Genomic DNA, 72,089 nt, shown 5'->3' on the forward strand with positions numbered 1-72,089 from the left:
TCTCCAGAATTGACGTAAGGTATAAATGATACAAAGTAAGGCATTTACTCTGTTAATCTGGCCCCTAGAAGATACTTGGCAATGTTAGTCCTGTATCCAGCTCTCCTGGTTTTTTTTTTTTTTTTTTTTTTTTTTTTGTACTTGGTGAATTAGAGGGTGGTGTGAAATGCTTTGAAAAGAACAACAAACATCAACAAGACACAAATAAAAATTGTATTCTGAAATCTATATGTTAAACTATGCTGTCTACACCTGTGCTAAGAGTTACATTGAAATCATTGTCATTTATTACTTGAGAGAAGCTGCCCAGGAATAAAGCAGCAGGGGGATTTTTCTGAGGGAAACAGCATGTGTGAGGGAACTGGCATTTGGGACTCAGCAGCAGTGGCTGTCAGTTCTTAAGATTTTGTTCAAGAAAGGAAGAACAGCACCTGACCCTTGAGATTTGGGGTGGGAAGGAAGGGAAGGAGGGATGTAAACAAAAGCAAACGCCCTCTGGTTCCCAGCCTGTCTCCACCCACCCCACACTGAAGCCCTAGGAGAGGGCCAGTAAGTCTATCTAGGAATGCCCTGGCCTGGACTCCATTTCCCAGAGTCACCCGGTGCTCTAACGTTTTCCTCTCTGAATGCCTGTGCGTGTGAATGTGGGAGAACGTGCGCATGCGCGTGCCTTTCCCTGTGGCTCAGGGTTGGGAACAGATGAAGTTCATTTACTGGTCAGAGTGTTCCCTGAGAGGCTGCTTTGCTCTTTCTCCCACATTCACTGGGGCGTCTTGCTCTGCAAGTGCAATTGCAGGCATTTGGGGAGCACACACCCCAGACCTACCACCCACTGCTTCTGTGCTTCTGCATCTGCCACCCGTGGGTCCCAAATTCAAGTGACTTCTCCTGTCCCACACTCTCCACTTTGCCCTCCAGGTGTCCTGAAGAAAGGGGACGTGCTCCTAAGATTTTCCACGGCAAGTATGGAGAATAGGAAGGGGCATCTATGCATGTGTGGGAGAGGGGTGGGTGTGATGGTGGATGTCGGCTCCCAGGCATTGATCACTAGCTTCTCAGTGATTCTGGGAGCTTCTCCAGCAGAGTCAAGGCTGGGGCCCAGGTGTTGTGTCTCCCACCGCCGCTTCCCAGTCTCCCAATGCTCGGCCAGTCCCATGGGCTGCCTCACTCAAATTCTTAAAGTACACAGGACGAGTAACAGCACAAGCAGGGCAGTTGAGAGCAAGGCGAAGGACGGAGTCCCATTCCCTATATTTAAATAAGCCCAGTTCTCACTTTGGGTGGGTCAAAGAATGTTTTCTGGCTGGGCCTCCTGTTATATCCCATGGTAGTTCCAGCTGGGCAGGCTTGGTGGCCTTCAGCTGGGAGCCTGAGGCAGCAGAGAGGTGGAGAGAGAAGATCAGAGTAGGATCTGGCTCATGGCCCCCATGCTGGACCCCGTGGACACATCTGACAGCTGGGGCACCTTGTGTTTGGATGTATTTCCCAGCGGCAATGTGAAGCTTGTGCAGTAGCTATGTGCATTGATCTCTCCTCTGTGTTTAATTAACAGACCCTTTTTCAATCTGGAGCTTGAGGCCATGGAAACATAGCTGATTTATTTTCCTGCTATTCAATTTCTGTCTTCACCCCTTCTTTCTTATGTTATTAGGGATGTCAACTATTATTACCTGCTGCTAATCTCTTTGCAAAGTGAGAAGTGAACTGATTTTTTTTTTCAGGCAGAATGGACAGTGAGAGAGAGAGAGAGAGAGAGAGAGAGAAAGTTCTTCCTTTGCCATTGGTTCACCCTCCAATGGCTGCCGCAGTGGGCATGCTGAGGCCAGTGCACCCCGACCAGGACTAGAACCCGGTGTGCTGGTGCCGCTAGGTGGAGGATTAGCCTATTGAGCCGCGGCACTGGCGTGAACTGAAATTAATGCAAGTCTACTGTGTGTGTTAATAATGAGCTACTTTAATATGGATATTCATAAAGTGGAGAGCTATGAAAACATAAATACAGAAAAGTGCAATTTTTCTCTTCTGGTTCTTTACAGTCACTCAATGCTCCACCAAGCTGGTTATCTTACAGTCCATACAGTTTTAATTAAGAGGGCCAATTACTTTTTAAAAAGAAAACATTTATTTATTTGAAAGGCAGAGTTACAGAGAGGCAAAGGCACAGAGAGAGAGAGAGAGAGGTCTCCCATCTGCTGGTTCACTCCCCAGATGTTCACAATGGCCAGACCTGCATGGATCTGAAGTCAGGAGCCAGGAACTTCTTCCAGGTCTCCTACACAGATGCAGGGGACCAAGCACTTGGGCTATCTTCCACTGTTTTCCCAGGCCATAGCAGAGAGCTGGATCAGAAGTGGAGCAGCCAGGTCTCGAACCAGCACCCTTATGGTTTTACCCGCTCAGCCAGAACACCAGCTTCCAATTACTTTTCTTATTCTGGGTTCTGTGTTTAACCCCATGACATTTTCAACATGGGAGGATATTAGTGATAGATTTTCATAATGACTGTGTTCTGTGTAAGCCTTTGTACAAGGTGTTAACATGAGGAGGAGTAAGGAAAAAAAGAGAAAATATGCCCCTTCCTTCCAAGAGATGCACAAACAGTACAGTAAAAGATGTGGCTTTGGGCTGGCACTGTGATTCAGCAGGTTAATCCTCTGCCTGTGGTACCAGCATCCTATATGGGTAGGCACTGGTCAAGTACCAGCTGCTCCTCCTCTGATCCAGCTCTCTTCTGTGGCCTGGGAAGGCAGTATAAGATGGCCCAAGGGTTTTGGCCTCTGCACCCATGTGGGAGACCCAGAAGAAGCTCCTGGCTCCTGGCTTTAGATCAGTGCATTTCTTCTGGCCATTTTAGCCAACTGGGGAGTGAACTAGCAGAAGGAAGACCTTTCTCTCTGTCTATCTGTCTCAGTATCTGTAATTCTACCTCTCAAATAAATAAATAAATCATTTTTACAAAAAGAGAGATGTGGCCCTAAAAACTATTGCTATAGACTTTCAGTATAATGAAGTTTTCACTTGATTAACTGAGTGTTTCATAGATTCTGTTAGAGTCCTGTTGTCACAAGATTAATAACCTGTAAAACTCATTTACCATAGTAAAAACAGGAAGTAAAAATAGAAAGGGAATCCTGGATAGAGGTTGTTAGAGTAACAGCATTCTTCCTGTCAAACCCAGTGTGTTTTGACCTTTTCCCCCATGTACTCCCTATCACAGTGCTTGTGAGTGGACAAGCAGTTATGTGTTTCTGCTGAAAAGAGTTTCTTCACACCCAGGAAACAGCTGTAAGACACTTTCTCAGCAACTATGTTGTGTGTACATTAATACAAACTTGAAAACAGCCAAGAACAGGATTCCTAGACTACTCAGGCTAACTGACTGTTCTTAGCACATCATTCCCTGCTCTGCTCTAGGTTTCTGGCAAGTTCTTTCAAATTTTTAGGAGAGATATGTTTCACATGAGAGACATAATCTGTTAATGTAGCAGTGATGTCTTTAAGAAAATGTGCCATGTGAGGAAGCAGTCTGATGGTATCCATTCATCTTCCCATTTTTTTTCTGACAGGCAGAGCTAGACAGAGAGAGAGACAGAAAGGTCTTCCTTCCATTGGTTCACCCCTCAAATGGTCACCACATCCGGAGTGCTGCACTGATCTGAAGCCAGGAGCCAGGTGCTTCCTCCTGGTCTCACATGTGGGGGCAGGTCCCAAGCACTTGCGCCATCCTCCATTGCCTTCCTGGGCCACAGCAGAGAGCTGGACTGGAAGAGGAGCAACTAGGACAGGACTGGTGCCCCAATTGGGATTAGAACCCAGAGTACCAGTGCTGCAGGTGGAGGATTAGCCTAGGGAGCTTTGGCACTGGCCCATTCATCTTCCCACTAATAACTTTCATTGATGTCTACCACAGGGTGGCAGAAGGCAATCATCCTCTGAATTGCATCAAGCCAGGAGAATTCATCTACAGTTTATCTGAGCTTTCTTTGTATGAGAGAATAACCAAAATATACATTGTATACAGTGTATTTTTTAGATTCATTTTATTTACTTGAAAGGCAGATTTACAGAGAGATTGAAAGAGAGGTCTTCCATCTGTTGGTTCACTCCTCAGATGGCCACAATGACTTGGGCTGGGCCAGGTGAACCCAGGAGCTAGGAGCTTCTTCTGGTTCTCACACTTGATTTCAGGGGCCCAAACACTTGGGCCACCACCCTCTGCTTTCCTAGGTGAATTAGTAGGGAGCTATATTGGAAAAGGAGCAGCCAGGTCTTGAACCAGTGCTCATGTGAGTGCTGGCACTGCCAGGGTCTGCTTAACCTACAACACCAGCCCCATGTGCATTTTTTCAAAGTGTGGGAGGGGTTAATTTTTTTCTAACATGACTCAAAGATTATAATTTGTAGTAGATTATTTTGGTTATATTTTGAGTTTCATTAAATTTCTATATTTTTGAAGTTAATGAGTACTAGTAGTTATTTTTTTAAAGATTTATTTATTTTACTTGAAAGTCAGAGTTACACACAGAGAGAAGGAGAGGTAGAGAGAGAGAAGTCTTCCATCTGCTGGTTCACTCCCCAATTGGCTACAGTGGTCGGAGCTGTGCCGATCCAAAGCCAGGAGCCAGGAGCTTCTTCTGTGTGGTATTATCTTGTTATCCTTGCTTTGGATAAACAAACTCTCTCCCATCCCTCATTTAAAATGCTTTTTAAAATAGGTTTATTTTGAGGACTGGCACAGTGGCATGGCAGGTGAGGCTGCCACCTATAGTGCTGGCATCCCATATGGGTGCTTTTTTGAGATCCAGCTTTCTGCTGTGGCCTGGGAAAGCGGTGGAAGATGGCTCAAGTTCTTGGGTTCTGCACCTGCATGGGATATCTGACAGAAGATTCTGGCTCCTGGCTTCAGATAGATCCAGCTCTGGCTATTGCAGCCATTTTCAGAATGAATCAGTGCATGGAAGACCACTCTCTGTGCCTCTGCCTCTCTGTATTTCTGCCTTTTAAATAAACAAATAAAATTTTACATGCTACACCACTGCACTGGACCCAAGACCTAACAGGTTTTCTGGGTGCTTATTCTGGGGTTCACTTTGAGCACTAAGCACAGTTATTCTGTGTGCCTGAATATTTCATGTTCCTTCATATGGTAAAGTTTTTCTCATGTTCTGAGTGATTGGGCTACATGTGCCCATAGTGGAAACTAAAACTTAATTTGGCATTTGAACACCCAGAGTGCTGATTCCTGTAATCTTCTGAATTTAATCAGAAAATGGGTTTTGAAACATTTGGTCTATGGATAGGCAGGGCAGTTTTCCTGGATCCCTGTGAGAATTGATGAACTGATGGTGTTTTTCTACTCCACATTATATTCTGAAATTGACTTCATTTCATTTTCTTAAAATAACTATATTTGAAATTTGCTCCCCCCTTCTGAAATGTTTGTGCTTCTGTCCTCCTTATAACCATGCACATGAGTAGCTCTTTTCATTCTCTTTATGATGCTACAAGAGCAATGAGACAATGCAGCTCTCTCCCCTGGCAGCACATCTTCCTCAGTATGTCTCTTTGATTTAGACCCTGGGTTAACTTGGCTGCACAAAAGGCTTATATCTAAACCCAGTGTACCTATTGAATGAAAGTTATCATAAAACAAATATGCTTTGTAAACCTCTCATCTGTTGTTTTGAAGTATCTTGTGAATGTGTCTTTTATGTCAGTGTCTGTAAGCTGGAGACTTCCCACTTAAGGCAGAAGGCTGCTGAGGGACAGCACAACTGTAGCTTTGCTCTATTACTTTACTATGGCTACTCTTTCACCCTTTCCCTTTATTTTATTAAGATTTAAAAATTTTAGTTTAAAGGCAGAGTTAAAGAGAAAGAGGCAGAGACAGAAGGATGGGGATCTTGCATCTGCTGGTTCATTCAAGAGACTGAAATGAATAATGCTGACCCAGCCTGGAAGTCCAACCAAGTGTTGCATGTTGGTGCAAGGACCCAAGTACTTGTGCCATCTGTTTCTGCTTCCCCAGTTGCATTAGCAGGGAGCTGGACCAGAAGTGGAACAGCTGTGACTCAAACTGACACTTGTGAGGCTGACATTGTGGCACAATGGGGGAAGCCACCATCTGCATTGCCAGCTTCCCAGATGAGCAGCAGTTCATGTCCCAGTTGCTCCACTTCTAACCTAGCTCCCTTCTGATGGCCTGAGAAAAGCAGCAAAGGATGACTTAAGTGTTTGGGCCATTGTAAGCCATGTGAGAGACCCAGATGAAGTGCCTGGCTCCTGGTTTCTGTGTGGTTCAGCTCTGGCCATGGCAGCCATCTAAGATGGAAGATCTCTCTCTCTTTTAGCATTTATTTGCAAGGCAAAGATAGAGAAAGGGAGAGAATGAGAAAGAGATTTTCCATCTGCTGGTCTACTTCCTAGATGGCTGCAATGGCCAGAACTGGGCCAGGCCCAAGCCAGGTGCCAAGAGCTTCATTCAGGTCTCCCACTTGGGTGTCAAGAACCCAGGTATTGGACCATCTTCTACTTTTCCAGGGCCACTAGCAGAGAAGTAGATCAGAAGTGGAGCAGCCAGGACATGAACTGGTGCCTATATGGGATGCCAGCATTGCAGGGAACAGCTGTACCTGCTAATCCACAATGCCATCCCATCTGACTCTCCCTCCTCTCCATAACTGATTTTTTTAAGAATGATTTTATTTATTTGACAGTTACCGATAGAGATAGAGACAGATAGAGAGGTCTTCAGTCTGCTGGTTCACTCCCCAAATGACCGCAGTGGCCAGATCTGAGCTAATCTGAAGCCAGGAGCCAGTAGCTTCTTCTGGATCTCCCATGTGGATATAGGGGGCCAAGGACTTGGGCCATGCTGTGCCACTTTCCCAAGCACATTAGCAGGCAGCTGGATTGGAAGTGGAGCAGCCAAGACCCAAACCGGTGACCATATGGGATGCCGGCCAGGGCCTCAACCAGCTGTGCCACAGCACCAGCCCCCAAAACTCTGACTTTCAAATAAATCAATCTTTTTTAAAGGGTGGACACACATATTGGATCCCAGCATTTTATTTGGTGGTGGCTTAACCCACTGTGCCACAAAGCCAGCCCCACCCTTTATCTTTCTGATGACTTGTGTGTCAAGATCTTGGTAATATCTGCTGAACAAATGTTGGTATTATGTTAGACTGTTCTGTTTTATTTTGGTTCTCATTTGTTGAGTTTATTTTGGCTGTCCCTTTTGGGTAGCAAGCTGTGATGTCATCAGTGGCTAAAGCTGCCATGTGTTAGGCTGGCACTGATTCTACCTTTCTATCTCTTCAAATAGAAGTGGAATATGAAATCGTCTCAAAACTAACATGCTACAAAGTAACAACTGGAAATCAAGCTTCCTTCCTTCTCACCTAACAGACTCAACTGGTCTCTGTGGTCCTCATTTTAGCCCAAATCTATATCCGATTTCTAGAGCAGAAGGAAGCTTATTTTTTAAGGCAGAATTCATAGATGTGGTTGTCCATTCACCTCTGAGAATTAAAGCCATCACTCTGCTTTTTGACTGGTTTTCAGTTTGTGGTGGTGCCATCTCTCACAGGAAGACAGATTCCTCACAGAAGAATACACCTAGGTGGAGAAAAGTTTATGGAGTGGGTTTTCCAAAGTGAAATGGAATTCTGGCCTGGACATCTTTGAGATCGTGATTAGCAGAGTGGGGAAATTCTTAGCTATCTCCATTCACACCTTTTCCTTTTGTGTTCAATGTATTCCTCCCTTACATAGTGCTCTGTGCTCTCCTTCTGTTGCACACACACAAGGCGTGTCTGTGATTGAGGCTGTTTGTGTACCACTGCAGTATCTGGAGTTGCCTTTGTCTCCCTCTCTAATCAGAAACTCAGATGCAAAGTGGGGAGGGGACTGTCACCCTGCCACACAGGGTTTGGGCCCCTTGCTCCTTTACTTTTCCTCAGTGCAGGAGCAGCCTTAAACAGAGCTGTACTGGGTAGTATTATTTCTTTTGGATTTGAATGTTTGGATAGCAAAAGAAATAAATATTTTTTTCTTATAGAATGGATTGAGGAGACACTACATAAAGTCAGCAGCAACTTTCTTGGCTCCTGTTACATGTCAAGATGAGTCAGAATATTTAGGGCCATTTGTTAATTTTTTAAAAAAAATTAAAAATATTATTTATTTCAAAGGCAGAGTTAGAGAGAGAGAGAGAGAGAGAGAGAGAGAGAGAGAGAGAGATGTAAATCATTTATCCACTATTTCACACCCCTAATGGCCACAACAGCTGGGGTTGGAGCTGGATTAAAGTCAGGAGCCAGTATCTTCTTCCACATTTCCCATGTGGGAGTAGGAGCACAAGCACCATTCTTTGTGGTTTTCCTAGGCACATGGAGGAGCTGGATCAGAAATAGAGCAACTGGGACATGAACTCATGCACAGTATGGAATACCAGCATCACAGGCAATGGCTTTCCCACTATGCTCTACTGTCTGTTTTTAAAATTATTTTTATTATTATTATTATTATTTATTTTGTTTTGTTTTCTTTGAGTTAGAGAGATGCAGAGGCAGAGAGAGAGGGAGAAAGATGGAAGCATCTTCTGGTTTACTCCCCAGATGGCTGCAATGGCTGGAGCTACCCCAAACTGAAGCCAAGAGCTGGGAGACTCTTCCAGTTTTCCCACATGGGTTCAGGGGCCCACGGACTTGGGTCATCTTCTACTGCTTCCCAAGACCTTAGAAGAGAGCTGGATCAGAAATGGAGCAGCCGAGACTCAAAGCAGCACCCATAAGGGATGCCAGCAATGCAGGCAGCAGCTTTTCCTGCTAGGACACAGTACCAGCCCCTCTATTGCCTGTTTTATGGAAATATATATTTAAGGGATATTAGAAGGCCATTCAGGCCCTTCCTACAAAACATTTTGAAATAATGATTGACAGTCTACAAGACTGGTTTGAAAGGGAGAGAACTGCAGGGACAGAGAGGCAGTGATATTGAAAGGGTATGAGGAACAAGGGAAGGCAGGAAGGCCAGAAGAAATCTGGAAAAGTACTCCAAAGAATAAAGTAATAGGACACAGGTTATTTGTGCAGATTGCCAAAATGAACCATTTCTATTTTAGGGTTTTCCTTTTTTCAAATTAGAGATAATTTCTAACATAATTTGTGATATACTTGACTCACTTTTCAGTTTTCTTCTTACAGATAAGATGTGTTTATAAGATGTAGAGGGGATGGTACTGTGGCACTGGCACCCCATATGGGCATCAGTTCTAGCCCCAGCTGCTAATCTTCTGATCAAGCTCTCAGCTATGGACTGGGAAAATAGTAGAAGATGGCTCAAGTACTTAGGCCCCTTTACCCAAGGGGGGACAGAGAAGAAGCTCCTGGCTCCTGGTTTCAGACCAGTGCAGCTCCATCTGTGAGAGCCATTTGGGGAGTGAACCAGCAGATGGAAGACTTTTATCTCTGTCTCTTCCTCTCACTGTCTATAATTTGACCTCTCAAATAAATAAAATGTGAAAAAATAAGATATAGAAAAGTACTGTAATTCAATGCAATAGAACACTCCTAAATATGCAGTTAGCATTAAATTTTTGTTGAGAAAGGGATGAGATTGGCTTTATGTGTGTCTTGCTTAGAGCAGAATTTTTATGACTAATGATAGGATTAAGAGTCAAAGGTCTGTACTAGTTGATAGAATTAAAAAGGCGAGAATATTCCAACATGGGAAGTGGGATACACAGCAGACTCATAGAATGGCGGATGTCCTAAACAGCACTCTGGCCTCAGAATCAGCCCTTAAGGCATTCAGATATGGCTGAAAAGCCTGTGAGAGTATTTCAGGCATGGAAAGCCAAGACACTCTGTCAAAAAAAAAAAAAATGAAAGATCTCCACGAGTGAGATCCCATTTGAAAGAACAGGTCATCAAAGAAGGAGGTACTTTTCTCTGAAGGGAGGAGAGAACTTCCACTTTGACTATGATCTTGTCTAAATATGATCAGAGTCAGTGAACTCAAAAGGCTTCCATAGCCTTGGCAACTCATGACTAGAGCCTAGGGTGATTACTGATGCCATAAACAAGAGTGTCAAATTGTTAAGTCAACAACAGGAGTCACTGTGCACTTACTCCTCATGTAGGATCTCTGTCCTTAGTGTGCTGTACATTGAGATTTAATGCTATAACTAGTACTCAAACAGTATTTTTCACTTTGTGTTTCTATGTGGGTGCAAACGGTTGCAATATTTACTTAATATATGCTAAACTGATCTACTGTATATAAAGAGAATCAAAAATGAATCTTGATGTGAATGGAAGGGGAGAGGGAGCGGGGGATGGGAGGGTTGTGGGTGGGAGGGAAGATATGGGGGGAAGCCATTGTAATCCTTTGGAAATTTATATTCATTATATAAAAGTTAAAAAAATAAATAAAAAAAGAAATGAAAATGTCCTTAAGACAGTAAAAGTCATCATGACTGAGCACTGAGGAATCTATTGAAATGATTACATTTTAAAAGATTTATTTATATATTTGAAAAGTAGTGTTAGAGTGAGAAAGGGAGAGACTAATCTCTCTGCTTTGTTCTCCTCCAGAATGGCTACAATGACTGGGGCTAGACCAGGCTGATCTCATAAGATAGGAGCTTCTTCCAGATATCACATGGGTTCAGGGGCCCAAGCATTTGGGCAAGCCTTTGCTGCTTTCCCAGACACATTAGCAGGGAGCTGGATAAGTTTGGATCATCAATATCTATGACATCTTCCTTGCAGTACAAGGATATAGAACCCATCTGGCACAATTAGCATCCTATTTATGTATGGGCCAACTATAACAGCTTCCAACTCTCAACACATGGACTAGATGGGTTCTGAGATATTGTGTTATAATAGATATTAATCCATAACTCTTGGTTTAAGCTTTTGTTAGCAGATAATGGCTGTGACTACTTTGGGTCTCTGCTTTGTCACCAGTGAAGGCATTCCGATTAACAGTAATGAGATCAACAGTCAGCAGAATGGTGTCCAGCTGAACTTAAATGGTTTTTCTATTTTATTGTTAGAATAGTGACCTCCTGCAGTACCCTGGCATCTGGATGTAGACAGTAGACATTGGAAGCCATCCCCTTTGCCAAATGGAGTATGTCAAGTTTGGGTCCATCATATATTAAGGAGGCCATAGTAGCCATTCTCTTGTTTTACTGTTCTATATCCATGGCCAAAGTCCTACTAGACAACAAGGTTTGGAGAATCACAGGCTCAAGGTGTGTAGGTGACTGTTTTTCCAGTAGAGCACAGTTAATAGCCATCTAATTTAATTTTACTGGCACATAGCAAGGTTCCAAGAGAGGCTATTCCTTGCATCACAGCCCTTGAGAAGTAATGGATATCATAACTGATCCAAAGAATTTAGAAGGCATATGAGCTCCACAAGTGAAGAAGTCACTGAGAGCACTAATGAGAGTGCCTACAGAATTCAATTTGACTGATTTTAGTACTTTTCATTGGAAGGGGGGCCATATAAGCTGGGCTGATTTGTAGCATCCATGACAAATAATTTTTTAAAGGAGGCATGCATTGCACCAAAACCCAGGAAGGACTAAAAGGCATTAGCATTGTATGTTCTTCAAAGGCATGTCAAATAGTCTCATTCAGGGAGGAAGTCATCAATGTGATGACTTCTTGCTCTCCTGATAAAAGCTGGGTACAGTTAAATTCTTTGCAAAGATTATGTTTGATGGAAAAGTCAATGAAATGCTCATGTATACCCTAGAAAAAGTATCTTTTCAAAGTGAAGGCAAACTAGACTGAGGAGCTGTTGGAAAAGCTTTGAGCAAAACACATTTTCCACTTTTGTAATAATTAAGACAGGTCCTGAAATCTGGTATTGTGATGTCTCCAGCTTTGTTTTTGTTGTACAAGATTGCTTTAGGTATTCAAGGTCTCCTGTGTCTCCATTTGAATTTCAGCATAATTTTTTCCAAATCTGAGAAGAATGTCTTCAGTATTTTGATTGGTATTGCATTGAATCTATAAATTGCTTTCAGAAGTATGGACATTTTGATGATATTAATTCTTCCAATCCATGAGCATGGAAGATTTTTCCATTTTTTGGTATCCTCTTCTATTTGTTCCTGTAAGGTTTTGTAATTCTCATCGTAGAGATCTTTAATGTCCTTGGTTAAGTTTATTCCAAGGTATTTGATTGTTTTTGTGGCTATTTTGAATGGGATTGATCTTACCAGTTCATTCTCAGCTGTGGCATTGCCTGTGTATACAAAGGCTGTTGATTTCTGTGCATTGATTTTATATCATGCTACTTTGCCAAACTTTTCTATGAGTTCCAATAGTCTCTCAGTAGAGTTCTTTGGATCCCCTTAATAAAGAACCATATCATCTGCAAAGAGGGATAGTTTGACTTCTTCCTTCCCAATTTGTATCCATTTAATTACTTTTTCTTGCCTAATGGCTCTGGCTAAAACTTTCAAACTATATTGACTAGCAGTGGTGAGAGTGGGCATCACTGTCTGGTGCCAGATCTCAGTGGAAATGCTTTCAACTTTTCCCCATTCAATAGGATGCTGGCCATGGGTTTTTCATAAAATGCTTTGATTGTATTGAGGAATGTTCCTCATATAACCAGTTTGTTTGGAGTTTTCATCATGAAAAGGTATTGTATTTATCGAATGCTTACTCTGCATCTTTTGAGATAATCGTATGGTTTTTCTTCTGCAATCTGTTAATGTGGTGTATCACACTTATTGATTTGCAAACACTGAATCATCCCTGCATACCAGGGATGAATCCCACCTGGTGTGGGTGGATGATCTTTCTGATGTGTTGTTGCATTCTATTGGCCAGAATTTTATTGAGGATTTTTGTGTCTATGTTGATCAGGGGTATTGGTCTGTAATTGTCTTTCAGTGCTGCATCTTTTTCCGGCTTAGGAATTAAGGTGATGCTGGCTTCATAGAAAGAATTTGGGAGGATTCCCACTTTTTCTATTGTTCTAACTAGTTTGAGAAGAATTGCAGTCAGTTCTTCTTTAAATGTCTGGTAGAATTCAGCAGTGAATTCATCTGGTCCTGGGTTTTTCTTTGTTGGGAGGGCCTTTATTTCAATTTCTGTCTCAGTTATGGGTCTGTTTAGGTTTTTGATGTCTTCCTGGTTCAATTTAGGTAGGTTGCATGTGTCCAGGAATCTATCCATTTCTGATAGGTTTCCCTGTTTGCTGGCATACCAGGTCTTGTAGTAATTTCTGATGATTCTTTTTATTTCTGTGGTATCTGTTGTTACATTTCCCTTTTCATTTCTGATTTTATTGATTTGGGTCTTTTCCCTTCATTTTTAGTTAGTTGGGCCAACGAGGTGTCAATTTTGTTTATTTTTTAAAAAAACGAGCTCCTCATCGTTTGGCTGATTTTTTGTAATTTTTTTTTTTTTTAGATTCAATGCTATTCATTTCCTCTCTGATTTTAATAATTTCTCTTCTCCTACTAGTTTTGGGTCTGGTTTGCTTCAGTTTTTCTAGATCCTGGAGATGCATTGAAAGCTCATTTATTTGGTTCCTTTCCAATTTCTTGATGTAGGCACCCGTTGATATAAACTTTCCTCTTAACACTGCTTTTGCTGTATCCCATAAGTTTTGGTGTGTTGTGTTATCCTCATTTACTTCCAGAAAGTTTTTGATTTCTCTTTTGATTTCTTCTATGACCCATTGTTCATTCAGGAGCATGTTGTTCAATCTCCATGTGTTTGCATATGCTCTAGGGATTCCTGAGTTGCTAATTTCCAACTTCATACCTCTATGGTCTGAGAAGCTGCATGGTATGATTCTACTTCTTTTGAATTTGCTGAGACTTGCTTTATGGCCTAGTATGTGGTCAGTCCTAGAGTAGGTTCCATGCACTGCTGAGAAAAATGTATATTCTGGAACTGTAAGATGAAAAGTTCTGTAGATATCTGTTAGATCCACTTGGGCTATAGTGCCAATTAAATATGCTGTTTCCTTTTTGATCTTCTGTACAGTTTATCTGTCTATTTCTGAGAGTGGAGTATTTTTTTATCTTTTATTTAATGAATATAAATTTCCAAAGTACGACTTATGGATTACAATGGCTTCCCCCCCATACCGTCCCTCCCACCCACAAACCTCCCCTTTCCCACTCCCTCTCCCCTTCCATTCACATCAAAATTCATTTTTGATTATCTTAATAGACAGAAGATCAGCTTAGTATACATTAAGTAAGGATTTCAACAGTTTGCTCCCACACAGAAACATAAATTGAAAAATCATAGATGAGTTTTTTTTTTAAATGATGATGAAATCAGATCAGACCTATTGTCATGTTTAATCCCAGTGAGAGTCAAGTTGGGAATTGATAATTTCTTTTTTTATATAGAAGATCAGTTTAGTATACATTAAGTAAAGATTTCAACCATTTGCACGCCCATAGAAACACAAAGTGAAATATATTGTTTGAGTACTCGTTATAGCATTAAATCTCAATGCACAGCACATTAAGGACAGAGATCGTACATGAGGAGTAAGTGCACAGTGACTCCTGTTGTTGACTTTACCAATTGACACTCCTGTCTATGGCATCAGTAATCTCCCTATGCACCAGTCATGAGTTTCCAAGGATATGGAAGCCCCTTGAGTTCTCCGACTCTTATCTTGTTTAGACAAGGTCATAGTCAAAGTGGAGGTTCTCTCCTCCCTTCAGAGAAAGGCACCTCCCTCTTTGAAGACCTGTTCTTTCCACTGGGATCTCACTCGCAGAGATCTTTTTGCCAGAGTGTCTTGGCTTTCCATGCCTGAAGTACTCTCATGGGCTTTTCAGCCAGATCCGAATGGCTTTAGGGCTGATTCTGAGGCCAGAGTGCTATTTAGGACATCTGCCATTCTATGAGTCTGCTGAGTATCTCACTTCCCATGTTGGATCACTCTCCCCTTTATTTATTCCATCAGTTAGTGTTAGCAGGTACTAGACTTGTTTATGTGGTCCCTTTGACTCTTAGTCCTTTCATTATGATCAATTGTGAACTAAAATTGATCACTTGGAATAGTGAGATGGCATTGGTACATGCCACCTTGATGGGATTGAATTGGAATCCCCTGGTATATTTCTAACTCTACCAATTGGGGCAAGTCAGCTTGAGCATGTCCCAAATTATGCATCTCTTCCCTCTCTTATTCCCACTCTTATGTTTAACAGGGATCACATTTCAGTTAATTTTCAACACTTAAGAATAACTGTGTGATAATTACAGAATTAAACCAGTCATATTAAGTAGAACAGACAAAAAAAATACTAAGAGGGATAATGTATTAAGTTGTTCATTAACAGTCAGGGCTATGCTGAACAATTAAGTCTGCGTTTCCTTTTTGATCTTCTGTACAGTTTATCTGTCTATTTCTGAGAGTGGAGTATTGAAGTCCCCCATACTATTGTATTGGGGTCTAAGTCTCCCTTTAAGTCCCATAACAAATTTTTAAATAAACCAGTACCCTGTAATAAGGTGCATACACATTTATAATAGTTACATCTTCCTGTTGAATTGATCTGTTATCATTTTATAAAGCCCCTCTTTGTCTCTCTTAACAGTTTTTTGTTAAAGTTTATTTTATCTGATATTACAATGGCTACACCAGCTCTTTTTTCATTTCTGTTAGCATGGAATATCTTTTTCAAACCTTCCACTTTCAATCTGCATGCATCTTTGTTGGAAAGATGTGTTTCTTTTAAGCAGTAAATAGATGGGTTTTATTCCTTAATCCACTCAGCCAGTCTGTCTTTTATCTGGACAGTTGAGGCCATTAACATTCAATGTGACTACTGATAAGTAGTAACTTTGCCCTGCCATTTGCCAAAGATATTTTCTAATATGTGCTTTGAACTTCCTATGATCTTTTACTGTGAGGTTTTGTTCCTTTACCTTCTTTCATATTGATGACTGTGTTTCTGTGTTTCTGTGTGTAACACAGCTTAAACATCTTTTGCAGGGCTGGATGAGTGATGACAATTTCTTTCAATTTCTGTTTGCTATGAAAGGTCTTTATTTCACCTTCATTCACAAATGAGAGCTTTGCAGGATGTAATATTCTGGGGTGGCAGTTTTTCTCTCTTAGTACTTGGGCTATATCTTGTCATTCCCTGCTATGCTGTAGGGTTTCTGATGAGAAGTCTGCTGTGAGTCTAATTGGAGATCCTCTGAGAGTAATCTGACGTTTCTCTCTTGCCCATTTTAGGATCTTTTCTTTGTATTTCACTGTGGTGAGTTTGATTACAACGTGTTGTGATGAGATCTCTTCTTGTCATATTTACTAGGAATTCTATGAGCTTCCTGTGCTAGGATGTCTCTGTTCTCCAAACCCTGGAAGTTTTCTGCTAGTATCTCACTGAAAAGGCCTTCTAATCCTTTCTCTCTCTCCATGCCTTCAGGAACTCCTAGAACGCGAATTTTTTTTTTTAATAGTATTCTGTAGATTCCCAACAATATTTGTTAGATTTCTAATTTCCTCTTCTTTTCTTTGGTTTGACTGTATACTTTCTTGTGCTCTGTCTTTGAAGTCCGAAATTTTCTCTTCTGCTTCACTCATTCTGCTTTTAAGGCTCTCTAATATGTTTGTCATTTGATGTATTGAATTGTTCATTTCATTATGATTTCTCATCACTATCACAGTTTCATGTTCTACTAGTTTTTCATTTCATTTTGATTCCTCCTTAAGATTTCATTTTCATGAGAGAGAAAATGTCCATTAAGGATTTCTGAAGTTCAAGAATTTGTTTTTGAGAACTTCTAAATGTTGTTTTCATAAATTTTTTGAATCCGTATCTTGCGTTTCTTCTATCTCATCATCTTCACAATCTTGAATTGGGGTGTCTTGTTCATTTGGGGGTGTTATGATGTCTTCTTTTTTCTTCTTTCCTCAGTTTCTTCATTCATTGCTTGGCATTGTGAAGATATTCTTTGGTTTCTCTCTCTATTTTTTTTTTTTTGCTTTGGTGGTTTTTCTCTTATACATTGACTCTAGATTAAGTGGACTGTCTGCTTTTGATGGATCCTTAGAGGCTTGTGATGGGTGTGGCCACAGAGCTCTGTTTGGTTCTTCAGGGTTAATGGTGACACACCCAGGTTAGGCATGCTAGATATTCTCTTTCTCTCTCTTTTTTTTTTAATTCAGAAGGGAATTAATTCCACACAGCTGAGCGGAATTGAAGGCAGTCATTGTCTGAGCTCTGGCCCCTGTGGGTATAATATTTGTCTGCTCTGTCACAAGGACCACCCAAAGGATCTGTGCAGTCCTCAGTGTAAGCTCACATTTCCCTGCAATCTCTCATAAGGTTGCCAAGTTTACCAAGTTTGTGGCATCTCCCGAGAGTACTCACGTCTCAGGCACTCCATGAGTTCTCTCACACACCCTCATCTTTGTTATTATTTTTCACAGTCTCAGTTCATAAGCTCCACACATTCACTAGGTCCTAACCTCCTGTTATTTCTCCCCACCAGAGTCAGGTTTTTCTGTTTGGCTTAGGGCAGGCACAGCCCTGAGGTGGCATAGCTTTTATGTATATCCAGAATGGTGCCTGCTCTTTGTCTTGCTCACCTTTGTAAGGTGAGTGAGAAAAAGAATTGTGTCCATACTGGTCCATTTTATTTTATTTTACTTTATTTTATTTATTTTTCTCTCTCCTCTAGTTAGACTGGTGGACTTTCCCCCATGGGGCTTCAAACCTCATTCCCTCTAGGCTCTTCCTGCTGCTTCCCCACCAGTGTCTCAGGCTACTGAGGTTTCACCTCACCTCCCTTTCCAGAGCTGGTGCATAGACTTGGCAGCTGGGGTCCTGAGCCATGGGCACCTGTGTCCTCCACATAGGTTCACCATGTCCTACTACTTCTGGAAGAGTTTCCTCTGAGTTTTTCCTGTAACTCTTCCCTGAAACTACAGTATCTCCACTTTTATTAAACTATCTTTTCCTGGATTATCAGTGTGCTCCCTCCCTATTCCACCATCTTGGAGGACTCCTTCCCCCTGTATTCTAATATTCCTCCCTGGTAGCTCAAGGAAGTTTTGCCAGGATCTTTGTAAAAAAGATGAAACATATTGTATTTCAGGAGAAAAGTGCTTTGTGTAGTGTCACATGATTTGTAAATACCTGGCACCCTAACTTCTGTCTAATGTTCTCCACTTTGCCACACTTAATTAAAAAACATTTATTTTTCAGATCCATTTCAGAAATTGTCACCAGTTCACATAGTATTGCTTTAGAAAATTTTCCTGAGCATGTCTTCCCTTTTGCTACTAATGCTATGTTTGGAGTGTGTGACTTCAAAAAGCATATCATGAGGCCGGTGCTGTGGCACAGTGGGATAATGCCCTGTCCTGAAGCACCGACATCCCATATGGGTATGGGCTCAAGGCTTGGATGTTCCACTTCTGCTATGGCCTGGGAAAGCAGTAGAATATGGCTGAAGTACTTGGGTCCTTGCACTCATGTGGGAGACCTGGAAGAAGCTCCTGGCTTTGGATTGGTTCAGCTCCAGCCACTGCAGCCATTTGCAGAGTGAGTCATTGGATGGGAGACCTCTCTCTCTCTCTCTCTCTCTGTGCCTCTCCTCTCTCTGTGTAACTTTGACTTTCAAATAAATAAATAAATCTTTAAAAAAACCAAAAAGCATATCATAAAAATTTTCCCCCTTTCAGTTATTTCTTCTTGAACAATATGCAGTATACATGCAGCTACAGAAAACTACTCTGAACCTTTATCCTGCTTTCTGAAATAGTAAAATTATATTAACTAAATTTCATGCAATAATAAGCTTATTAAAATATAAACCAAAAGAACACAATGACCATATATAAGCCGAAATGTGAAGCACAACCATATGATCTCCAGATAATTTATTTGTATGAATCCCAGGAATTTTTTTTTTTAGTGTCAGCAGCTTTCCTAAGTTCTAACTGATAGACAAAGATCGTGTTTATAGGAGCTTTTTTCTAAGCTTTTAAAAAATTTATTTGAAAATATTGTGTATAGAGGAGAGACCCAGAGAGATCTTCCTTCTGCTTTTTCACGTCAGAGATGGCCTCATTGAGCAGGGCTGGGACAGAATGAGGCCAGGAACCAAGATCTTCATCTGGATTTCCCACATTGGTAGCATTTGCCCAAGTATTTGGATCATCTTTCATTGCTTTGCTCAGGCCATCAGCAGGAAGCTAGATCAAAAGCAGAACAGCCAGAACATGAACCAGTGCTCATATGAGGGGCTTGCATTGCAGACAGCAGGTTTACTTGCTATGTGACAATGCTGGCCTTGTTTTAATGCAACTTCTAAATGAAATTTTGAAGTTGTATGCATTGTAGTTTGCATGTAATTCAACTTTCTGCCATACTTACTGATATGTATCAGCATTTGAAGTAAGACAAATCAGAAAACACAATGGCTTAACAAATAGCCATTTGATTTGCAGTTCTTTTATTTATTTATTTTTTGACAGGCAGAGTGGACAGTGAGAGAGAGAGAGAGAGAAATTCTGTTGGTTCACTCCCCAGTGGCTGCTGCGGCAGGTGTGCTGTGGCCCTCTTAGTATTTTTTTTGTTTGTTCTACTTAATACTTTTGGTTGAATACTGTAATCAATACACAATTCTTCTTAAGTGCTGAAACTTAACTGAAAAGTGATCGCTGTTAAATATAAGAGTGGGAATAAGAGAGGGAAGAGATGTGCAATTCGGGACATGCTCAAGCTGACTTACCTCAAACAGTAGAGTTAGAAACAAACCAGGGGATTCGAATTCAATCCCATCGAAGTGGCATGTACCAATGCCATTTCACTAGTCCCAGTGATCAATTTCTGTTCACAATTGATCGTAATGATAGGACTAAGAACCAAAGGGATCACATAAACAAGAATAGTGTCTGCAAATACTAGCTGACACTGCAAATACTAGCTGATAGAATCAAAAAGGGAGAGAATGATCCAACATGGGAAGTGAGATACACAGCAGACCCATAGAATGGCAAATGTCCTAACAGCACTCTGGCTTCATAATCAGCCCTTAAGGCATGCGGATCTGGCTGAAATGCCCATGAGAGTATTTCAGGCATGGAAAGTCAAGACACTCTGGAGGGGAAAAAAAAACCTAAATGAAAGATCTCCACGAGTGAGATCCCAGTGGAAAGAATGGGTCACCATCTTCTACTGTTTTCCCAGGCCATAGCAAAGAGCTGGATCGGAAGTGGAGCAGCCGAATCTTGAACTGACACCCATATGGGATGCTGGCACTGCAGGTGGTGGCCTTACCTGGTATGCCACAGAACCAGCACCAGAAATAGACAATTTCTAAAGTATTGGCCTTTTCAGATTTTCTTTTTCTGACTGTTGTTATCTTCTGAAAAACCCTGGGGCCTGCCTGTTGAAGAGATAGTATGTAGGCTGGCGTTGCAGCTCACTAGGCTAATCCTCCACTTGTGGCACCAGTACTCCAGGTTCTAGTCCCAGTTGGGGTGCTGGTTCTGTTCTGGTTGCTCCTCTTCCAGTCCAGCTCTCTGCTGTGGCCTGGGAAGGCAGTGGAGGATGACCCAAGTGCTTGGGCCCCTGCACACACATGGGAGATCAGGAGGAAGCATGTGGCCCTGGCTTTGGATTGGCACAGCATGCTAGCCATAGTGGCCATTTAGGGATGAACCAACAGAAGGAAGACCTTTCTCTCTCACTAACTCTGCCTGTCAAAAAAAATGATAATATGTAGCCAAGATTCACCACAAACCCAAGACACTTAAGTGAAGCCTCAATAAGTTCTCCAAGTGACTAAACTCTCATTTCTGCTCCTGGAGTGATCACAGGAACTGCCCAGCTGAGTGCAGCCCATAACATGGGGTCAGAACTGCAAATCAGGGCCGGCACCATGGCTCAATAGGCTAATCCTCTGCCTGAGGTGCTGGCACCCCTGGTTCTAGTCCAGGTTGGGGTGCCAGATTCTGTCCCAGTTGCTCCTCTTCCAGTCCAGCTCTCTGCTGTGGCCCAGGAGTGCAGTGGAGAATGGCCCAAGACCTTGAGCCCTGCACCCGCATGGGAGGCCAGGAGAAGCACTTGGTTCCTGGCTTCAGATCAGCACAGTGCGCCAGCCCAGCCCTCATCCTGACTGTTGATAAGCAGCTTAATATGTTATCCCTCTTATTCTTTATTCATTCTATCATATTCTTTTTTCCCACTGTTCAGTGCAGAAGGAAACCAGAGGGTTTTTTTAAAGTTTCATTTATTTATTGAAAGAGTTGCAGTGAGAGAGAGAGAAAGAAAGCCTTCTATCTGCTGTCTCACCCTCCAAATTACTGCAAAGGCCAAAAGCTGAGCTGATCCAAAGCCAAGACCCAAGAGCTTCTGGGTCTCCCATGCAGGTGTAGTGGCCCAAGGACTTGGACCATGTTCCACTGCTTTGTCAGGACATAGCCGGGAGCTAGATTGTACATTCAGCAGGAAGGATTTGAACCAGCCCCCATATGGAATGCTGGCACTGCAGGCAGCAACTTTACCCGTTATGCCACAGCGTTGGCCTCCCGAGTTTTCTTTGAACTCCTGCCATTCACCTTCTCTCCCAGGTATGATTCTAGGCCCTCCACATGATTCTAGGAGGAAGGAAAATTAATATATCACTTGTAAGTGTTTTTTCTTCTCAAATTATTCCCCAGCTTGGCAGTACTCATTTTAGGTGTTTAATGCTAGTTTTTTTTTTTTAGATTTTTTTTATTTGTTTGAAAGTCAGAGTTACAGAGAAGCAGAGGGAGAGAGAGAGTCTTCCATCCACTGGTTCACCCCCCAGTTTGCCACAATGGCCGAAGTTGCACTGATCCAAAGCTAGAAGTGAAGAGCTTCTTCTGGGTGTCCCACATGGGTACAGGGTCCCAAGGATTTAGGTCATCTTCTACTGCTTTTCCAGGCCGTTGCAGAGAGCTGGATTGGAAGCAAAGCCACTGGGACTTGAACTGGCACCAATATGGGATGCCAGCATTGCAGATAGTGGCTTTACCTGCTATGCCACAGTGCTGGTCCCAGTATACTAGTTAATTAAAATGGAAAAATACAGGGCTGGCTCTGTGGCTCAGTGGATTAACACCCTGGTCTGAAGTATCGGCATCCCATATGGGCAACAGTTTGCAATCGGCTGCCCCACTTCTGCTCCAGCTCTCTACTATGGCCTGGGAAAGCAGTGGAAGATGGCCCAGGTCCTTGTGCCCCTTCACCCATGTGGGAGACCCAGAGGAAGCTCCTGGTTCCTGGCTTCAGATTGGTGCAGCTCCAGCCACTGCAGCCAATTGGGGACTGAACCAGCAGATGGAAGACCCACCCCTCTCTCTGTAACTCTTCCTTTCAAATAAATAAATAAATCTTTAAAAATTTTTAAAATAGAAAAATAGAAAAATAGACATAAAATTTGTTCTCATGAAATATGCAGAAATGAATGATGAATTTGGCATGACTGTGAAACATTACCATCATCTTTAATAATGCAGTTTGGTCTCTTGTTTTTCTGTTGCTATAGCAAAATATATATTTGTTACACGAATTGAGTTGAAACTAAGCACAATATGCTACATTTTGGGGGTCATGTGGTCTGAATCAGTCTTTATTGTCACATAGATGATGTACTGAGGAGTGTTTTAGTGCTATCTATGAAGTTAACACTTAGCATTCTGCAAGAGGAAGAGTTACCGAGTGCTAAAGCACAAATCAGTTAAGTTTGTTTTTGAATTTTTAGAGTAATGGAGTCCTTAATATCTTTGAGAAGCTTAATTGGATTTGGGAATAGGATAAGGAATGTGTGGAGAAGAGAATCTACTAGAGGCTCATTTATTTTTTAAGATTATTTAGTTGAAAGGCAGACTTACAGAGATTGGGAGAGACAGGGAGACAAAAGGAGATATCTTCTATCTACTGTTTCCTTCCCCTAATGCCTGCAATGGCTGGGACTGGACCAGGCCAAAGCCAGCAGCCTGGAACTCCATCTAGGTCTCCCATATTGGTGGAAGGGTCCAAATACTCAGGCCATTTTCACTTCTCTTTCAGTCAGATTAGCAGGGAACTGGATTGGAAGTGGAGCAGCCAGGACTCAAATCCTCTGTTTACATGGGATGCCAGCAGTGATGGTGGAGGCTTAGGCTGCTGCATCACAATTCTGGTGACTATTGCAGGTTCTTAAACAAATCTCTAAGCATTTTTCTCAGTGAGTCACAAGTGCAGATTGTACTGCAGACATTCCCAGGTTCTCTTTTGGGGCAAATAATTCCATTGCTTTCACCTTAATTATGTATAATGTTATTTCAAATGTTTATCATTTGAATGTTTTGGGCAAGTAATTCCATTGCTTTCTTTCTTTTTTTTTTTTGACAGGCAGAGTGGACAGTGAGAGAGAGAGACAGAAAGGTCTTCCTTTTTTCCATTGGTTCACCCTCCAATGGCCGCCATGGCTGGCACGCTGTGGCAGGCTCACCACACTGATCTGAAGGCAGGAGCCAAGTGCTTCTCCTGGTCTCCCATGGGGTGCAGGGCCCAAGTACTTGGGCCATCCTCCACTGCACTCCCGGGCCACAGCAGAGAGCTGGCCTGGAAGAGGGGTAACCAGGAAAGAATCCGGCACCTCGACCGGGATTAGAACCCGGTGTGCCAGCGCCGCAAGGCAGAGTATTAAGCTAGTGAGCCATGGAGCTGGCCACCATTGCTTTCACTTTAATTAGGTATAATGTTATTTCAATTGTTTATCAGTAGAATAATCATAGACTAGGGCAAAAGCTAATTTTTATTCTTTGTCTTACCTGTATTTTCTCTCTTACTTAAAAATATTTATTAGCTTGATAGAGAAAGAAGTTGATGGACTGAGAGATAGAGAGCTTTGACACGTTAATTCACTCCCTAGATAACCATACCAAACATAGTTGGGGCAGGACTGAAGCCAGAATTAAGAAATGGAATCTAGGCCTCCTTCATTGGTGACATCACAACTGCTTCCCCAGGTCTGCATTATCTGTGAGCTAAAAACTGCAGCTGGCATTGGAAATCAAACATAGACACTCTGAGGTGGCACCAGAAACACTAAGCTAAATGTCTGCCCTGTCTTTTAATGTATTTTTTCTCTGACATATTGGAAATGATAGGCATGGTGTTTTCCTGGAAATTATCTTCTGTTCATTCCTATCATAGTTTCATGGATGTTTTCTTGCCTTTTTTCCTCAATGCTTCTACATACTTCTCCTTAACCCTGCCCATTCAAGAGTCAATATTGCCCCTCTGTTAGCCTGCTGTGCAATTCCCCTTGACAGATGTGGCCTTTGTGATTTGAACCTCTTGTTTCCCTCCAGCTTAGGCATTTCTCACAGCCTGTAGATCATGGGTTTGACTCTGTTGAATGCTTCTGTGTGGATTTCTTAACACTCAACAAGTTTAATGAGAAACCACATCCTTTCTTTTTTCCTTTGTATCCACACAAAACTGTCGGTGTTTATTTTGTGACAGAATTAATATGTTGACTGGAAATGTAATATTACAGGTGATGATAGCATTTGAAGACCTGGCTGTGTACTTTACTTGGGAGGAATGGCAGAAAATGAACAATGCTCAGAAAATCCTGTACAGAGATGTGATGCTGGAGACCTACAGCAGCCTGTTCTCCTTGGGTGAGTAACACCCATCACATACCCAGTGATAATATTTTCTTGCTATTTGACAAATAAGGGAACACTTTATAATGTTTAATATTGGGCTGGTGTAGAATTTGAGTCCAGGAATGATCTGAATATCTACCCTCTAATAAAAGATTCAAATTGGAACATTTGTTGCATAGCTCCTGGACCAAGCTATAGTCCTTTAAATAACCCAAGATAGTGATTTCACAAAGTCTTACATGTTTCCATTAATAGGGCACTGCATTACCAAACCTGACTTGATCTTCAAGTTGGAGCAAGGAGCAGAGCCATGGATAGTGGAAGAATGCCTGAATCAGAGCCTTCCAGGTCAGTCTGCACATAAGAGAGAGGGAGACCAAGGCAGAAATTGTGCAGATGGTGACTGGTGCTCTTTCCATGAATTTTTCTCAAGCCTTACTCCTGATGACAGCTGGTTTTGTGCATCAGACACAGGCATTCTAGAGTATTTAGTGATACCAGTGTCTTTCTAACTTTTGTTCTTAGTGAAGATGTTCTTTGAATAAAAAAAATCCAATCATTTTCTGATGTTACTAAGGCTTTTATCTAGGTGTGATAATTCCCCAAATTCTAACTTGTCCTTCTCTAAACTTTCATACCTTTTCCTTCATGCACTTATTAGTTCCTTCAGTGCTTGTTAATTAGGTAATGTTCAGAAACTTTTTTTTAAAGATTAATGTTTCTGTTTTTTTTAAAGATTTATTTATTTATTTGAAAGTCAGAGAGAGAAGAAGGCGAGGGAGAGAGAGAGGTTTTCCATCCACTGGTTCACTTCCCAATTGGCTGTCATGGCTGGAGCTGCACTGATCCAAAGCCAGGAGCCAGGAGCTTCTTCCAGGTCTCCCACATGGGTACAGGGGTCCAAGGATGTGGGCCATTTTCTACTGCTTTCCCAGGCCATAGCAGAGTGCTGGATCAGAAGTGGATCAGCTAGGACTTGAACTGGTGCCCATGGTGGCTTTACCTGCTATGCTACAACGCTGGCCCCCAGAAACTTATTTCTAACTCATCGCTCAAATTGAGTACCCACTCATGATTTTCCCCAGGAATAGAACTTTCTCAGGATGGAATCAATAAATGTGAACTCTCTCTATCTCTTAGTCTCTTTCCTTTTTTTTCCTCTTTGCCTCTCAAATAAATAAGAAAATTATAGTTTGTTGGAAACATTTGAGGAGTGAGCCTATAGCTGGCAAACCTCTGTTCAGTCTTTATCTCTCATTCTGTGTCTCTGACTCTCAAGTAAGTAAATGAGTAAATGCTAAAATATGGTCACGGGGCCGGTGCTGTGGTGCAACGAGTTAACACCCTGGCCTGAAGTGCCGGCATCCCATATGGGCACCAGTTCAAGACCCAGTTGCTCCACTTCCAATCCAGCTCTCTGCTATAACCTGGGAAAGCAGTAGAAGATGGTCCAAGTCCTTGGACCCCTGCACCCAAGGGAGACCCAGAAGAAGCTACTGGCTCCTGGCTTCAGATCAGCACAATTCTGGCCATTGAGGCCAATTGGGGAGTGAACCATTGGATGGAAGACCATACTCTCTCTTTGCCTCTCCTCTCTCTGTAACTCTGACTTTCAAATAAATAAATAAATCTTTCAAAAAAGATGGTCATGAATAAGCCTCTGTGCTGTGACATCAGAAATTAGGAAGCTAGGAATGACACTGTGGCGCAGTGTGTTAAAGCTCCAGCCTGCAGCACTAGCATTGCATATGGGTGCCAGTTCAAGTCCCAGCTGGTCCTCTTCTAATCCAGCTCTCTGCTAATGCACCTGAGAAAGGAGCAGAGGTTGGCCCAAGTCCTTGGCTCCCTGTACCCATGTGGGAGACAAGAAAGACACTCCTGGCTCCTAACTTCATCTTGGCCCAGTATTGGTTGTTGTGTCCATATAGGGAGTGAACCACTTCTCTCTGTCTCTACCTCTCTCTATAATTCTAGCTTTCAAATAAATAAAGTAAATCTTTGAAAAAAGAAATCATAAACTAAGCATGAATTTATATAAAACATGAAAATAAGTGATCCTAGACTAACCAAAAAAGTAATGAGATGTTGAGACCAAGGTCAAGTAGCCTCGTGGGTTTATGTTGAGTGGTTCAGATTTCTTTAAGGTTGGAGTTTGAAGTATGATTTCTCTCCTATTTTTCAGTATCATTGAAAAATATGCAAACAAAAAGATGAGAAATGCATAGGAAATGAATCTTTCTGTGCAAATAGGAGGCAATTGATCAAAAGCCTCCAGAAATTCAAATTATCACACGGGAATGTTTATAGAAAGAATTTAGAGGAGGTAACCAGCACTGATGATTTCAGAATGAGCTAAAAAACGCTTTTAAAGAAGATGAGCACATCCCAGTTTGCAGAAACACATTCTTCAAACTGATTGGAAGTGCTTAACCACAGTGGTATATTGTGACTTTTCTCTACCTGTTGTACTTCTGAGAAGCTAAAGGTGTTGGGTGTCCTTAGGAATTTGGGGAAGCTGTCCTAGAGTAGAGACAAAGTATTTTTTTCATTTGAAAAATCCCACAAATGATGTTTACCTAGGAAGACTGAATGTAAGACAATCATAGATTCCAATCATACTCCTTAAATGTTGTCTTGCTTAAAGTACAGGAACATTTCACTCTTCTCCACCTAAAAGTAAGTGATCAGTAAAACTTTTTCATGTTTATATTTGAAATATCAGAGAAGCACAAAACACACAGTTTTTATAAAAATAAACTGGAGAAAAAGGACAGGGAAAAATGGTTGCTAGGTAGTGGGTGAATATTTTTATTAAACATTTGTCCATTCTTTAGAATACTTTATAGTTATTTCATCTTTGTGAAAGGCAGTGTGATAGTGAGAGGAGAAAGAGAGAGAAAGAGGTCCTCTCTTAGCTCACTTCCCAGATGCCTGCAACACTTAGGTCTAATTAGTCTGAAGCCAAAACTCTAGAATTCATCTAGTCTTCCCTGGTGTCTCACAGGTTCCCAGGCACATGAACCATTTTCTACTTCCTCCCTGTTTACATGGGTAGAGAGCTGTACTGAAAGCAGAGTAGCCAGGGCTGAAACTGACACTGTTTTGAGATGCAGGGATCACACACATCATAGCACAAATGAAATTCTACCATCCTTGAAAAATTCTCATAGTAAAAAGAATCATATTTCAACATTGGGAAACCTCACGGTACAATTTAATATATGAATGTATTAAGGAGAAAAGCCATATAATGGTCATAAATAAGTACCTCATATTGATTTTGTGAAAATATTATGCCACTTGCATAACAAGTGACTTCATTCCCTTTACATGAGTATGCCAGGAGAAATAGTTACATGCGATTCAGTAACATGATTGCTTTTTTCTCATTTCAGTGGTCATGAAAAGGGATGACCTGATTAGGATCAACCAGGAAAGTCATGACAAAAATCTGAATCAGGATTTTATGAAAAATAATAAGACATCAGCTCTCAAGAGAGTTGAATTAAGAAAAACACTTAGTTTAAATTCAAGCCATATTCCAACACTGATTATTAAAAAGGGAAGCTATACAGGATTGAAGCCTGAGGAATGCAGTAAATGTCACACTGTGTATCCCCCCAGTGGGCCTGATCAACTACAGGCTGGAGAGAAATTTGATAACACTAAGATACCTGGAAATTCTCTCCAGTTCTGTGAGCCTCTTGGTCAGCATGACAATATTCACATCATGAAGCAGCCATTTGGACCTACTGGACAAGCTAATGTCTCCACAAGAACGATGTTTTATAAATCTGAGAGGATTCATATGGCAGAAAACTATAATAAATCAACTGTCACTTTTGGAAAAGCAACTCAAATAGAAAAAGCTAAACATGAAAATTTTAGCCTCAATATGTACCAACAAACCTACACAAGAGAGAAACTTTATAAGTACCTTAGGTATGTTGAACCTGTCATTCACCAGTCACATCCTGCAATAAATCAGAGATTAAATACAAGGGAAAAACTCTACACATGTAAACCTTGTGGAAAATCAATCAGTTTTAATTCACCTTATGAATGTAATGACTGCAGAAAAGCTTTTGGACAAAAGTCAGTCCTCAGGAAACATCAGCAGATTCACACAGGCGAGAAACCTCATAAATGTAATGACTGTGGGAAAGCCTTTGGACGAAAGTCAGCCCTCATCATACACCAGCGAATTCACACAGGGGAGAAACCTCATAAATGTAATGACTGTGGAAAAGCCTTTGGACGAAAGTCAAACCTCATAATGCACCAGAGAATTCACACAGGGGAGAAACCTCATAAATGTAATGACTGTGGAAAAGCCTTTATACAAAAGTCACACCTCATAATGCACCAGCGAATTCACACAGGGGAGAAACCTCATAAATGTAATGACTGTGGAAAAGTCTTTGGACGAAAGTCAGCCCTCATCATACACCAGCGAATTCACACAGGGGAGAAACCTCATAAATGTAATGACTGTGGAAAAGCCTTTGGACGAAAGTCAGCCCTCATCATACACCAGCGAATTCACACAGGGGAGAAACCTCATAAATGTAATGACTGTGGAAAAGCCTTTGGACGAAAGTCAGCCCTCCTCGTACACCAGCAAATTCACACAGGGGAGAAACCTCATAAATGTAATTATTGTGGAAAAGCCTTTGGGCAAAAGTCAGCCCTCATCATACACCAGCGAATTCACACAGGGGAGAAACCTCATAAATGTAATGACTGTGGAAAAGCCTTTGGGCAAAAGTCAGCCCTCATCATACACCAGCGAATTCACACAGGGGAGAAACCTCATAAATGTAATGACTGTGGAAAAGCCTTTGGGCAAAAGTCAGCCCTCATCATACACTAGCGAATTCACACAGGGGAGAAACCTCATAAATGTAATGACTGTGGAAAAGCCTTTGGGCAAAAGTCAGCCCTCATCATACACTAGCGAATTCACACAGGGGAGAAACCTCATAAATGTAATGACTGTGGAAAAGCCTTTGGACGAAAATCAGCCCTCATCAAACACCAGCAAATTCACATGGGACAAAAACCTCATGAATGTAATGACTGTGGAAAAGCCTTTGGAAGAACTTCAGACCTCATCATACACCAGACAATTCACACAGGGGAGAAACCTCATGAATGTAATGACTGTGGAAAAGCCTTTATACAAAAGTCACACCTCATAAAGCACCAGAAAATTCACACAGATGAGAAGTCCTATCAATATAATGACTATGGGAAAGCCATTGGATGAAAGTCAGACCTCCTCATACATCAGTGAATTCACACAGGGCAGAAACCTCATAAGTGTAATGACTGTGGCAAAACCTTTTTATGAAAGTCACACCTCATATCACACTAAAGAATTCACACAGGGGAGACCCATGAATGTAATGACCAGGGGAAAGCCTCTTGATAAAAGTCAGTCCTTTGGAAACATCAGAGAATTCACACAGGTGAGAAACCTCATGAGTGTAATTACTGTGGAAAAGCCTTTGGACAAAAGACAAACCTCATATCATAGAAGAGAATTAACACAGGGTAGAAAACTCATGAATGGAATAACTGTGGAAAAGCATTTAGCCATAAGTCAACCCTCATCGTGCATCAGAGAATTCACACAGGGCAGAAACCTTATGAATTTAATGACTGGAAAACCCTTTGGACAAAAGTCAACCCTCATAATGCACCAGAGAATGCACACAGTGTTGAAACTTCATGAGTATAATGACTGTGGAAAAACTTTTGGTTCCAACTCCAAATGCATCAGAGGATTCACCCAGGGAAATAATCTTATAAATGTAATGACTGCAGAAAAGCATTTTTCTATAAATTATACCTCATATCAAACAGAATTCACACAGGGCATAAACCTTATGAATCTAATGAGTGTGGAAAAGCCTTTATAAATCATATGTTATAAATCATAGCTCATATCACACCAGAGACTTCACACCAGGGAGAAACTTCATGAATGCAATGACTGTAGAAAATTCCTTGGGAATAAGTCACATCTCAGAATGCATCAGAAAATTCACATGAAGAGAAACCTTTTGAACATAATGACTTGGAAAGCTTTTTCCCATAATTCAGCCCTCATTGCACATCATCTAATTCATATGGGGGAAAACACTTTGGATATAATGCATATGGAAAAGCTTTTATCCTCAAGTAACACCTCATGAAACATCAGAATTCACATCGGGGAGAAACCTTATGAATAGAATGAGTGTTGGAAACTGCCAAAATCACACAATATAACAGCAGAGAATTTAGTACATGGTGGAAATCTTGTAATAAATGTGAGAAAGACTTTTTTCAGAAGGAATACCTCATAACACATGCAGTTCAAATGAGGGAGTGAACTTGAATATAATGAATGTGAAGGACTTTTTCCAAAATCAACATAACCATGTGACAGAGCCTTTTGCTGGAAATCCCATAAGGAAGAAAGTTGGGGACCAGCGCTGTGGCACAGTAGGTTAAAGCCCTGGCCTGAAGTGCCAGCATGCCATGTGGGCACTGGTTCTAGTCCCAACTGCACCTCTTCTGATGCCACTCTCTGCTATGGCCTGGGAAAGTGGTAGAAGATGGCCCTGCACCCAGGTGGGAAACCCAGAAGAAGCTCCTGACTCCTGGATTTGGATCTCTGTAGCTCCAGCCATTGCATCCATCTGGGGAGTGAACCAGTGGATGGAAGACCTCTTTATGCTTCCCTGTCTCTCTGTAACTATCTTTCAAATAAATAAAGTAAATCATTAAAAAATGAAGAAGTTCAGAAATATTATTAGTGTGACAAAAAGCCATTTGTCAGAAATCGATCATTATACATCAGAGAATTCACATAAGGGATTTCTTAGGAGTGTAATGAATGTGGAAGTATATTTTCATGGAATTCAGGCTTGAATAAATATGCAACTCAAAAAAGGTGATATCCTTCCAGTGCAGTAGATTTGAACAAACCATAGCCAGAAATTAGACATCAGGCTGGTACCGTAGAGCAGTAGGTTAATCCTCCCCCCACAATGCTGACATCCCATATGGGTGCCAGTTCTTATCCCAGCTGCCCCTCTTCCAGTACAGCTGTATGCTGTGGCCTGAGAAAGCAGTAGAAGATGGCCTAAGTGCTTGGGCCTCTGCACCCACATGGGAGACCAGGAAGAAGCCCCTGGCTCCTGGCTTTGGTTTAGTGCAGCTCTGGCCATTGCAGCCATTTGAGGAGTGAACCAACAGAAGGAAGACCTTTCTCTCTGTCTCTCTCACTGTCTGTAACTCTACCTGTCAAATAAATAAATAAAAATCTTAAAAAACAAGAAATTAAACATCAACAAACAAGAGAATTCAAATAGTAAAATGTCAATGAATGTGAAAAATTCTTCTGCCATTAATCAATTCACATGAAGAGACTCAGAAATGAGAAAACATACATGCATAGGAAAGTCATGTACCATACGTCATCTCTCAATGGTTACCTGACAACTCACAGAAAGAAAAAAGCCTATGACTGTATTGTGATGGGAAATACCTTTATTATTAGGTGAACTTCCACAAAACATAGCAAGATTACAGAGAGAAGTCCCTGAAATATAATTTGTCTGGAAGAATTCTTTGGTGGAATCACACCTTAGTAGGTATTGGGCAGTTTTCATGATGAATTGTGACAGAGAGTGGTTAACCGTTCTTCAGACATTTTTCTCTTATACAACCTGCAGTTTTGGTTTCTCATTGAGAGTGGGATCAAGTATATGAATTGAACTGTGCTCTCTTGTGTAAATTTTGTTAATAAATATTTCAAAGTTGAGTAACAGTTATTGCAACAGTTATTTGGAATACCATCTTCACCAATTACAAAGTTATTTGTTTATAGCTGCTTTGTTGGCCACCCAGGATTCTTTCCCCACATTATTGTAGTGCAAATCATAGGCATATGAAGTGACACATGTTCCAGCCATAATAGTGTACCCTGACCCTGGATAATAAGTGTTGTGTGCAGCACAAGGGAATGTGTTTGTGGTGACCTATATACCCATGAGAAATTTCAACTTATCTGTGTGCACATCTGGATTAGACTCCACTATCCAAGGTCTATTTGAATATGCAAGTAGATGTTGTCCCATACATCACCCTCATTCTTTAAAGGGACAACCTCAAACACTATAAGTTGCAACACTCATCTGAATTTTCCTGTATTACTGAGTGCATAATACCTTTTTCATTCATGATCCCCCTATTCTACATGTCTTCATTCTATTCCTAATTGCCTTGAGACAAGAATATGGAATGAAGTCTGTCCAGGTGGTACCCATTGCAACAGAAAAGCAGGAGCATAAATGTAGTACACTTTAAAAAAAAAAGATTTATTTATTTATTTGAAAGAGTTACACAGAAAGAGCAGAGGAAGTGAGAGAGGGAGAACTTCCATCCAATGGTTCACTCTCCAATTGGCCACAATGGGCAGAACTGTGCTGATACAAAGCCAGGAGATTCCTCCAGATCTCCCATGTAGGTGCAGGGGCCCAAGGACTTGGGCCTTCTACTATTTCCCAGGCCATAGCAGAGAGCTTGATTGGAAGTGGAGCAGCCGGGTCTCGAGCCAGCACCCATATGGGATGGCGGTACTTCAGATCAGGGCGATAACCTGCTGTGACACAGCACTGGCCCCTGTAGTGCACTTTTGTATTAATTTAACTTTACTATAATTTTTATAAACTTTTATTGTTGTATTATTCCCTGCTCCTACAGGTGGCTCTCATTTTTACTGAAAATGTGTGTTTTATCCCTTCCAATTGACAATGTCATTTCTTGATTTATATAAACCTGATGTACATTCAGTTAATTCCTCAGGATACCCTCAGGAGGAACACTTTTCCTAGGTTGCATGGCTATCCCATGATAACAGGGCTACAAATGCTATGATGCATCTAGTTGCAGTAGCTCTTTTATTTCCTATCTAGAGAATAGCTGTGCAAGTAATCCATTCCACCTCCATTACTACCCATTAGAAATAGCTCTTCATCCCTGTCTAAGTCCCCATGGCTTCTTACAAGTGTTCATCAAATTAAGTCTTATATAAACAGATTTAATAGAAAATGAATGGTGTGTCTGATGGTAGTTTCAGTGAGGTTGAATGATTTGCTGGACTGCTGTTTTGTCTGGGTTATCTTTCATATTACTTAGAACTAATTTTTCACAATATTGCTTGCCTGAGCACTTTTTCTAGGCTCCCAGCTAAACAGGTGTTTGAGGACTAGATTTACTATTAATTCTCATAGTACAACTCATTAAGGACAGAGGTCCCAATTGGGAGCACAGATCCTTATGTGGTCCATGGCACAGAGTAAATATTATACACACTTGATTTAGTACTCAGGCACTGGGCTCCATCAAGGAGAAGAGCTCAGCTGAACAGAATATAACTCCCTTCTGATTAAAAAAAGAGAGATTTACCATGCCAAACCTGGATGTGTCACCTTAGGCATACCCTTTACCCTTGAGAACTGAACAGAGCTCTCTGGCCATACCCACTATAAGCCTCTGGAGATTCACTGAAAGCAGAAAGTCCATTTATCTACAGTGATAATACAATGATAAAAACCGTCACAGCAGAAAAAAAGATGAGTATCTCAAAAATGCTAATCAATAAATGCAACAATATGAGAAACAAAAATAAGGAAGACATCATGACACTCCCAAAAGAACATGACACTTCCATACTGGATCATGAAGGTGATGAGATAGAAGAAATGCAAGAAATAGAACTCAAAAATTTGATCATATGATTACATAGAAGTAATCAAAAGCAAATGCACAAACTACTGAAATCCATGAAGGACATGAAAGAAAATCTCTCCCATGAAATTGAAATTATAAGGAGGAATCAAGAAACTGAGATATTCAGGAGAAATCAAATTGAAATGAAGAATTCAATAGAACAAATAAAAAATGCAGTGGAGAGCCTTAAAAATAGAATCAGTGAGGCAGAAGAGAGAATATCAGACTTAGTAGACAGAGCACAGGAAAGTATACAGTCAAACCAAACACAATTAGAGGAGATTAGAAAAAAGACTATTGGGAATCTACAGGATACTATAAAAAAGGCAACATTCTGATTCTAGGAGTTCCTGCAGGCATGGGGAGAGAGAAAGGATTAGAAGGCATTTTTAGTGAAATGCTAGCAGAAAACTTTCCAAGTTTGGAAAAAGAGATACATCCAAGTACAGGAAGCACACAGAACTTTCAATAGACATGCCCAGAAAACATCCTTGCCATGACACATTGTAATCAAACTGCCACAGTGAAACAATGAGAGTGCTCAAAGTCCCAGCCACACCATGAGTCTTCCCACACATGCTCAGTTTTTTTTTCATTTTTTTTCTCATTCCTGCTTCAGAAGCTTCACACAGTCACAAGTTCCTAATTCCATGTTATTTCTCCCCACCAGAGACAGGAGTCTCTTCTCAGCTACTTGCCAGGTGCAGACACAAGCTGGCATAGTTGTTATGCATGTCCATCATGGCTCTTGCTCTATCAGCTTGCACACCTTTCTGAGGTGATTGGAGAGAGAAAGATGTCTGTACTGTCCCTTTTTTCCTCTCCTCTAGTTTGGCTGGCACACTTTCTCCCATGGAGATTTAAGCCTCATTCCCTCTAGGTTCCTGCCACTTCTTGCTGGTGGCTCAGGCTACTGCATTCTTGTCTCACCTCACTTTCCACTGTTGGTGCATAGGCTCTAGCTGTTGGAGTCGTGAGCCGTGGACACCATGCCCTCCATGTGGGTCCACCATGTCCCTCTAATGTCTGAGAATTTCATCTGTCATTTTTTCTCTAACTCTTCCCTGAGACTACTCTCTTTCCACTTTTTTAAAACTATCCTTTCCTTGTTTAGAGCAGTAAGCTCCCTGCCTACTCCACCATCCAATTATTGGCTCATCTCTATATGATTATGACTCTGTTTCTGCTGAATTACTAATTTATACACCATATAATCAAAATTAAATGCCTTCCATGGAATGCATATTTATTTTGTCATTTACTACTCTCACCTGCATGTGTAATGAGTAACCTGATTTGTGACAGTCCTAACACAGGGACATGATGGGTACCATGGTTTGGTTTATAATTGTGTGGTCATCAACTCACTCTAAATGCTGGGAGTTGTCCCAGCAACTGTCATGTGTATAGGATTTGAGTATATTGCAGTGCCAGCATCATCATGGTCATCAGCATGGGGTACATTCTTAATGTTTCTAGATGCTCCTGGAGCTTTAAATTATTTTCTGATTGTGGAAATTTTCTAAACTATAAGTCTGTATCATACTTTAACTTTTCCAGTTTATTCTGGACTGTTTTTCACCAAATATTCATCCACAAATTTGTTTTTTAATTATGGCTCACATTAAAATACACATTGTTACCAAGGGCAAAGCAAAGTTTTAACTTCCATGTGCATCAGGTTTCTATTTTTTATTTTGCCTTTCATTTTATTAATTTCAACTGAGTATGTCAATATCCACATGGAAACCAATCTTAGCACTGCCAAGGTATGATGATTCTTTTGGGCACTTACATTTTCATGTCATAAATGCACTAAATAATGTTCAAGTTGTCTTAGCAATCTCCATTTTTATGGCCTATCAAATAATTTCAGAGTGTTAGCATTCTTTTACACTTTCAAGGACACTTTTATATAGCTTCTTTATATTTAGAGAATCAAAATTGTCATTCTCTTTAAAATTTCCATGCATTAGATTGAGACAATTTTATCTTGGTTTTAAAATTACTGAATTCAATGGCATAAGCTTTCTTTGATTTAAGAGAGCACAAATTTTCTGTATTTAAATGTGTACTTAGGGCTATTTTTATTAATATCTGTTACATCTCCTTGTAATCTTATTCCTGCTTCTACTAAATTTACCATTTGTACACACAACTGTCAATATGCAACATATATTGAACTGAATACATTTCTTTTTCATGTTGATTCAAATTTATTATTACCACCTCAATAAATAGTCAATAAACTAATTTGTGCAAATTCTAGTGCAGGGAACTTCAGGCTACCATGATTTACTTTATCATTGTAAGGCCATCAACTATCTAAATTCTGGAAGATGTCCAAATTTCATTTTCACAGTATATGAGAACAATTTAGGGACAGTTCCATCACTCATTAGCAGATTTCATTCTTAGCCTTAGAGACATTCATGGAACTTGAAGTTAACCTTTAATTATGAAAATTTAAGTTAATTTTTAAATTCACTGGAGTCACTCTTTTGCACAAATATTTTAGGCTAGGCCAATCCCAGCACTGTGAATCTGTAGCCAGGGTGATTTAACTTTTATTGTAAGATCATCACCCCCAACATTCTGTAAGTTGCCCTGGAAACTGTCAGGTACACAGTGTCTCAGGGCCATTTTAGCCAAGGGTAATATTTTTTTCTCCTCAGTGTAAAATATATATGAATATATGTAACATATATAACATACATATATTATATATATATATATATATATATAAACTTACCACTGTGTCTAGATACTAGTATATTTCCTGAAAATTATGCGGGAAAATAGTGAGATCTTAATGTTATTTTTATCCTAAAATTGTGTATGTTTATTTAATTTTAGAGGTTGGTAGACTTGGAGACACAGAGAAACAGATTATGAGCTACAACTTGGTAGCTTACTCTTCATTCTTGTAATGATCAGAAACTGGTTTATTACAGAAATCTGAGCTATCCTTTGCTGATGATAAATACATTATAAAAATTTCAAAGTGTTGCTCTATATACATTTATATTACAAATTATATATACGTACATTTACATTATAATGTCATAAATCACACACACACACATATGATTATATATAAACACCATTAAAATTCTCCTGGTTATTGGTATAATTTTTTTGAATTTTAAATGTTTACTTCTTTTTAAAATTTAATTTAAGTAATATAAATTTGATATATTTCATATACAGATTAATGAATGTGACACTTCCCCCAATACCCTCCCTCCCACACACACTCCAACCCTTTCTCCTCTTCCCTCTCACATTCCCACTTAACTTTTACAAAATATGTTTTCAGTTTATTTAATGATTGTATAGTTAACCTTACACTAAGTAAGAGTTCAGCAAGTCAGCAAATAGTATGAAGAAAAAATAAATTAAAAAAATCACTGTTCCTCAATGGAAGAGACAAGGGCTGTAAACAATCATCAAATCTCAAAATGCGTATCTAACTCCAATACATTACATTTGAGGTACTCTATTAGCTACCTCAGATCAGGGAAAACATATGATATCTGTCTTTTGGGGTCTGGCTTATTTCACTAAGTATAATGGTTTCCAGTTGCATCTATCTTGTTGCAAAAGATAGGGTTTCCTTTTCTTTCTTTCTTTTTTATAACTGAGTAGTATGCCATAGTGTGCACATACCATAATTTTCTTATCAAGTCAACAATTGATTGATATCTGGATTGTTCCCAGATCTCAGCTATTGTGAATTGTGCTGCAATGAACATGGGGTTATAGATAACTCTTTCATATGCTAATTTATTTTGGTTTGGGTAAATTCCAAGGAGTGGGATGGCTGGATCATATGATAGGTCTACAATCAGATTTGTAAGATATCTCCATACGGTCTTTCACAGTGGCTTGCACCAGTTTACATTCCCACCAATAGTGGACCAGGGTAACTTTTTCCCCACATCCTCATCAGTTTTGTCACTGTTCATTTTTTTTTGGACAGAGAGTTAGTGAGAGAGAGACAGAGAGAAAGGTCTTCCTTCCATTGGTTCACCCCCAAATGGCCACTATGGCTGCTGCGCTGCAGCTGGCACACTGCAGCCAGCACACTGCGTGGATGCAAAGCCAGGAGCCAGGTGCTTCCTCCTGGTCTCCCATGTGGGTGCTATTCTTTCTTCCCTAGTTCTGACTCTGTTAAAGCTGTTCCAAATTATGGGATTTGATTCAATGCACCAGGTCTTAAATTTAAGGTTTTATTTCTGACTTTTTAACAACCAAAGAGACAGATTCTGTGTTATTTTAAAGTAATCTATTATGTTCTCTTAATGCCTCTTAAGTTCTAATTGTTTAAAAAACTGAATTTTAAAGGAGTTATGATTTGATCAAATCAGTTCTATACTTTGTCATGATGTTAAGGGATCTTATTTCAACCAGATATTTTAAGCCTTCTTGTCATCTTTGACAGGCATTCAAAAAATCAAAGTTCCAAAGAATTTGGACTTTGATATTTCCAGTTGGGTCCCTGGAAATGTCAAAGGATATATGTCTCTCATCTTGGAGAAACACCAGCTAATCAATCAGGCCACTTGGGTTATATTACAGGTACTGTCAAAATGTGAAGTGCTAAATTTTAAGTTTCAATAATATAAAATGCCATTGATACAAATGTCTGAAAGTGAAAAAGTCTAATGATCTTGTGTTACTAGACATGATGGTTATCTTATTGAGAAAGGCCCAGGGGCCTAAAAGAGTTAAATGTTTTATAAAATCCTACAGGTGCTTTTGAAAATACTGTGTGAAGTAAGCAAATGCCTCTTATTGGTTAATGAGTTTATCATTTTAAACATGGCTATAAGTCTTTTCTCATCCACAGTTTTGTATATCAAATTTGCTGCTCGTTAAACTAAAACATTGTTGCTTCTGTGTTTAGCTGCCCTCCTAGGTTCTGAAGGACTTTTTCCAGCCACTTCTATTGTATTCAGTAGTTTTGAATGGCTCTGTAAACAGATGAAGTCAATAATGCACTACAGGTTTCAACTGTGTGGCTATCAGCTTGAAATGCCAAACCCTGGACACAGTCTCTGAAAGCTGACCCTCTGACAAACCAACTTCAGTGCCTTTCCTTGAAAAAGCCATTCCTAGAAAGATCCTCTTCAGATCAGCTACACCCAGGTGCTATTGAACATGACTACATCAGTAAAATTAGGATTAAATGTCTACCTCTCAAGTCCTCACAGGTGTGCTCAAAAACATGCCTGATTATTCCTATAAGCCAATCAGAGATCTTAAGCAAAAAGAAAAGTAAAGCCTTTGCTTTCCTCACATCAAGAGTGCTGCACATGAAGGCAGGCATGGCGTACCTGCTGCTTTTAATTCTCTCTGTTATTAATGATAAAACTCCTAATGTGTTCTTCTATTATAATTCTCTATACTCAAGCTAAATGGTTTTATAATGCATCACCACCGACTATCTGGGAGTCTGTAGGATGTGGTCTTTTCATCTTAAAAGGACACTCCACTTACAAGTGGTTATGTTCCAGTTTTGCTCACACTGATTAACAAACTTATATGTTCCAGAACTCAACAACTTCTGGGAGTAACTGACCAGGCAGGGGACATAGACATTGGTGGTGACCAAGATTGCTCCAGCTCACAAAGAGAATTTGTTAGATGAGATAGGCAGAGACTTCCAGACCCAGGACCAGCAGGGCCTGCACTACATCCCTCGTAAACAGGAAGCAGCTATAGAAGATGTGATGATTCTACACCCTTCAATATCCCTTGGATTAAGGGAATGGAGTCTCTGAAGGGGGAATGATGTAGGCAGTCATATATCATTAGCCTTGAGAGCTGGAAGACTATGCCTTCATCACACTTCCCCCATGCCCCCTGTGTGATCTCATGCCCCTGCTTTCCCATACCTGTGCACCCGCCTGCCTATTACAAAGGCCTGAAACATGGTGGGCCTGGCCTTTTTCCCTTTGCCCTTCTTTTCCTCCCTGCCCTTAATCCCTGTGCTAGGCATTCTTCAATTTCATTTAAAGCTTATTGTGGTTGTGGCTTGTTGCCATGTCATGCTAAGCACAGTCATACTTGCCCTAAAACAAAGCGGGGAGATATGGGTGATCCTGTGAGACTTTCTGCCTAGCCCATGTGGCTAGCCTGACTGATGGTGGGAGGTGGGAGCCTCAGGCACATTCCTCCCACCCCCACCTTCTGCCAATCAGGTAAACTGCTGCTGGGGGTGGTCCAGGCCCACCTGGAAAGCTACCCTAGTTATGAGACTTTCAAGCTAATTGGAGATGCATATTGGTGCCAGTGTCAGTTCTGTCCAGTAGAGTTAGTGTTGCCCTGAATTAGTTACACCCCTTCTGCCTGCCCTTTAAAAATGTATGTAGTCATTAATAAAGGTGGACATGTCCACTGAAGCCTGTCCCCGGCACTTCCTATGGAAGAACACCATTGCCCCACTCTCCCTGATGGTTTGTGGGCCTCACAGGACAAGTCCACAACTCTTGGCCTGCTCCCTGCTTGATATGGCCCCTACTTAATTTCCAGACTTTCCTTTCTCCTTTAGATAGAGCTCTCACTCTCCTATGCATTTCTCTCACTGAATAAAAGCTTAAAGGCTTAGCTTATCATCTGGTCTATTTGAGCCAGTATTCAGAATTTGTCTCTGAATTCATTGCGAGAACCTACACAGTTTATTAATTTCAGAAATATTAATAAGTGCTGAAGTCTCAGGGCCAACTTACGGAGTCTTTTATTTCTGAAAGCCGGCAGCTGCACAGGGGCATGTGCTCTCCAAATCAAACAGCCCTGATAGAGCTCCAGGGTGAGCTTATAAAGGCCCAAACCATATCTTGTTGAAGTTAATTACAAAGGCAAGCCTTTGTTACAGAAGCTAGAGCAAGCAACATTATGCTTATCTTGTGGGCATCAACAAGTTTCCCAGCAGTTAATGTAAATAAACTTACAGATCACCTCTCACAAGATTAGTTTTTGAGAAGCTAGCAGTTGTGGGACTGCTTAGAAAAAAATAGAGGACAATCAGGGGACAAAAAGGAGTGACTCTGGTCAGGGCATAGCTCATTTGAACTTGAAAATCAGTAAAATGTAGCCTGAGGATCTGCAGCACCTCCTGCATGGACCCAGAGGCCCCTCTGACTTTGACCACCTTGACCTCAGCATGACACTGGCACAGCTCCCCATACTCTGTTACAGGAAACTGGATTGCCAGCATCACTGAAGAGAACAAGGAGAGTCCCACAGAGACAGAGGTGGAGCCTGAGTCTCAATGAGGGGCAAGGACCCATGGCAATGTGGCCAGGTGTTCCCCATATCTCACAGAAGACAGTGAGTGTGCCTCTGGTGGACTTCTTGTTGCAGGCAGAGGATTGCTCATCTGCAATCCCCACTTGAGGACTGGTTACTATGTGAATCATGCTGGCTGTGAGGCCTTAGCTCCAGGCAAAACTTTGCTCCTCCATTGGCTGCCCAGAATTAATCCAGATATGGCCAAGCAGGCCCTACAGCACTGCTCAGTGCATGGCGTGGCCTTTGTCAGTGAGCATAGTGTCAACAAAAAGAAGCTGCACCACTGCCCCTGAGCCAACCACCCAAAAGCAGTTGTCTGTCCCAGCATCTGAACACCAGCCTGTTTTCATAATCAATTTCATTGTGACAAGATAAAGAAGTCAATAAACCTGGAGAAAAAGTGGGAAAAACTAATGTAATTCTATACACTTTTCAAAAGATGAAGAGGAGGAATACATCTGGACTAATTTATAATGCAAACATTATCCAACTTCAATGATTGAAGAAATCAAATTTCCACATGAGCAATAATAAAAAATCAAACTAAATTTTGAAACAGGATATTCTTCAATAGGTGAATGTATGAGTAAACTGTGTTGTATCTGAGAGACCTGAGCCGGGATCAAGGCACAGCTCTTTTAGAATAGGCCTCCATCTTTTAACTCAGGCCTGACAGGGCCCTGAACCCTACAGCTCATGAAAGAAAAAAGAAATAAATGAACTCCCTTGCAATAAACCCACCTAGCAACAGCCAATCGGCAGATAGCAGGGAAATACCTGAAGTTTCAGGTGTCTTTTCAGGCTGTTAAGGTGATTGATAACATCCCGAGACACTGCAGTTTGGCACGTGCACCCTAGCGGCTTGGACCCTATACTTTAGCCAATAATTTTAAAAGGCATCAACCTGAAAAGCCATCCCACCACCTTTACTAGGTCCATTCCTGCCCCTGGATGCACTAACCAATTTTAAGAGATGTTCTTTGAATTTCCCGTGGAATGAGATGATTTGCTGAATGGTGCTATAATGTATAGATTGTCTCTGAAAACCCTATAAAAACCCTGTTAACTGAAGAGTTGGGGCTTTCAACCAGACCCGTGGCATCAATGATATTTGAGAGCCCAGGCCCAGACCTGCAATAAAATTCTCGTGTGTTTCATAGCGGTATAGGCTCCTTGGTGGTCTTTGGGGACAATTGAACTGGACATAATATCTCATACAAAAAAATTTAATTTCTAAAAGGAAATGAGCTCACAAATCATTTGGGCCATTAGCATTGAATACCACATCCTGTTTCAACAGCCTGAACATGCAGATGAACATCTGTGAGATGGGATAACTTCAAAGTAAAGTTAAGTTTCAAGATAAAGTCTGGGAGTCAGCACTGTGCTGTAGTGGCCTAAGCCTCTGCCTGCAGTGCCATCATCCTATATGGGCTCCAGTTCAAGTCTCAGCTGCTACACTTCTGATCCAGCTCTCTGCTTTGGCCTGGGAAAGCAGTGGAAGATGCCCCAAGGTGTTAGGCCCTTGCACCCATGTGAGAGACTTGGAATGAAGCTCATGGCTTTGGATTGGTCCAGCTCCAGCCATGTGGGGAGTAACCAGCAGATGGAAGATCTTTTTGTCTGTCTCTCTCTTTGTCTATAAATCTGTCCAATAAATAAATAAAATCTTTGAAAAGATAAAGTCGGCCTAATTTTGTATCACTGTTTTCTGTTGTTGCTGAGGCCTGAGGCAGCTTTCCTAGCTTATTTCTGCCCACATAGGGGGGTTCATTCCCTATACTTTTTCAGTGGATAGGGGTGTTTGACAAATTTAACATGGTCTCCTGACTTAAAAAATCTCAGGAAATTGAGAATACAATAATACTCCATCAATATGAAAAAGAGTATATACAATAAAACTCCAAAACATATTTAATGACAAAAAATAAAATACTTTACTGTTAATACCAGGAACAAGATAGTAATTTGTTTTCACTACTTTTATTCAACTTTGTAGTGAAGATTCTAGCAATAAAAATAAATAAAAGTAGTGAAATTGAAAGGAAGAAGGAAAGATGTCTATTCACAAATATGATCACAACATAGGGGTGAGAATTCTCCACCCTCAAACTCTCACTTGTAGGCAGCTTCAGGTTTTAGTGATAAAGTTTTATTGGAACACAGCTATGATCATGGATTTATTTATCTATGACTACTGTCACACTAAAATGACAAAAAGTTATCACAGAAAACGTATTGGTACAAATAAAAAATATTTACTCTCATTAGTAAGAGAGTAGTTTGAGAAAGAAAACAACTGACAAGAATTGGTCTAGACAAAAATTCTGATGGCATAAACCAAAACATAATGAAGCAATAAGTGAGTTTAGTAAAATGAGAAGAAACAAAATCAATACAGAAGAAAAAATTGCATTTAATATAACACCAATGAAAATCAAAATTTTAGAATCACCACTAGTTCACTTAAAATATGAAATGCACATCTGATGAAATACTGACAGGCCTACAAAAACAACTTAATTTTAAATGAAATTAAATATTCCTCTCTAAGTGGAAACATTTTATTCAAGAATCTCAGGATTCATCAATGTTAAAACATTAATTATCCTAACATTATTGTACAGACTCAACATTTCAATCTCTTTTCCAGCAAGCTACCTGGTTATTTTTAAAGTAACAAGCTGATATAAGCTCATATGAAAATGCAAAGAATCTAGGATAACCAAAATAACTCTGTAAAAATTATAAAATCAAAGCGATGATTTTAAGAGTTATACATTTATGCTAACTAAAGTGTGCTGTTGACACAGAGAAAGCCAAACAGATTAATGGAACACAAGAGGTTGCATAGAAGATCTGAACACAAACAGTGAACAGGTTTTATACAGAGTCTCAATTGCAATGCAGTGGAGAAGTATAGCCTTTTCAACACATAGTGTTAGCACAATAAGATATTTCCAATAAAATAGCTTCTACTTACAAAATTGAAAAAAAAATGTGCCACAGATATAACTATAGTACTGAAAACTGCAATACTTCCAGAAAAAAAATCATAGAAGAAAATTTTTTTTACTCTAAGTTAGGGAAAGATTTCCTAGATATGAGAAAAAATTAAGAGGACATCCATTCACTGGTTCACTCCCCAGATGGCCACAATGGCCAGAGCTGGGGTGATCTGAAGTCAGAAGCCAATAGCTTCTTCTGGATTTCCCAAGCAGTTGGGCCATCTTCTACTGCTTTCCCAGGCCATAACAGTGAGCTGGATCAGATGTGGAGCAGCCAGGACTCAAATTGGTACCCAGATGTGATGCCGGCACTGCAGGCAACAGTTTTATGCACTATGCCACAGCACTGGCCCCAAAAACTTCTTTTCAAAACACTGTTTAAAGAATGAAAGTCAAAGCAAAAAAAAAAAAAAATCCTTGAAAAATATACCATGGGACCGGCTCTGTTGCATAATGGGTAAAGCTTCTGCCTAGAGTTCCAGTATCTCATATGTGCTCCAGTTTGAGTCCCAGCTGCTCCACTTCTGATCCAGCTCTCTGCTATGACCTGGGAAAATAGTAGATGGCCTGAGTCCTTGGGCCCCTAAGTCCTCATGGGAGACTTGGAGGAAGTGCCTGGCTCCTGGCTTTGGATTGGCACAGTTCCGGGCATTATGGCCAACTGAGAATGAACCAACAGATGGATGACCTATCTCTCCCTGCCTCTCCTTCTCCCTCTGTGTAACTCTGACTTTCAAGTAAATAAATAAATCTTTAAAAAAAAAAAGGAAAAGGAAAAATATACCTGATAAATTAATGGTATCCATAATAAATGAAGAAATTATATAGTGCAACACATAAGATGCCAACAAAACAACCCTTAACTCTAAAATAGTAAGCATGTTAGATATAGTTCACCACAGAAGATGTGAGAGGGTGCTGTTGTTTAATAATAGGTTGAACCACCCCCTACAATACTAGCATTCTATAAGAGTGCTGATTTGAATTCTGTCTGCTATACTTCCAAACCAGTCATGTTGTTAATGCTCCTGGGAAAGCAGCAGTAGATTCTATATATATTCTGACCCCTGGCACATATGTGGGAGACCTATATTCAGTGATCCTCACCAGGTAATCAGTGAGCCTTGAGTATGTGTAACTTCCCACAGTGACTGCCCAAAGTACCAGCCATACCCTGAGCCCTCCCAAGCAGCCTCAGTGTTTTCACAGTCCCAGCACACAAGCTTCCCACAGTCATGAGCACCAAGTCCCCTATTAGTCCTCCCCACCAAATTCAGGTTTCTCTGCTCTGCTGGTTGCGGGTGTGCAGATATGAACTGGCGCATCTGTTACAGATGTCCAAAATGGTGCCTGCCCTCCATCAGCTTGTTACAGGATGCCAGTTTCAGGGTGGTCATGGAGAGAGAAACAAGCCTAGTTTGGCATGTACACTGTCCCACCTAGGGCTCCTAGCTGGATTCCCACCAGGATCTTTCTGCAACTTTATTACCAATGGCTTGGGCTGCTCCAGTCTGGTCTCACCTCCTGAGCTACTGTTGAGGTTCTTGGCTGCTGGGTTTCTGAGTTGTACATGTCCACACCCTGCATATGGTCCACAGTGTCCCTCTAATTTGTGTGGAGTTTCCTCTGCCATTTTTCCCTACCTCTTCCTTGAGACTGTACTCTCCATTTTTTCATACTATCTTCTCCTAGATTACAACAGTAAGCTCCCTCTCTACTCCTCTATTTTAATCCAATCCCTGATTTATTTTTCTCAAGAAATTCATCAATAGGCTTTTTTATACTCATCTGTTCAATTGTTTATTATTGTGTTCAACAAATAATTATTGAACAACCAAGTCATGTCCATGATAGCCACAGTGGAAAGAAGCATGGCTTTTAAATTATAAAATTTTATAATAAAAATAATAATCTGTGATAGATTACCAATAGTTTATTTTCTAGAGTGTGTATACCAAGTCCTCTTATTTTCCCTAGAGTTTAAACCACTATTATATAGCATGTTGAAAAATCATAGCCATTTGGCCAGCGCCACGGCTCACTAGGCTAATCCTCTGCCTTCCAGTGCCACCACACTGGGTTCTAGTCCCCATCAGGGTGCCGGATTCTGTCCCAGTTACCCCTCTTCCAGGCCAGCTCTCTGCTCTAGAAAGGGAGTACAGTGGAGGATGGCCCGAGTGCTTGGGCCCTGCACCCCATGGGAGACCAGGATAAGTACCTGGCTCCTGCCATTGGATCAGCGTGGTGCGCTGGCCACTGTGCGCTGGCCAGCGTGTCCATTGGAGGGTTAACCAACAGCAAAAGGAAGACCTTTCTCTCTCTGTCTCTCTCTCTCACTGTCCACTCTGCCTGTCAAAAAAAAAAAAGAAAAATCATAGCCATTTATGATGATAGTGTCAATGACACTGTCATATATATAATGCTAAGGAATGGTTAAATTTCATCTTTCAAATTGCTTTTATTGGATGCATGATTGTGAGAACATTATTAGAAAGGCTTCACCCTAAGATCATTTTCCCAACCTCACCTCCCTCCCTACAAACTACCCTCTCTAACTTGGATTCTGTATCATCTTCACTCTCTCTTTTTTTTTTTTGACAGTCAGAGTGGACAGTGAGAGAGAGAGAGACAGAGAGAAAGGTCTTCCTTTGCCGTTGTTTCACCCTCCAATGGCCACCGCGGCTGGTGTGCAGCAGCTGGCGCACTGCACTGATCCGATGGCAGGAGCCAGGTACTTATCCTGGTCTCCCATGGGGTGCAGGGCCCAAGGACTTGGGTCATCCTCCACTGCACTCCCGGGCCACAGCAGAGAGCTAGCCTGGAAGAGGGGCAACCAGGACAGAATCTGGCACCCCGACTGGGACTAGAACCCGCTGTGGTGGCACCACAAGGCGGAGGATTAGCCTAGTGAGCCGCAGCGCCGGCCCATCTTCACTCTCTAAAAGAGAATGCACCTGCCAACTAATGTGAAGAGCAAATCACTTCATCTCCTGTTTAGATGCTGCTTTGTGGATACTTGTGTGCCTCTACCTCCAAAAGCAGCCACTCTGTCATTCAACGGTCACTGTTACCTCCTTCAACAAACAGGCACTAAAAAAAGACAAGAGAAATCTCATACTTCATGGAGTTTGTCTCTTCACAGAGCCTGTAGATTACAATTCTCATCGCTAAGTTCACCAAGGAGTTAGATCAAGACAGACAGAATGGAGTTCCCTGTTAAAAAAAAAAAATCTTCCTCTAACATATTTGTGTTAGCCAATTAATATTTATTATTATATAAGCTGGTTACTATGTTAGGACAAAGAGATAACAGCATCATGGAACGCACAAGAAAATAAACCTAGGGTGCAGCTATTTTTTTTCCGTTTTTCATGGAGGTAGCTGGCAGTTTGAGAAAGGAAAGTGATTGGGCAAGAGTGCAGGCTCTGGAGCAGGAAAAGCCAATTTTAGCTGAAGGAGTGATGATCCACACTAAAAAGTTCTTGCTTTCCAAAATTCAGAAACAAGCTTCCCAAGTAACTAACAAGTAACTGAGATGCCCCAGGAAGAAAGGCAGCTAAAGGATTCAGCTAGGTTGACTCCAATGAGACAAGAAGAGAAATCCATTTTTCAACATGATTCTTGAAGGATACTCTGTACCTCATGAAGCATCTGTCCAGGGTCTGGTGTCCTCTTGGTAATGTCAGCCATCAAACAGACATCATAATTCCCAGCTAGCTGAACTGTACCCATCATCATTCATTGGCTGGCCCCTTCCCTGTTCAGCAGCACTGAAGCCTATACCCCATCCCAAGCCCTGCTTCAACATCCCCAGCTTCTGTAGGACCAGAGACTGGTAAACCAAACTCAAGTGAAGACAAGGCACAATAAGAAGAAATATGGGGAAATGTGTGATTCAGGTTTGAGTAGTAGAGGCAACATGTGCTTAACTAACCAGTCTTGGTTCCAACCCAGGTCCTGCAACATGTTAGTGTGTCACAAGACTTCGAGCCAATTATCTTGCTCCTCAGCATCTGTCTCCTCATCTGCAAAGATAAAACGCCTACTTTGCAGAGCTGATATGAAACTTAAATATATATGAAGTGGCCTTCAAAAAACAGTAATTAAAATTCTTATTTCTTTATTAAAGGACAATTCCAAATGGAAGTGAGGCAAGACTCAGATTTTACTAGACATAAATCCTACAGTATAACTCTAAGAATATAAAAAATCAAACCTGAATAACATATAGCAGCTACTTTGATGCAGCAAAATATACATGCACATGCAACAGGTCTACAAATTCCCAGCTTGTGAAATCAGAATTATCTAAACAAAACAGATGTTAATAACCAAAGTGTCTGTGGACTTCTGCTCATTTCTTCACCACAAATAAAAACCTTCCAGGATGAAATCAATGTCCTAATTTGCTTTCTCTAAGTTTGGGGATGGTTAGGATCATTTCATTGACACTCTGGGGTTTCCAAGGCAACTGTTAGGGTAATTCTCAAAAGGAAAAGAACACCAATTCTGTGGCAACTGTTCTAGAGACACTCATACAGTAATAGACATTATTACTAGAAATGCAGTGCTCTCAACAGCAGCTATCTCCTTTGGATAATTTACTACATTCAACGCTCTAAGTAGGTAAACTTACACTTCTGCATAAAGAGTAATAATTATTACTACAAGAAACAATCAGAACTCTAAATGGAAAATAAAATTAATTTCATGAAAATAAATTATGAAACCTAAAGCCCAAATTTGCAGCATAACCCAGTATTGTCTTTCCAATAAAAAATGTTAATTCTCAAGTGTCTACACCTAAGAGATTCCCACAGCTGCCTCATGTCATCCTTTTCTCGGAGTCCTAGGGAGGGAAAGAAATGGATAAATTATATTCAGCATCCTGAGTGTTTCTGTTTATTATCACATAAATTTATGAGAGGTCAACTTTCAGTTCAGCATTTCAATGTTCAGTTATGCTAGAATATTTTATTTGTGGAGCAAGTATGTAACCTAGCAGTTAAAATGCTTGCATACCATGTAGGAGTCCCTGGGTTTCATTTCTGGCTCTAGAACCTGACTCAAGCTTCCTGATAATCCAGATCCTGGGAGACAGATAACTGCTCTTGCTGCCGACCTAGGAGACCTTGACTGAGTGCCATTTCTGCTGACTCAACCCCAAGTGGACATGAAGAATTTAGCTCTTTCATTACATCCCTATATCTTTGTCTCTATGCCTTCCAAATTTAAAAAATGAAACTAATTCTATTTCTGAGCCATTTAATAATGAACCACGTCTAACCATGAACTATAAAGCAACTGAAGTTCTAAACAGAATTATTTTTTTAAATTTTTTATTTACATAAGGTGAACAAATTCCATGCATTTCATATGTACTGATTTAGGAGCATAGTAATACTTCCCACCAACCCTCTCTCTCGCCCTTGCTCCCATCTTCCCTCTTCCTTCTTTTCTTGATTTTTCTTTTAATTTTTACAATGACATACTTTTAAAACACCACCAAGTAAAGAATTCAATAGATATCAAGAAAACCACTGTTCTTCAAGAGTATAGACAAGGACAGTAAGCAATATTGACATTTTAAAGTCTCAATTTTGCTAACATACATTATATTTTGTCACAGTAAATTTATAAAATATGTTTCAAGATTTGTAGTACCTACACATACAAACAAAAATATATAGAATAAACACAGCCTTCTCTACCAGATCACTTAAAGCACTGTAAAAACATATTGTAGTTGATTTATTTGTAAAAGAAAACTTCTTAGAATTCCACATTCCTCAATTATCACCAGTTTTTCTATTGCCTTTCTTAGTAAAAATACTTTAAATTCTCTGAACTTATCCATACCAGTCAAAATTCCATAGCAACCATGTATTGAAATGGTTCCTTAACAAACTTAATTATTATCTACTTGTAAACCATTCAAGGTCATTGATATACTGAAATATTTTCTTGCTATGCCCCAGGGAAGATACAATCCTGTTTTATTTCCAGCAAATGTTATCACTGCTAACATTTTTGCAAAAGAAAATGAAGAATTTATAGTTTATCTTTTTTATCCTGATCACATAAACAGTTTTCATCATTCACTTGTAGCAGACTCCTGCATTAAAATCAATTAACTAAGTATTTTATTAAAAATGAAGAAAAGCAATTAGCCTATTAATATATACTGCAGCTGTTGGTGAATTAAAGGTAGATATTTCTAGCCTCTGGACCCATTTTTGAAGTAAACTTGATAGGATTTCTTTACAGACAAGAGAGGAGTTGTGAAAGAGATATTAATCAAGAATTGCACCGTGGATCTCAGCAGAGCAACTGAAGAAGCTGCCATTAACTCAAGTAGAGAAGACTACCTAAGGGGCAGGTATGAGAAAGAAATTGACAAGAAAAAGAAATTAATGGGATACAAAATGGGAAGGAAGAAGTCAAACTATCCCTCTTTGCAGATGATATGGTTCTTTATTAAGGGGATCCAAAGAACTATACTAAGAGACAATTGGAACTCATAGAAGAGTTTGGCAAAGTAGCATGATATAAAATCAGTTTACAAAACTCAATAGCCTTAGTATACAAGGCAATGCCACAGCTGAGAAAGAACTTCTAAGATCAATCCCATTCAAAATAGCAACAAAATCAATCAAATACCTTGGAATAAACTTGACCAAGGTCGTTAAAGATCTCTACAATGAGAATTGCAAACCCTTAAAGAAAGGAATAGAAGAGGATACCAAAAAATGGAAAAATCGTCCATGCTCATGGATCGGAAGAATCAACATCATCAAAATGCCCATTCTCCCAAAAGCAATTTACAGATTCAAGGCGATACCAATCAATATACCGAAGACATTCTTCCCAGGTCTGGAAATTGATGCTGAAATGTATATGGAGATACAGGAGACCTCGGATAGCTAAAGCAATCCTGTACAACAAAAACAAAGCCGGAGGCATCACAATACCAGATTTCAGGACATACTACAGGGCAGTTGTTATCAAAACAGCATGGGACTGGTACAGAAACAGATGGATAGACCAATAGAACAGAATTGAAACACCAGAAATCAATCCAAACATCTACAGCCAACTTATATTTGATCAAGGATCTGAAACCAATTCCTGAAGCAAGGACAGTCTATTCAATAAATGGTGCTGGGAAAACTGGATTTCCACATGCAGAAGCATGAAGAAAGACCCCTACCTTACACCTTACACAAAAATCCACTCAACATGAATTAAAGACCTAAATCTATGACCCAACATGATCAAATTATTAGAGAACATTGGAGAAACCCTTCAAGACATTGGCACCAGCAATGACTTCTTGGAAAAGACCCCAGAGGCACAGGCAGTCAAAGCCAAAATTAACATTTGGGATTGCATCAAATTGAGAAGTTTCTGTACTACAAAAGAAACAGTCAGGAAAGTGAAGCGGCAACTGACAGAATGGGAAAAATATTTGCAAACTATGCTACAGATAAATGGTTAATAACCAGAATCTACAAAGAGATCAAGGAACTCCACAACAAGAAAACAACCAACCAACTCAGGAGATGGGCCAAGGATCTCAATAGACATTTTTCAAAAGAGGAAATCCAAAGGGCCAACAGACACATGAAAAATTGTTTAAGATCACTAGCAATCAGGGAAATGCAAATCAAAACCACAATGAGGTTTCACCTCACCCCGGTGAATGGCTCACATTCAGAAATGTACCAACAATAGATGCTGGAGAGGATGTGGGGAAAAGGGGACACTAACCCACTGTTGGTGGGAATGCAAACTGGTCAAGCCACTGTGGAAGTCAGTCTGGAGATTCCTCAGAAACCTGAATATAACCCTACCATACAACCCAGCCATCCCAGTCCTTGGAATTTACCCAAAGGAAATGAAATTGGCAAAGAAAAAAGCAGCCTGAACCTTAATGTTTATTGCAGCTCAGTTCACAATAGCTAAGACCTGGAACCAACCCAAATGCCCATCAACAGTAGATTGGATAAAGAAATTATGGGACATGTACTCTATAGAATACTATACAGCAGTCAAAAACAATGAAACCCGGTCTTTTGCAACAAGATGGAGTAATCTGGAAAACATTATGCTGAGTAAAGCAAGCCAGTCTCAAAGGGGAAAATATCATATGTTATCCCTGATCAGTGACAACTAACCGAGCACCAAAAAGGAAACCTGTTGAAGTGAAATGGACACTTTGAGAAACAGTGACTTGATCAGACCTTTTCCTGACTGGTGATGTACAATTTAATATTTTATCCCTTTTAGTATTTTTTTTGTTCTAGTTAATACTATTGGTTGAACTCTATAATCAACACACATTTATTCTTCGGTGTTGAAATTTAACTGAAAAGTGATTCCTGTTAAATATAAGAGTGGAAACAAGAGAGGGAGCAGATGTACAGTTTGGGACATGCTCAAACAGACTTGCCCCAAATGGTGGAGTTAGAAATGTGTCAGGGGATTTCAACTCAATCCCATCAAGGTGGCATGTAGCAATGCCATCTCACTAGTCCAAATGATCAATTTCAGTTCACAATTGATCACACAGATAGGTCTAAGAGTCAAAGGGATCACACAAACAAGACTAGCATCTGTGAATACTAATAGAATAAAAAAGGGAGAGAACGATCTAACATGGGAAGCGGGATACACAGCAGACTCATAGAATGGCAGATGTCCTAAATAGCACTCTGGCCTCAGAATCAGCCCTTAAGGCATTCGGATCTGGCTGAAGAGCCCATGAGAGTATTTTAGGCATGGAAAGCCAATAGACTCTGGAAAAAAATGACCCAAATGGAAGATCTCTGTGCATGAGATCCCAGTAGAAAGAACAGGCCATCAAAGAAGAAGGTACCTATCTCTGAAGGGAGCAGAGAACTTCCACTTTGACTATGACCTTTTCTTAATAAGATCTAAGTCAGCAAACTCAAGAGGCTTCCATAGCCTCAGAAACTCATGACTAGAGACGAAGGAGATTTCTGATGCCATAAACAAGAGTGTCAAATTGTTAAGTCAAAACAGGAGTCACTGTGTACTTACTCCTCATGTGGTTTCTCTGTCCTTAATGTGTTGTCCAATGTGAAGTAATGCTATAACTAGTACTCAAACAGTATTTTTCACTTTGTGTTTCTATGTGGGTGCAAACTCTTGAAATCTTTACTTAATATATGCTAAGCTGATCTTCTTTATATAAAGAGAATTGAAAATGAACTTTATGTGAATGGAATGGGAGAGGGAGTGGGAGATGGGAGGGGTGTGAGTGGGAGGGAAGTTATGGGGCGGAAGCCATTGTAATCAATAAACTGTATTTGGAAAATTATATTTACTAAATAAAATTAAAAAAACATAGAGCTGCTGAAAATCCAATGAGAGCATTTTGGGCATGGAATGCCAAGACACTGTGGCAAAAAAAAATGATCTACATGAAGGATCTCTGTGAGTGAGATTGAAGTGGAAAGAAGGGGCCACCAAAGAAGGATGTACTTTTCTCTGAAGGGAGGAGAGAACTTCCACTTTGACTATGGTCCTATCTAAATACTGACAGAGTTTTTGGGCTCAAAAGGCTTCCATAGCCTTGCCAGCTCATGACAAGAGCCTCGGGTGATCACTCACATCATAAATAAGAGTGTCAGTTGTTCAATCAACAACAGGAGTCACTGTGCACTTGCTCCACATGTAGAACATCTGTCTTTCATAAATTGTTCTATGAGAGTTAATGGTAATACTTGCTTCAAACAGTACTTTATACTTTGTGTGTCTGTGTAGGTGCAAACTGTTAAAATCTTTACTTAGTATAGAGTTGATCTTCTGTATATAAAGATAATTAAAAATCTTAATGATGAATGGGATGGGAGAGGCAGTAAGAGATGTGATGACTTGGGGGTGGGAGAGTGGGTATGGGGGATGAATTACTATATTCCAAAAGTTGTAACTATGAAATTTATATTTATTAAATAAAAGCTTTCTTAAAAAAAGATATAGGGTGTGTTCCCTAAGAAGCTAAAAGTGCTGATATTTTTCAGACTAACCTTAGCATTTAAAGCTCTGGCTTTGTTTGAGATTGAATGATGACTATTTGTGCTTGAAGATCCTCCCTGTTAGTTCCTTTTCAGTACATGTGGCTCAGGTAATCCTTGAGTGGGAAAAAAGAATTCTAAATTCTAACTTCTGCAAGTTGGATTGTGGAAATGAGGGTTGCCACTGATCTGAAAATAACTGCAGTGGAGCTGTCATCCTACCACTGATTGTTCAGTATCAGTCTAATCCTGCACTTGGAGACTACATGTATCTGACATTCTCCCTTTGTGTATCTATTCCTTTGGGTATGTGCAGTCATCTCTGTCCATCCTTTTTCTAAAGATTGGTTTACTTATTTAATTGAAAGGCAGAGTTACAAAGAGGGAGGGGGAAGAAGAGAGATCTTAAATTAAAAAAAAACATAGACCCACAATGAAATAGATCCGCTATGGCCTTTTTTATGAAGTGCATTTTTCATTCTCATAAACTCCATAGTTTTCAAGATTTTTGCAACTGTTAACCTGTTTATATTTTCATAGTATTAAAATCATTGGTGTTCAATTATTTTCTTTGCTTGAGTTCAGATCCAAATATTTGAAGAAAGAAACTATTATGGCAAATTAGGTACAGATTTTATGGTTGAGAGATTTCAGTATGTTGTGCATATTCAAACTTCTACAGCTTCATGCCTCCTGCTTTTGAAGCAGTGTATGCTGAGCACTTGAGAGACTGTTATGCATTTGCATGTATATTTTTAATATAAATATGTAATTTCCTTTTCACTCTATATTGCTAAGTCATAATTCACATATGTGGTTATCCTATTAATAATGGGCTTTGTAAGCTTTGAACCATTTGAAAAGAATAAATATGTACTGCTGCATATTAGTAATGCTTACTTTTCTTGTATTTACTTCTCTTTTGTAAAGATCATTTTACATTCTTATGTAATATTTGATGCATACAAAATAATATAATTGTTATGCTGAGATAAAAACACAACAAACTATCACTCCAAACCACTTAAGATTACCACTATATTTGTTTTTGGCAAGTGCTTGTTCTTTTATTATATATATAATAAAAGAAATAACATAAATATTATATAATGCATTAATATAATAATATAATGAATATTATATAATATATAATATAGAAATATAAGAAAAAAATATATATATATATAAAACCTTGTACATTTGGGAAAAATTTCCTTAAATGACATCTGATTTCCTGTTTATTCTACTTTACTGAGCTGGCATGGAAAGGGATCTCAGCATTTCTTCAATCTTTCCATTACAGGCCCTTGCCAAGAGCATTGTGGTGGTAAAATGAAAGCAGCATTCCCATCTAAAAACATAAAACATAGCAAACAAGGAATCTTCTCTGTAATGGAAACCAGTCTGGAAGACATCTGCTGGAAAGGAATGAAAAGCAAAAGTGAGCTCCATCTCTTACTGAATTGGCAGATTTTGCTATTGAGTTCCTCAGCTTTCATGAACTTACAGTGTCAGCAGCAAATGATAATATCAGTCACAACACCCATTTTATATTATATGAATTTATGGTTGAAAGAAATTTCTACAAATATTTTTGTCAAAATATTGTGGTTGCTACCAAAAGTAAGCATCTAAAAATGAAACCATCTAAACCTTGAATTATGTATTTAAAATAAATACTCAGGTGAATTTTTACAAACAGCACTTCAGTTATTCTGGGTAAATATAATAAATCTCTGTAATTCCATAGCATCTGGTTTCAGAGTCAACACAAAGTCAGAAAATTAAACTGCCATGTACACAATAGTGAATCCATTAAAGAAACCAGCACTGCTTGCTATGAGGCAAGTGGTGGGAATAGGCCAGGAGTGGGGGGCAGGAAGGCATCAGCATCCTGTCCTGTAGCACAGACTTTGGCACCTGGGGAAATCTGGCAGAGCCTGGCAAGATGAGACACCCCAGCCTCCAGGACCTGCTAGGAAGCTGAGATACCTCAGCCAGCCCCCAGAGTCCTCAGGTCTATCTTCAGAACTGGACCACATTGCTGATCTTGGTGCCTTCAGTTCCTGCATCTAAGGCAGCCCACAAGGTGGCCAGTGGACCAGGTGACTTCCTGTGTCCCCATGCCAACCTACTTCCCAAAGCCAATGCACCACAAGAAGATAAAAAGACAAAGTTATTTTAAAATGGACAGTTTTTTTAAATTTTTATTTTTGACAGGCAGAGTTAGTGAGAGAGACAGAGAAAGGTTTTCCTTCCATTGGTTCACCCCCAAATGGCCAATCTGAAGCCAGGAGCCAGGTGCTTCCTTCTGGTCTCCCATGTGGATGCAGGTCCCAAGCACTTGAGCCACCCTGCACTGCCTTTCCGGGCCACAGCAGAAAGCTGGACTGGAAGAGGAGCAACCAGCACAGAACTGGCACCCCAACCAGGACTAGAACCCGCAGTACCAGCGCCGCAGGCAGAGGATTAGCCTAGTGAGCCATGGTACCTGCAAAATGGACAGTTTTGAGGTCAGGTGCAAAGCCACAGCACCATTAAATCACAAACAGATTTAGGTTCGCTCACTGTTTCTCAGTCCTCCACTTCCTCTCTGCTCCGATGATTGCATATTTTGCTGCTATTCTGATGGGGAAAATGTAAAATGCCATTTTCTCTTTTGTGTTTTGAAGAGTTATCTAGAGCTGGACTTGGGATCAAATCCAAGGTTTTCTTTTTCTGTGGAGTGTTTTAGCCATTACATCTACATGCTTGACTGTGAGCATCACTTTTCCAGGCCTTCCTGAGAGGGTGCAGTTTATTTTCACAAGTACTACTCAGATATTATCTTTCATCATAAAACACAGCCACTGTTGGCATTCAGCTCATTTCTTCATTTGTAGACAATACAATTCATTTGATCTGCCTTCTATATTTGATATTTCCACTTAATATGTTTCAAATGATACATTTTCGGTATTTTGTCTGTTTTCCTCCTGTTACAAACTTTACACTAGGACTGGAGGGCCAATCTGTGGCAGTTATTCACAAAGCCTCTATTAGACTTCAATAACTGACTGATGTTTTCTGAAATTTTTTTGCCAAGTTGCAGTTTTTTTCATCCTAACCCACAAGTCTTCCCATATGTATCACCACAGTGACACCTAGAAGTTTAAGAGCAATTTGCTTGAAAATGGGGCGTTTTCAGAATTGATGACTAATGATGGCACCATTCGAACACAAATGGGCTTGGGCTCTCTTTCTGTTTCTCTAACCATTTCAGTTACTCAAGTGTACATAAACCCTGACAGCTCATGTGAATGCAAATTCTGTCATTTAGGGTTAGAAGTAAGTTTAGGGCTAGGTATAGGATGAGTGTTAGGGTTAGTATTAGGACTAGGATGAGAGCTAGTATTGGTGTTAAGGTTTAGAATGAGTGTTATTATTAAGGCTATTATTAGGATTGGGGTTAGGGTAAGATTTAGAGCTAGGTTTATGTCTAGTGTCGGTGTTAGGCTTATGGCAAGAGTTGGGGCTAGTTTTAGGATTAGGGTTCTGTTAAGTTTGGCTTAGGTCTAGGGTTAGATTAAAAGCCATGGTTAGGGTTATGGTTAGGGCTAGGCTTAAGGTTAGGGCTACACATAGAGTTATGTTTAGCTTTAGGGTTAGAATAAGGATTAGGTCTAGGACTAGGGTTATATTTAGGATTAGCTTTGTGATTAGAGTTATAGATAGGGTTAAGGCTATTGTGAGGCCTAGGGATAGAGCTAGGGTTATGGATAAGTTTAGGTGTAGGGTTAGGGATAGAGTTAGAGCTGTGGTCTTATATATATATATATATATATATATATATATATATACACATATATAATATGGTTACATATATATATACTATAGAGAGCTGTGATTATATATTATATATATAATATACAGTTATAGTTGAAGTTATGGTCATCATCACCAGGGTGAGGCTTAGTCTTTGGGTTAGCATGATGGTTAGTTTAAGGCTAGTGTTAGATACAGCATTAAAGTTAGCATCAGGAGTATGGTCAAATTAATGCTGAAGTCTGGTTTGTTTTAGGGTTAGGCCTAAGCAGAAAGATAAGATTAGTGTTGGGGTGAGATTTAAAATTAGTTTACGATTAAGATTAAGATTAAGGTTAGATTTAGTTCTGTAGTAAATTTTAGAGTTAGAACCAGAGTTAGGACTATGGTTAGAGCTAGTTCACATTAAAAAAATATTAACTAAATATCTTCAAGATTTATGTATTTATTTACTTGAAGGCAATGTGATGGAGAGGCAGAGAGAGAGAAAGGGGTGGAGAGAGAGGAGTGAGAAAAGAGAACTTCCATACCTTGTTTGACTCACCAAATTGCTGCAACAGCCAGGCTAGGGCTGGGCAAGACCAATGCCAGAAGCCAGGAACCACATCTGGGTCCCCCACCTGTGTTAGGAACCCAGAAAACCAGATCTTGGGCCATCTTTCACTACCTTCCCAGGTGCATTAGCAAGAAAGTTGGACTGAAACCGGAGCATAAAGGACTTAGATCTACTCTGACAAATGGAATTTGGGCATAAGTGCAGTGGCATAGCCTGATGTGGCATACAACAGTTCCAAGGGGAAATTATTTTTTACAGTCTGGAGGCTGGATAGTCTAAGGGGCTGTTTCTTTCAGGGGTGATGTTTTTGCTTCATAACATGGCATATGGCATTTCATAGTGAGAGAAAGCAACAGGTGGCACCCACAAACTCAGGCCCTTTTTATTTATTGCTTAAAAAGGTTTATTTTATGTGTAAGGCTTAGTTACAGAGAATGAGGGTGAGACAGAAATCTCCCATCCATAGGTTCATTCCCCAACTGGCCACAACAGCCTAGGCTGCACCAGTCTGAAGCCCAGAGCCAGTAGCGTCACCTAGGTGTTCCATGTAGGTGGCAGCAGCCCAAGTACTTGGCCCATCCTGTGCTGCCTTCTCAGTCTCATCACCAGAGAGCTGGATCAGAGGTGAATTATCTGGAACTCAAACTTGTGCTCTTATGAGATGCTGGCATCACAGGTAGAGGCATAACAATGTTTCCCCCAGTACTGGCCGCTCAGGCACTTAAAAAGTTGTGTGAATCTATTCCTAAGCACAGAAAATATCACCCTGGAAAATTTGTTTCCAACACATCATTTTTGGGTGATATGAAAATTCTGTAATATTTCAAGTTTGATAGTGTGATTCTTTTCTTTTTCTAGTGTTTGTTTAACACCCTATTCTGTTCATTGGTTTATGTGTCTAATTTTTTTTTGCCAGTACCAGGCTGTTTGTAACTGCCCTGTATTATGTCTTGAAATCTGGTGTTGTGATGACTCCAGCTTTGTTTTTGATGCATAAGATTGCTTTAGGTATTTGAAGTCTCTTGTTTCCATATGCATTTCAGCCTTGTTTTTTCTTGATCTGAGAGGAATGTCATTGGTATTTTGCTTAGGATTGCATTGAATCTGTAAGTTACTTTCAGTAGTATGAACATTTTGATTATATTCATTCTTTAAGTCCATGAACTTGGGGGATTTTTCCATTTTTGGTGTTTTCTTCTATTTATTTCTATAATGTGTTGTAATTTTTATTGTGGAGATCTAAGACATCCATGGTTAAATTTATTCCATGGTATCTAATTACTGTCTTTAGCTAACATGAATGGGATTGATCTTCTAAGTTTTTTCTTAGACATGGCATTGTCTGTATACAAAGGCTGTTGATTTTTGTGTTAATTTTATATACTGCCACTTTACCAAACTCTTGCATGAGTTCCAGTAGTCTATCAGTGGAATCTTTTGGTTCCTATATGTATAGAAGCATGGCATTTGCAATTAGGGATAAGTTTGATTTTCTTCTTGATTTCTCTTTCTTGTCTGATGGCCCTAGATAAAACTTCCAGGACTATATTGAGTAGTAATGGTGAGAAAAGAATTAGTAATGGGGAGAGTGGGCATCTTTGGTTCCAAATCTTAGGGGGAAGGCTTCCAACTTTTCTCCATTCAATAACATACTCGCTGTGGGTTTGTCATAAATTGCCTTGATTATGTTGAGGCATGTTCCTTCTATACCCAATTTGCTTAAGGTTTTTGTCATGATAGGATGTTGTATTTCATCAAATGCTTTTTCTTCATCTACTGAAATAATCAAGTGGCTTTTGTTCAGTTTGTTAATGTCTTAACACTGCTTTTGCTGCATCCCATAAGTTTGGATAATGTTGAATTGTCACCTTCATTCATTTCCAGAAATTGGTTTGCTTTCTCTTTCAGTTTCTTCTTTGTTCATTCAGCAGCAGGTTGTTCAGTCTCCATGTGTTTGTATAGGTTCTTGAGACTATTGAGTTGTTAATTCCAGCTTCATTTCACTGTGGTCAGAAAAGAGGCATAATGTGATTTTGATTGTCTTGAATTTGCTGAGACTTGCTTTATGACCTAGCATGTGGTCTGTCCTAGAGAAACTTCCATGCACTGATGAAAAGAATGTGTATTCTGCTTCTGTGAGATGAAAGGTTGTGTACATATCAGTTAGATCTATTGGGTCCATAGTGTAGATTAGCTCAATTGCTTCTTTGTTGAATTTCTATCTGGTTGATCTGTCCATTGATGAAACTAGGGTCTTGAAATCTCCCATTACTATTGTTTTGGAATCTGTCCCCCTTTAGTTTTTTTTTAAAGATTTATTAATTTATTTGTAAGGCAGAGTTACAGAGACAGAGGCATATACACACAGAGGTCTTCCATCTGCTAATCTACTCCCTAAATGGCTACAACAGCCAAAGCTGGCCTGACCAGAAGCCAGGAGCCAAGATTTGGACCATCTTCTACTGCTTTCCCATGTCATAGCAAAGACCTGAATTGGAAGTGGAGCAGCTAGGACTTGAACTGGTGCCCATATGGGATGCCAGCACTGCAGGCAGTGGGCAAACCTGCTATATCACAGCACCCACCCTTCCATCTCCCTTTAGAGACATAAACATTTTTTTAAATAGCCAGGCACCCTGTAATCGGATTCATATGCATTTATTTTTTTAACTTTTATTTAATGAATATAAATTTTCAAAGTACAATTTATGGATTACAATGGCTTCCCCCCCATACCGTCCCTCCCACCCACATCCCTCCCCTTTCCCACTCCCTCTCCCCTTCCATTCACATCAAGATTCATTTTCGATTATCTTAATATACAGAAGATCAGCTTAGTATACATTAAGTAAGGATTTCAACAGTTTGCTCCCACACAGAAACATAAAGTGAAAAATAATAGATGATTTTTTTAAATGATGATGAAATCAGATCAGACCTGTTGTCATGTTCAATCCCAGTGAGAGTCAAGTTGGGAGTTGATAATTTCTTTTTTTTTTTTTTTTTTTTTTTACAGAGGATCAGTTTAGTATACATTAAGTAAAGATTTCAACAGTTTGCACCCCCATAGAAACACAAAGTGAAATATATTGTTTGAGTACTCGTTATAGCATTAAATCTCAATGCACAGCACATTAAGGACAGAGATCCTACATGAGGAGTAAGTGCACAGTGACTCCTGTTGTTGACTTTACCAATTGACACTCCTGTCTATGGCATCAGTAATCTCCCTATGCTCCAGTCATGAGTTTCCAAGGATATGGAAGCCCTCTGCGTTCCCGGACTCTTATCTTGTTTAGACAAGGTCATAGTGAAAATGGAGGTTCTCTCCTCCCTTCAGAGAAAGGTACCTCCTTCTTTGAAGACCTGTTCTTTCCACTGGGATCTCACTCACAGAGATCTTTTGCCAGAGTGTCTTGGCTTTCCATGCCTGAAATACTCTCATGGGCTTTTCAGCCAGATCTGAATGTCTTTAGGGCTGATTCTGAGGCCAGAGTGCTATTTAAGACATCTGCCATTCTATGAGTCTGCTGAGTATCTCGCTTCCCATGTTGGATCACTCTCCCCTTTATTTGTTCTATCGGTTAGTGTTAGCAGGTACTAGACTTATTTATGTGCTCCCTTTGACTCTTAGTCCTTTCATTATGATCAATTGTGAACTGAAATTGATCACTTGGAATAGTGAGATGGCATTGGTACATGCCACCTTGATGGGATTGAATTGGAATCCCCTGGTATGTTTCTAACTCTACCATTTGGGGCAAGTCAGCTTGAGCATGTCGCAAATTATACATCTCTTCCCTCTCTTATCCCCACTCTTATGTTTAACAGGGATCACATTTCAGTTAATTTTCAACACTTAAGAATAACTGTGTATTAATTACAGAATTAAACCAGTCATATTAAGTAGAACAGACAAAAAAAATATTAAGAGGGATAATGTATTATGTTGTTCATTAACAGTCAGGGCTATGCTGATAAAGTCACCGTTTCCATAGTGTCCATTTCACTTCAACAGGTTTCCTTTTTGGTGTTCAGGCAGTTGTCACCGATCAGGGAGAACATATGGTATTTGTCCCTTTGGGACTGGCTTATTTCACTCAGCATGATGTGTTCCAGATTCCTCCATTTTGTTGCAAATGACTGGATTTCGTTGTTTCTTACTGTGGTATAGTATTCTAAAGAGTACATATCCCATAATTTCTTTATCCAGTCTACCGTTGATGGGCATTTAGGTTGGTTCCAGGTCTTAGCTATTGTGAATTGAGCTACAATAAACATTAGGGTGCAGACCGCTTTTTTGTTTGCCAATTTAAATTCCTTTGGGTAAATTCCAAGGAATGGGATGGCTGGGTCGAACGGTAGGGTTATCTTCAGGTTTCTGAGGAATCTCCAGACTGACTTCCATAGTGGCTTGACCAGTTTGCATTCCCACCAACAGTGGGTTAGTGTCCCTTTTTCCCCACATCCTCGCCAGCATCTGTTGTTGGTAGATTTCTGTATGTGAGCCATTCTAACCGGGGTGAGGTGAAACCTCATTGTGCTTTTGATTTGCATTTCCCTGATTACTAGTGATCTTCAACATTTTTTCATGTGTCTGTTGGCTATTTGGATTTCCTCTTTTGAAAAATGTCTATTGAGGTCCTTGGCCCATCTCTTAAGTGGGTTGTTGGTTTTGTTTTTGTGGAGTTTCTTGATCTCTTTGTAGATTCTGGTTATTAACCCTTTATCTGTTGCATAGTTTGCAAATATTTTTTCCCATTCTGTCGGTTGTCTCTTCACTCTCCTGACTGTTTCTTTTGCAGTACAGAAACTTCTCAATTTGATGCAATCCCAATAGTTGATTTTGGCTTTGACTGTCTGTGCCTCCCGGGTCTTTTCCAGAAATTCTTTGCCTGTGCCAATATCTTGAAGTGTTTCTCCAATGTTCTCTAGTAACTTGATGGTGTCCAGTTGTAGATTTAGCTCTTCAATCCATGTTGAGTGGATTTTTGTGTAAGGTGTAAGGTAGGGGTCTTGCTTCATGCTTCTGCACGTGGAAATCCAATTTTCCCAGCACCATTTATTGAATAGACTGTCCTTGATCCAGGAATTAGTTTTAGATCCTTGATCAAAATAAGTTGGCTGTAGATATTTGGGTTGATTTCTGGTGTTTCAATTCTGTTCCATTGGTCTATCCATCTGTTTCTGTACCAGTACCATGCTGTTTTGATTAAAACTGCCCTGTAGTATGTCCTGAAATCTGGTATTGTGATGCCTCCAGCTTTGTTTTTGTTGTACAAGATTGCTTTAGCTATTCAAGGTCTCTTGTGCCTCCATATAAATTTCAGCACCATTTTTTCCAGATCTGAGAATAAGTTCTTCGGTATCTTGATTGGTATTGCATTGAATTTATAAATTGCTTTTGGGAGAATGGACATTTTGATGTTGATTCTTACAATCCATGAGCATGGAAGATTTTTCCATTTTTTGGTATCCTCTTCTATTTCTTTCTTTAAGGTTTTGTAATTTTCATCGTAGAGATCTTTTACATCCTTGGTTAAGTTTATTCCAAGGTATTTGATTGTTTTTGTAGCTATTGTGAATGGGATTGATCTTAGAAGTTCTTCCTCAGCCATGGCATTGTCTGTGTATACAAAGGCTGTTGATTTTTGTGCATTGATTTTATACCCTGCTACTTTGCCAAAATCTTCTATGAGTTCCAATAGTCTCTTAGTAGAGTTCTTTGGGTCCCCTAAATAAAGAATCATGTCATCTGCAAAGAGGGATAGTTGAGTTCTTCCTTCCCAATTCATATTTCTTTAATTTCTTTTTCTTGCCTAATAGCTCTGGCTAGAACCTCCAGAAGTATATTGAATAGCAGTGGTGAGAGTGGGCATCCCTGTCTGCTACCAGATCTCAGTGGAAATGCTTCCAACTTTTCCCCATTCAATAGGATGTTGGCTGTGGGTTTTTCATAGATTGCTTTGATTGTATTGAGGAATGTTCCTTCCAAACCCAGTTTGCTTAGAGTTTTCATCATGAACGGGTGTTGTATTTTATCAAATGCTTTCTTGGCATCTATTGAGATAATCATATGATTTTTCTTCTGCAGTCTGTTAATGTGGTGTATCACATTGATTGTCTTCCGCACATTAAACCATCCCTGCATACCAGGGATAAATCCCACTTGGTCTGAGTGGATGATCTTTCTGATGTGTTGTTGCATTCTATTGGCGAGAATTTTATTGAGGATTTTTGCATCTATGTTCATCAGGGATATTGGTCTGTAATTCTCTTTCAGTGCTGCATCTTTTTCCGGCTTAGGAATTAAGGTGATGCTAACTTCATAGAAAGAATTTGGGAGGATTCCCTCTTCTTCGATTGTTCTGACTAGTTTGAGAAGAATTGGAGTTAGTTCTTCTTTAAATGTCTGGTAGAATTCAGCAGTGAATCCATCTGGTCCTGGGCTTTTCTTTGTTGGGAGGGCCTTTATTACTGTTTCAATTTCTGTCTCAGTTATGGGTCTGTTTAGGTTTTCTATGTCTTCCTGGTTCAATTTAGGTAGGCTGCATGTGTCCAGGAATCTATCCATTTCTGATAGGTTTCCCTGTTTGCTGGCATACAAGTCCTTGTAGTAATTTCTGATGATTCGTTTTATTTCTGTGGTATCTGTTGTTACATTTCCTTTTTCATCTCTGATTTTATTGATTTGGGTCTTTTCTCTTCTTTTTTTAGTTAGTTGGGCCAATGGGGTGTCAATTTGGTTTATTTTTTCAAAAAACCAGCTCCTCATTTGGCTGATGTTTTGGAATGTTTTTCTTGATTCAACCTGTTGATTTCTTCTCTGATTTTAATTATTTCTCTTCTCCTACTAGATTTGGGTCTGGTTTGCTGTAGGTTTTCTAGATCCTTGAGGTGAATTGAAAGCTCATCTATTTGGTGCCTTTCCAATTTCTTGATGTAGGCACCTATTGATATAAACTTTCCTCTTAACACTGCTTTTGCTGTGTCCCATAAGTTTTGGTATGTTGTGCTGTTATCCTCATTTACTTGCAGAAAATTTTTGATTTCTCTTTTGATTTCTTCTATGACCCATTGTTCATTCAGGAGCATGTTGTTCAATCTCCATGTGTTTGCATATGCTCTAGGGATTCCTGAGTTGCTATTTTCCAACCTCATTCCTTTATGGTCTGAGAAGTTGCATGGTATGATTCTAATTCTTTTGAATTTGCTGAGACTTGCTTTATGGCCTAGTATGTGGTCAATCCTAGAGAAGGTTCCATGTACTGCTGAGAAGAATGTAAAATCTTTAGCTGTAGGATTGAAAGTTCTGTAGATATCTGTTAGATCCATTTGGGCTATAGTGTCATTTAAATCTACTGTCTCCTTGTTGATCTTCTGTCCTATTGATCTGTCTATTTCTGAGAGTGGAGTATTGAAGTCCCCCAGTACTATTGTATAGGGGTCTAAGTCTCCCTTTAAGTCCATTAGCAAATCTTTTAGATAAACCAGTGCCCTGTAGTTAGGTGCATATACATTGATAATTGTTATATCTTCCTGTTGAATTGAACCCTTAATCATTATGTAGTGTCCCTCTTTGTCTCTCTTAACAGTTTTTGTGGTAAAGTTTATGTTGTCTTTTATTAAGATGGCTACGCGCACTCTTTTTTCATTTCTGTTGGCATGGTATATCTTTTTCCAGCCTTTCACTTTCAGTCTGTATGGATCCTTGTTGGAAAGATGTGTTTCTTGTAAGCAGCAAATAGATGGGTTTTGTTCCTTAACCCAATCAGCCAATCGGTGTCTTTCAACTGGACAGTTCAGGCCATTCACGTTCAATGTGACTAATGATAAGTGGTAACTTTGCCCTGCCATTTGCCAAAGATAAGTTCTAATATATGCTTTGAATTCCCTGTGATCTTTTGCTGTGAGCTTTCCTTCCTTGGTTTCCTTCCTTTACCTTCTTTCATATTGATGACCGTGTTTCTGTGTTTCTGTGTGTAACACATCTTTAAGCATCTTTTGCAGGGCTGGACGAGTGGCAACAAATTCTTTCAATTTCTGTTTGCTATGAAAAGTCTTTATTTCACCTTCATTCACAAATGAGAGCTTTGCAGGATATAATATTGTGGGCTGGCAGTTGTTCTCTCTTAGTACCTGGGCTATATCTCGCCATTCCCTCCTAGCTTGTAGAGTTTCTGATGAGAAGTCTGCTGTGAGTCTGATTGGAGATCCTCTGAGAGTAATCTGACGTTTCTCTCTTGCACATTTTAGGATCTTTTCTTTATGTTTCACTGTGGAGAGTTTAATTACAACGTGTCATGGTGAGGATCTCTTTTGGTCATGTTTATTAGGGGTTCTGTGAGCTTCCTGTACTAGGATTTCTCTGTCCTTCTCCAAACCTGGGAAATTTTGTGCTAATATCTCACTAAAAAGGCCTTCTAATTCTTTCTCCCTCTCCATGCCTTCAGGAACTCCTAGAACCCGAATGTTGGTTTTTTTAATAGTATCCTGAAGATTACTGACAATATGTTTTAGATTTCTAATTTCCTCTTTTTTCTTTGGTCTGACTGTATCCTTTCCTGTTCTCTGTCTTCTAAGTCTGATATTCTCTCTTCTGCTTCACCCATTTTGTTTTTAAGGCTCTCTAATGTGTTTGTCATTTGATCTATTGAATTCTTCACTTCAGTCACTATCCCAGTTTCCTGTTGTACTAGTTGTTTCATTTCATTTTGATTCCTCCTTAATATTTCATTTTCACGAGAGAGATTTTCTATCTTGTCCATTAAGGATTTCTGTAGTTCAAGAATTTGTTTTTGAGAACTTCTTAATGTTCTTATCAATTTTTTGAGATCTGCTTCTTGCATTTCTTCTATCTCATCATCTTCATAATCTTGAATTGGGGTGTCTTTTTCATTTGAGGGCGTCATGGTTACTTCCTTGTTTTTATTACCTCAGTTTTTGCGTTTGTTATTTGTCATATTGGAGATATTTGGTTTCTTCACTGTGGTGCTTTTTCTTGTTATACTATGACTCTAGATTAAGTGGACTATCTGTTTTTGATGGAGTCTTAGGGCTTGAGATGGGTGTGGCCTGAGAGCTCTGTTTGGTGTGCCAAAGGTGACACTCCCAGGTTAGGTGTGGTAAACCTCTCTCTCTCTCTCTTTCTTTTTTTTTGATTCAAAAGGGAAGTAATTCTGCACAGCTGAACGAAGTTGGAGGTAGTTAGCAGGCAAATGATATACCCACAGGAGCCAGAGATCAGAAGCTCTTTCCCAAGGACCACACAGGGAATCTGTTCGGCCCTCAGAGTGGGCTCAAATTCTCCTTCAGTCTCTCACTGGGTTGCTAAAGTTACGGAATTGTAGCATCTCTGGAGAATGCTCACGTGAATTCCGTGAGTTCTCTCCCCCACCGTCTCTTTTTTCACAGTCTCAGTTCAGTAGCACCACAAATTTACTAGGTCCTAATCTCCTGTTAATTCGCCCTGCCCAGAGTCAGGTTTTTCTGCTAGGCTCAGGGCCGGTGCAGACCTGATGTTTCTCTGCTTATGATGTATGTCCAAGATGGCGCCTGCTCTTTGTCTTGCTCGCCCTTGAGAGGTGAGCAGAGAGAAACCCGTGTCCGTACCAGTCACCTTTTTTTTTTTCTCTCTCTCTCTTCCAGTTAGCCTGGTGAACTTCCCCCCCGCCCCGGGGGTCGTTCCCTCTAGTCTCCTCTCTCCGCTTGCCTGCCGGTGTCTCGGGCTATTGAGGTTCGGCTCACCTCGCATTCCAGCGCTGGTGTATTGAGTCTGCCGCTGGTGTCCCGAACTGTGGGCTCCCACGCTCTCCACGCAGGTCCGCTGTGAATCACGCGTTCCGGAAGAGTTTCTTCTGCTGTTTCCTCCCCTACTCTTCCTTGAACCTGCAGTATCTCCACTTTTATTAAACTATCTCTCCCCGGATTATCAGTGTGCTCCCTTCCTATTCCGTCATCTTGCCTTCTCCCATATGCATTTATTATAGTCACTTCTTCCTCTTGTATTGAACCCTTCATCATTACATAGTGTCTTTCTCTTTCTCTTTTTAACAATTTTTGTCTTAAAGTCTATTCTGTCTGATATCAGGATGGCTACAGAAGCTAATTTCTGCTTTCTGTTAGCATAGAATATCTCTTTTTCCATCATTTCACTTTTAGTTTGCATATATCTTTGTTGGTGAGATGTTTGTTACAGGCAGCAAATAGATGGGTCTTGTTTTTTAGTCCATTCAGCTACCCCGTACCTTTTTATTAAGACTAGTTTATTTGAGAGGCAGAGCTATAGACAGAGAGGAGAGATGGAGTGAAAGATCTTCCATCTGTTGTTTCACTCCATAAATGTTTGCAATGGCCAGTAGCCATTCTGAAGCCAGGAGCCAGGAGCTTCCTCCAGGTCTCCCATGCAGGTTCAGGGGTGCAAGCACTTGGGCCTTCTTTCATTTTCTAGGCCATAGCAGAGAGATGGATCAGAAGTGAAGCAACTGGGCCTCGAACTGGTGCCCATATAGGATGCCAGTATGGCAGGTGGCAGCTTTACCCGATGCACCACAGTTCCAGCCCCCAACATTTTTTTAACAATTAAAGAGTTAGACCATTTGCATTCAAGGTAACAAATTGTCCCTCCAATTTTAATGTAAATATTTCTATTTTTTGCTTCATATTTCCTTTGTAATTTTCTGGAAGATTCTCTGCCTTCACATTTCTTTCATAATAATGATTGTCTTCTCTGTCAAAAAAAAAATAAACAACCTGACCTAAATGAAATAACTCTGAGATTGAGATCCCAGTGGAAAGAACAGGTCATCAAAGAAGGAGGTGCCTTTCTCTGAAGGGAGGAGAGAACTTCCACTTTGACTATGACCTTGTCTAAATATGATAAGAGTCAAGACTTGCTTTATGGCCTAGTATGTGGTCAATCCTAGAGAAGGTTCCATGTACTGCTGAGAAGAATGTAAAATCTTTAGCTGTAGGATTGAAAGTTCTGTAGATATCTGTTAGATCCATTTGGTCTATAGTGTCATTTAAATCTACTGTCTCCTTGTTGATCTTCTGTCCTGTTGATCTTTCTATTTCTGAGAGTGGAGTATTGAAGTCCCCCAGTACTATTGCATTGGAATCTAAGTATCCCTTTAAGTGCCTTAACAAATCTTTTAAATAAACCGGTGCTCTGTAATTAGGTGCATATACATTGATAATTGTTATATCTTCCCATTGAATTGATCCCTTAATCGTTATATAGTAACCCTCTTTGTCTCTCTTAACAGTTTTTGTGTTAAAGTTTATGTTATCTGATATTAAGATGGCTACACCCGCACTTTTTTCATTTCTGTTGGCATGGTATATCTTTTTCCAGCCTTTCACTTTCAGTCTGTATGGATCTTTGTTGGAAAGATGTGTTTCTTGTAAGCAACAAATAGATGGGTTTTGTTCCTTAAGCCAATCAGACAATCAGTGTCTTTTAACTGGACAGTTGAGGCCATTAACGTTCAATGTGCCTATTGGTAAGTGGTAACTTTGCCCTGCCATTTTCCAAAGATATTTTCTAATATATGCTTTGAATTCCCTGTGATCTTTTGCTGTGAGGTTTCCTTCGTTTAACTTCTTTCATATTGATGACTGTTTCTGTGTTTCTGTGTGCAACACATCTTTAAGCATCTTTTATAGGGCTGGAGAAGTGGCAACAAATTCTTTGAATTTCTGTTTGATATGGGACAGGTCTTTATTTCACCTTCATTCACAAGTGAGAGCTTAGCAGGATATAATATTCTAGGCTGGCAGATTTCTCTCTTAGTACCTGGGCTATGTCTCACCATTCCCTTCTAGCTTGTAGGGTTTCTGATGAGAAGTCTGCTGTGAGTCTAATTGGAGATCATCTGAGAGTAATCTGATGTTTCTCTCTTGCACATTTTAGGATCTTTTCTTTATGTTTCACTGTGGTGAGTTTGATTACAACGTGTTGTGATGAGGATCTCTTCTGGTCATATTTACTAGGAGTTCTAGGAGCTTCCTGTACTAGGATGTCTCTGTCCTTCTCCAAACCTGGGAACTTTTCTGCTAATATCTCACTAAAAAGGCCTTCTAAGCCTTTCTCCCTCTCCATGCGAGCAGGAACTCCTATAACCCAAATGTTGGGTTTTTTAATAGTATCCTGTAGATTCCCCACAATATTTTTTAGATTTCTAATTTCCTCTTTTTTCTTTGGTCTGACTGTATCCGTTCCTGTTCTCTGTCTTCTAAGTCCAATATTCTCTCTTCTGCTTCACCCATTTTGTTTTTAAGGCTCTCTAATGTGTTTGTCATTTGATCTATTGAATTCTTCATTTCATTATGATTTCTCATCACTATCACAGTTTCCTGTTGTACTAGTTGTTTTGTTTCATTTTGATTCCTCCTTAATATTTCATTTTCACGAGAGGGATTTTCTATCTTGTCAATTAAGGATTTCTGTAGTTCAAGAATTTGTTTTTCAGAACTTCTCAATGTTCTTATCAATTTTTTGAGATCCACTTCTTGCATTTCTTCTATCTCATCACCTTCATAATCTTGAATTGGGGTGTCTTTTTCACTTGGGGGCATCATAGTGTCATCCTTGTTCTTGATACCTTCTGACTTTAACTACAGGTACTCATTGAGAGAAGCTCTTCACAATAACCAGTGCTTTCATTTTTATGGTATCTAAATATCCTACTGTTTAGTATAAGAAGAAGATTGAGGAATGCATTCCTTTCCTAATGGGTAACCCCATGCCATTCAGTATATTCCCTTATGTTGGAAATTTGTGCATTTTTTCCATTCATTTCATTTCATTTTCACTCATTGTAACCCAAATATTTGCTTACTATCATAGACTTCTCTAACAGTTTTCAAAAGCTTACTGTGAATTTTATTTTGAAAACTGGGCTTTGATTAAGAGGACATGGTAAAAATCTA

General features: G+C 40.0%; 1 protein-coding gene across 3 annotated transcripts; it reads left to right on the forward strand.

The window, feature by feature from the left end:
• Nucleotides 1-558: 558 nt before the first annotated feature.
• On the forward strand, nucleotides 559-31,427 carry LOC138845782 (zinc finger protein 248-like). Of its 3 annotated transcripts, none has more exons than XM_089315058.1 (4): nucleotides 561-959; nucleotides 24,552-24,678; nucleotides 24,922-25,014; nucleotides 28,062-31,427. In XM_089315058.1, the coding sequence occupies exons 1-4, from the start codon at nucleotides 627-629 to the stop codon at nucleotides 29,537-29,539; spliced, it is 2,031 nt and encodes a 676-aa protein (XP_089171184.1). In that variant the 5' UTR covers nucleotides 561-626; the 3' UTR covers nucleotides 29,540-31,427. The 3 variants fall into 3 exon arrangements, with proteins under 3 accessions (XP_089171185.1, XP_089171184.1, XP_089171186.1); XM_089315060.1 differs by having other exon boundaries at nucleotides 825-963; XM_089315059.1 differs by lacking the exon at nucleotides 24,922-25,014 and having other exon boundaries at nucleotides 559-959.
• The last annotated feature ends 40,662 nt before the right edge of the window (nucleotides 31,428-72,089 follow it).

The sequence above is a fragment of the Oryctolagus cuniculus genome, chromosome 16 (genome assembly GCF_051225735.1).
Source record: "Oryctolagus cuniculus isolate XC-2025 breed Fujian yellow rabbit chromosome 16, ASM5122573v1, whole genome shotgun sequence".
Classification (NCBI taxonomy): Eukaryota; Metazoa; Chordata; class Mammalia; order Lagomorpha; family Leporidae; genus Oryctolagus; species Oryctolagus cuniculus.

Bases quoted from the DNA above. Each gene is read 5' to 3' on its own strand.
- LOC138845782 (XM_089315058.1), top strand. From the start codon at position 627: ATGCCTGTGCGTGTGAATGTGGGAGAACGTGCGCATGCGCGTGCCTTT. The intron at 960-24,551 runs GCAAGTATGGAG...GTAATATTACAG, and splicing joins TGCTCCTAAGATTTTCCACG to GTGATGATAGCATTTGAAGA. The intron at 25,015-28,061 runs GTCAGTCTGCAC...TTCTCATTTCAG, and splicing joins CCTGAATCAGAGCCTTCCAG to TGGTCATGAAAAGGGATGAC.